Here is a 72,089-nt window from a genome sequence, read left to right on the forward strand (position 1 = left end):
TCGACTTAAAGCCTGATCGTCACATTTTTCGCTTTTCTCTCTGAAACGGTTGCACTTATCGTCTGCAAAGCTATGTCGCGTACTGCAGTATGCGGAGACACTAAAAGCACCATAGTAGAACACAGATGAAGCTTATAAGATGATGTAATAGCCAGTAAGATGTAGTGCAATTCAAGTTTTAGGTATCGATTATTGACTTTTTGGCTGGCTTTGGTGCCTTGGACATGAGCTAGGACCTTAAGATTCTGCATGAAAGGAGGACTAGCAGCCAAGATGCACGGGAGAATGTGAATAGTGTTCATATGTAGTAAAAACCCGAGAAATCCGTACGTTTTCGTCATTGGTTATCGAATCGACTTAAAGCAAGATCGTCACATTGGCCGCTCTTCTCTCTGAAACGGTTGTACTTTTCGTCTGCAAAGCTATGTCGAGTGCTGCGGTATGTGGAGACTCTAAAAGCACCATAGTAGACCACAGATGAAGCTTCTAAGTTGATGTAATAGCCAGTAAGAAGTAGTACAACTCAAGTTTTAGATATCGATTATTGACTTTTTAGCTGGCTTTGGTGCCTTGGACATTAGCTAGGACCTTAAGATTCTGCATGTAAGGAGGAGTAGCAGCCTAGTTGCACGGGAGAATGTGAAAAGAGTTCATATGTAGTAAAACCCTGAGAAATACGTCCGTTTTCGTCATTTGTTATCGATTCGACTTAAAGCCAGATCGTCACATGGGCCGCTCTTCTCTCTGAAGCGGTTGTACTTATAGTCTGCAAAGCTATGTCGCGTGTTGCGGTATGCGGAGACGCTAAAAGCACCACAGTAGAACACAGATGAAGCTTCTAAGTTGATGTAATAGCCAGTAAGAAGTAGTAAAATTCAAGTTTTAGGTATCGATTATTGACTTTTTAGCTGGCTTCGGTGCCTTGGACATGAGTTAGGACCTTAAGATTCTGCATGAAAGGAGGACTAGCATCCGAGCTGCACGGGAGGATGTGAAAAGTTTTCATATGTAGTAAAAACCTGAGAAATCCGTCCGTTTTCGTCATTTGTTATGGAATTGACTTAAAACTAGATCGTCACATTGTCCGCTCTTCTCTCTGAATCGGTTGTACTTATCGTCTGCAAAGCTAAATCGCGTGCTGCGGTATTCGGAGACACTAAAAGCACCATAGTAGAACACAGATGAAGCTTCTAAGTTAAAGTAATAGCCAGTAAGAGGTGGTACAACTCAAGTTTTAGGTATCGATTATTGACTTTTTAGCTCGCTTTGGTGCCTTGGACATGAGCTAGGACCTTAAGATTCTGCATGCTAGGAGGACTAGCAGCCGAGCTGCACGGGAGGATGTGAAATGTTTTCATATGTAGTAAAAACCTGAGAATTCCGTCCATTTTCGTCATTTGTTATCGAATCGACTTAAAGCTGGATCGTCACATTGGCCGCTCTTCTCTCTGAAACGGTTGTACTTATCGTCTGCAAAGCTATGTCGCGTGCTGCGGTATGCGGAGACACTAAAATAACCATAGTAGAACACAGATGAAGCTTCTAAGTTGATGTAATAGCCAGTAAGAAGTAGTACAATTCAAGATTTGGGCATCGATTATTGACCTTTAGCTGGCTTTGGTGCCTTGGACATGAGCTAGGACCTTAAGATTCTGCATGAAAGGAGGACTACCAGACGACTTGCAGGGGAGAATGTGGAAAGTGTTCATATGTAGTAAAAACCTGAGAAATCCGTCCGTTTTCGTCATTTGTTATGGAATTGACTTAAAGCCAGATCGTCACATTGGCCGCTCTTCTCTCTGAAAAGGTTGTACTTATCGTCTGCAAAGCTATGTCGCGTGCTGCGGTGTTCGGAGACACTAAAAGCACCTTAGTAGAACACAGATGAAGCTTCTAAGATGATGTAATAGCCAGTAAGAAGTAGTACAATTCAAATTTTAGGTATCGATTATTGACTTTTTGGCTGGCTTTGGTGCCTTGGACATGAGCTAGGACGTTAAGATTCTGCATGAAAGGAGGACTAGTAGCCGAGTTGCACGGGAGAATGTGAAAAGTGTTCATATGTAGTAAAAACCCGAGAAATCAGTACGTTATCGTCATTGGTTATCGTATGGTCTTAAAGCCAGATCGTCACATTGGCCGCTCTTCTCCCTGAAACGGTTGTAGTTATCGTCTGCAAAGCTATGTCGCGTGCTGCGGTATGTGGAGACACCAAAATCACCATAGTAGGACACAGATGAAGCTTCTTAGTTGAGGTAATAGCCAGTAAGAAGTAGTACAATTCATGTTTTAGTTATCGATTATTGACTTTTTTGATGGCTTTGGTGCCTTGGACATGAGCTAGGACCCTAAGAATCTGCATGAGAGGGAGACTAGCAGAAACGTTGCATGGGAGAATGTGAAAAGTGCTCATATGTAGTATTAACCTGCGAAATCCGTCCGTTTTCGTCTTTTGTTATCGAATCGACTTAAAGACAGATCTTCACATTGTCCGCTCTTCTCTCTGAAACGGTTGTACTTATCGTCTGAAAGCTATGTCGCGTGCTGCGGTATGCGGAGACACTAAAAGCACCATAGTAGAACACAGATGAAGCTTCTAAGATGATGTAATAGCCAGTAAGATTTAGTACAATGTCAGTTTTAGGTATCGATTATTGACTTTTTGGCTGGCTTTGGTGCCTTGGACATGAGCTAGGACCTTAACATTCTGCATTAAAGGTGGAGTAGCAGCCGAGTTGCACGGGAGAATGTGAAAAGTGTTCATATGTATTAAACCCTGAGAAATACGTCCGTTTTCGTCATTTCTTATCGAATTGACTTAAAGCCAGATCGTCACATTGGCCGCTCTTCTCTCTGAAACGGTTGTACTTATAGTCTGCAAAGCTATGTCAAATGCTGCGGTATGCGGAGACACTAAAAGCACCATAGTAGAACACAGATGAAGCTTCTAAGTTAAAGTAATAGCCAGTAAGAGGTAGTACAACTCTAGTTTTAGTTATCGATTATTGACTTTTTAGCTGGCTTTGGTGCCTTGGACATGAGCTAGGACCTTAAGATTCTGCATGAAAGGAGGACTAGCAGCCGAGCTGCACGGGAGGATGTGAAAAGTTTTCATATGTAGTAAAAACCTGAGAATTCCGTCCATTTTCGTCATTTGTTATCGAATCGACTTAAAGCCGGATCGCCACATTGGCCGCTCTTCTCTCTGAAACGGTTGTACTTATCGTCTGCAAAGCTATGTCGCGTGCTGCGGTATGCGGAGACACTAAAATAACCATATTAGAACACAGATGAAGCTTCTAAGTAGATGTAATAGCCAGTAAGAAGTAGTACAATTCAAGATTTGGGCATCGATTATTGACTTTTAGCTGGCTTTGGTGCCTTGGACATGAGCTAGGACCTTAAGATTCTGCATGAAAGGAGGATTAGCAGCCAAGATGCACGGGAGAATGTGAAAAGTGTTCATATGTAGTAAAACCCTGAGAAATCCGTCCGTTTTCGTCATTTGTTATCGAATCGACTTAAAGCCAGATCGTCACATTGGCCGCTCTTCTCTCTGAATCGGTTGTACTTATTGTCTGCAAAGCTATGTCGCGTGCTGCGGTATTCGGAGACACTAAAAGCACCATAGTTGAACACAGATGAAGCTTCTAAGTTAAAGTAATAGCCAGTAAGAGGTAGTACAATTCAAGTTTTAGGTATCGATTATTGACTTTTTAGCTGGCTTTGGTGCCTTGGACATGAGCTAGGACCTTACGAATCTGCATGAGAGGAGGACTAGCAGAAAAGTTGCATGGGAGAATGTGAAATGTGTTAATATGTAGTATTAACCTGAGAAATCCGTCCGTTTTCGACATTTGTTATCGAATCGACTTAAAGCCAGATCGTCACATTGGCCGCTCTTCTCTCTGATTCGGTTGTACTTATCGTCTGCAAAGCTATGTCGCGTGCTGCAGTATTCGGAGACACTAAAAGCACCATAGTAGAACACAGATGAAGCTTCTAAGATGATGTAATAGCCAGTAAGAAGTAGTACAATTCAAGTTTTAGGTATCGATTATTGACTTTTTAGCTGGCTTTGGTACCTTGGACATGAGCTAGGACCTTACGATTGTGCATGAATGGAGGACTAGCAGCCGAGTTGAACGGGAGAATGTGAAAAGTGTTCATATGTAGTAAAAACCTGAGAAATCCGTCCGTTTTCGTCATTTGTTATCGAATCGACTTAAAGCCAGATCGTCACATTGGCCGCTCTTCTCTCTGAAACGGTTGTACTTATCGTCTGCAAAGCTATGTCGCGTGGTGTGGTATGCGGAGACACTAAAATCACCATAGTAGGACACAGATGAAGCTTCTAAGTTGATGTAATAGCCAGTAAGAAGTAGTAAAATTCAAGTTTTAATCATTGATTATTGACTTTTAGCTGGCTTTGGTGCCTTGGACATGAGCTAGGACCTTAAGATTCTGCATGAAAGGAGGACTAGCAGCCGAGTTGCACGGGAGAATGTGAAAAGTGTTCATATGTAGTAAAAAACCGAAATATCCGTCCGTTTTCGTCATTTGTTATCCAATCGACTTAAAGCCAGATCGTCACATTGTCCGCCCATCTCTCTGAAACGGTTGTACTTATCGTCTGCAAAGCTATGTCGCGTGCTGCGGTATGCCGAGACACTAAAAATACCATAGTAGAACACGGATGAAGCTTCTAAGTTGATGTAATAGCCAGTAAGAAGTAGTACAATTCAAGTTTTAGGCATCGATTATTGACTTTTAGCTGGCTTTGGTGCCTTGGACATGAGCTAGGACCTTAAGATTCTGCATGAAAGGAGGACTAGCAGCCGACTTGCTCGGGAGAATGTGAAAAGTGTTCATATGTAGTAAAAACCTGAGAAATCCGTCCGTTTTTGTCATTTGTTATTGAATCGACTTAAAGTACGATCGTCACATTGGCCGCTACTCTCTCTGAAACGGTTGTACTTATCGTCTGCAAATCTATGTCACGTGCTGCGGTATGTGGAGACACTGAAAGCACCATAGTAGAACACAGATGAAGCTTCTAAGATGATGTAATAGCCAGTAAGAAGTAGTACAATTCCAATTTTAGGTATCAATTATTGACTTTTTAGCTGGCTTTGGTGTCTTGGACATGAGCTAGGACCTTAAGATTCTGCATGAAGGGAAGACTAGCAGCCGAGTTGCACGGGAGAATGTGAAAAGTGTTAATATGTAGTATTAACCTGAGAAATCCGTCCGTTTTCGTCTTTTGTCATCGAGTCGACTTGAAGAAAGATCGTAAAATTGTCCGCCCTTCTCTCTGAAACGGTTGTACTTATCGTCTGCAAAGCTATGTCGCGTGCTCCTGTATGCGGTGACACTAAAAATACCATAGTACAACACGGATGAAGCTTCTAAGTTGATGTAATAGCCAGTAAGAAGTAGTACAATTCAAGTTTTAATCATCGATTATTGAATTTTAGCTGGCTTTGGTGCCTTGGACATGAGGTAGGACCTTAAGATTCTGCATGAAAGGAGGACTAGCAGCCGAGTTGCACGGGAGAATGTGAAAAGTTTTCATATGCAGTAAAAACCTGAGAAATCCGTCCGTTTTTGTCATTTGTTATTGAATCGACTTAAAGCCAGATCGTCACATTGGACGCTCTTCTCTCTGAAACGGTTGTACTTATCGTCTTAAAGCTATGTCGCGTGCTGCGGTATGCAGAGACACTAGAAATACCATAGTACAACACGGATGAAGCTTCTACGTTGACGTAATAGCAAGTAGAAAGTAGTACGATTCAAGTTTTAATCATCGATTATTGACTTTTAGCTGGCTTTGGTGCCTTGGACATGAGCTAGGACCTTAAGATTCTGCATGAAAGGAGGACTAGCAGCCGAGTTGCACGGGAGAATGTGAAAAGTGTTCATATGTAGTAAAAACCTGAGAAATCCGTCCGTTTTCGTCATTTGTTATCGAATCGACTTAAAGCCAGATCGTCACATTGCCCGCTCTTCTCTCCGAAACGGTTGTACTTATCGTCTGAAAGCTATGTCGTGTGCTGCGGTATGCGGAGACGCTAAAAGCACTATAGTAGAACACAGATGAAGCTTCTAAGATGATGTAATAGCCAGTAAGAAGTAGTACAATTCATGTTTTAGGTATTGATTATTGACTTTTTAGCTTGCTTTGGTGCCTTGGACATGAGCTAGGACCTTAAGATTCAGCATGAAAGGCGGACTTGCAGCCGCGTTGCACGGGGAATGTGAAAAGAGTTCATATGTAGTAAAAACCTGAGAAATCCGATCGTTATCGTCATTTGTTATGGAATTGACTTAAAGCCAGATTGTCACATTGGCCGCTCTTCCTTCTGAATCGGTTGTACTTATCGTCTGCAAAGCTATGTCGCGTGCTGCGGTATGCGGAGACACTAAAAATACCATAGTAGAACACGGATGAAGCTTCTAAGTTGATGTAATAGCCAGTAAGAAGTAGTACAATTCCAATTTTAGGTATCAATTATTGACTTTTTAACTGGCTTTGGTGCCTTGGACATGAGCTAGGACCTTATTATTCTGCATGAAAGGAGGACTAGCAGCCGAGTTGCACGGGAGAATGTGAAAAGTGTTAATATGTAGTATTAACCTGAGAAATCCGTCCGTTTTCGTCTTTTGTTATCGAGTCGACTTGAAGACAGATCGTAACATTGTCCGCCCTTCTCTCTGAAACGGTTGTACTTATCGTCTGCAAAGCTATGTCGCGTGCTCCTGTATGCGGGGACATTAAAAATACCATAGTAGAACACGGATGAAGCTTCTAAGTTGATGTAATAGCCAGTAAGAAGTAGTACAATTCAAGTTTTAATCATCGATTATTGACTTTTAGCTGGCTTTGGTGCATTGGACATGAGGTAGGACCTTAAGGTTCTGCATGAAAGGAGGACTAGCAGCCGAGTTGCACGGGAGAATGTGAAAGGTTTTCATATGCAGTAAAAACCTGAGAAATCCGTCCGTTTTTGTCATTTGTTATTGAATCGACTCAAAGCCAGATCGTCACATTGGCCGCCCTTCTCTCTGAAACGGTTGTACTTATCGTCTGAAAGCTATGTCGCATGCTGCGGTATGCCGGGACACTAAAAATACCATAGTAGAACACGGATGAAGCTTCTAAGTTGATGTAATAGGCAGTAAGAATTAGTACAATTCCACTTTTAGGTATCGATTATTGACTTTTAGCTGGCTTTCGTGCCTTGGACATGAGTTAGGACCTTAAGACTCTGCATGAAAGGAGGACTAGCAGCTGAGTTGCACGGGAGAATGTGAAAAGTGTTCATATGTAGTAAAAACCTAAGAAATCCGTTCGTTATCGTCATTTGTTATCGAATCGACTTAAAGCCAGATCGTGACATTGGCCGCTCTTCTCTCTGAAACGGTTGTACTTATCGTCTGCAAAGCTATGTCGCGTGCTGCGGTATGTGGAGACACTAAAAGCACCGTAGTAGAACACAGACAAAGCTTCTAAGTTGATGTAATAGCCAGTAAGAAGTAGTACAATTCCAGTTTTAGGTATCTATTATTGACTTTTTAGCTGGCTTTGGTTCCTTGGACATGAGCTAGGACCTCAAGGTTCTGCATGAAAGGAGGACTCGCAGCCGAGTTGCACGGGAGAATGTGAAAAGTGTTCATATGTAGTAGAAACCCGAGAAATCCGTCCGTTTTCGTCATTTGTTATCGAATCGACTTAAAGCTGTATCGTCACATTGTCCGCCCTTCTCTCTGAAACGGTTGTACTTATCGTCTGCAAAGCTATGTCGCGTGCTGCGGTATGCGGAGACACTAGAAATACCATATTAGAACACGGATGAAGCTTCTACGTTGATGTAATAGCCAGTAAAAAGTAGTACAATTCAAGTTTTAATCATCGATTATTGACTTTTAGCTGGCTTTGGTGCCTTGGACATGAGCTAGGACCTTAAGATTCTGCATGAAAGGAGGACTAGAAGCCGAGTTGCACGGGAGAATGTGAAAAGTGTTCATATGTAGTAAAAACCAGAGAAATCCGTCCGTTTTCGTCATTTGTTATCGAATCGACTTAAAGCCAGATCGCCACATTGGCCGCTCTTCTCTCCGAAACGGTTGTACTTATCGTCTGAAAGCTATGTCGCGTGCTGCGGTATGCGGAGACGCTAAAAGCACCATAGTAGAACACAGATGAAGCTTCTAAGATGATGTAATAGCCAGTAAGAATTAGTACAATACCAGTTTTAGGTATCGATTATTGACTTTTTAGCTGGCTTTGGTGCCTTGGACATGAGCTAGGACCTTAAGATTCTGCATGAAAGCAGGTCTAGCAGCCGAGTTGCACGGGAGTATGTGAAAAGTGTTCATCTGTAGTAAAAACCTGAGAAATCCGTCCGTTTTCGTCATTTGTTATGGAATTGACTTAAAGCCAGATTGTCACATTGGCCGCTCTTCTCTCTGAATCGGTTGTACTTATCGTCTGCAAAGCTATGTCGCGTGCTGCGGTATGCGGAGACACTAAAAATACAATAGTAGAACACGGATGAAGCTTCTAAGTTGATGTAATAGCCAGTAAGAAGTAGTACAATTCAAGTTTTAGGCATCGATTATTGACTTTTAGCTGGCTTTGGTGCCTTGGACATGAGCTAGGACCTTAAGATTCTGCATGAAAGGAGGACTAGCAGCCGACTTGCACGGGAGAATGTGAAAAGTGTTCATATGTAGTAAAAACCTGGGAAATCCGTCCGTTTTTGTCATTTGTTATTGAATCGACTTAAAGCCCGATCGTCACATTGGCCGCTATTCTCTCTGAAACGGTTGTACTTATCGTCTGCAAATCTATGTCACGTGCTGCGGTATGTGGAGACACTGAAAGCACCATAGTAGAACACAGATGAAGCTTCTAAGATGTTGTAATAGCCAGTAAGAAGTAGTACAATTCCAATTTTAGGTATCAATTATTGAATTTTACCTGGCTTTGGTGCCTTGGACATGAGCTAGGACCTTAAGATTCTGCATGAAAGCAGGACTAGCAGCCGAGTTGCACGGGAGAATGTGAAAAGTGTTCATATGTAGTAGAAACCCGAGAAATACGTCCGTTTTCGTCATTTGTTATCGAATCGACTTAAAGCCAGATCGTCACATTGTCCGCCCTTCTCTCTGAAATGGTTGTACTTATCGTCTGCAAAGCTATATCGCGTGCTGCGGTATGCGGAGACACTAGAAATACCATAGTAGAACACGGATGAAGCTTCTACGTTGATGTAATAGCCAGTAAAAAGTAGTATAATTCAAGTTTTAATCATCGATTATTGACTTTTAGCTGGCTTTGGTGACGTGGACATGTGCTAGGACCTTAAGATTCTGCATGAAAGGAGGACTAGCAGCCGAGTTGCACGGGAGAATGTGAAAAGTGTTCATATGTAGTAAAAACCTGAGAAATCCGTACGTTTCCGTCATTTGTTATCGAATCGACTTAAAGCCAGATCGTCACATTGGCTGCACTTCTCTCTGAAACGGTTGTACTTATCGTCTGCAAAGCTATGTCGCGTGCTGCGGTATGCTGAGACACTAAAAGCACCATAGTAGAACACAGATCACGCTTCTAAGTTGATGTAATAGCCAGTAAGAAGTAGTACAATTCAAGTTTTAGGTATTGAATATTGACCTTTTAGCTGGCTTTGGTGCCTTGGACATGAGCTAGGACCTTAAGATTCTGCATGAAAGGCGGACTTGCAGCCGAGTTGCACGGGAGAATGTGAAAAGAGTTCATATGTAGTAAAAACCTGAGAAATCCGTTCGTTATCGTCATTTGATATGGAATTGACTTAAAGCCAGATTGTCACATTGGCCGCTCTTCTCTCTGAATCGGTTGTACTTATCGTCTGCAAAGCTATGTCGCGTGCTGCGGTATGCGGAGACGCTAAAATCACCATAGTAGAACACAGATGAAGCTTCTAAGATGATGTAATAGCCAGTAAGAATTAGTACAATACCGGTTTTAGGTATCGATTATTGACTTTTTAGCTGGCTTTGGTGCCTTGGACATGAGCTAGGACCTTAAGATTCTGCACGAAAGCAGGACTAGCAGCCAAGTTGCACGGGAGTATGTGAAAAGTGTTCATATGTAGTAAAAACCTGAGAAATCCGTCCGTTTTCGTCATTTGTTATGGAATTGACTTAAAGCCAGATTGTCACATTGGGCGCTCTTCTCTCTGAAACGGTTGTACTTATCGTCTGCAAATCTATGTCACGTGCTGCGGTATGTGGAGACACTGAAAGCACCATAGTAGAACACAGATGAAGCTACTAAGATGTTGTAATAGCCAGTAAGAAGGAGTACAATTCCAATTTTAGGTATCGATTATTGACTTTTTAGCTGGCTTTGGTGCCTTGGACATGAGCTAGGACCTAAAGATTCAGCATGAAAGGCGGACTTGCAGCCGAGTTGCACGGGAGAATGTGAAAAGTGTTCATATGTAGTAAAAACCTGAAACATCCGTTCGTTATCGTCATTTGTTATTGAATTGACTTAAAGCCAGATTGTCACATTGGCCGCTCTTCTCTCTCAATCGGTTGTACTTATCGTCTGCAAAGCTATGTCGCGTGCTGCGGTATGCGGAGACACTAAAAATACCATAGTAGAACACGGATGAAGCTTCTAAGTTGATGTAATTGCCAGTAAGAAGTAGTACAATTCAAGTTTTAATAATCGATTATTGACTTTACCTGGCTTTGGTGCCTTGGACATGAGCTAGGACCTTAAGATTCTGAATGAAAGGAGGACTAGCAGCCGAGTTGCACGGGAGAATGTGTAAAGTGTTCATATGCAGTAAAAACCTGAGAAATCCGTCCGTTTTTGTCATTTGTTATTGAATCGACTTAAAGCCAGATCGTCACATTGGCCGCTCTTCTCTCTGAAACGGTTGTACTTATCGTCTGCAAAGCTATGTCACGTGCTGCGGTATGTGGAGACACTGAAAGCACCATAGTAGAACACAGATAAAGCTTCCACGTTGATGTAATAGCCAGTAAGAAGTAGTACAACTCAAGTTTTAGGTATCGATTATTGACTTTTTAGCTGGCTTTCGTGCCTTGGACATGAGCTAGGACCATAAGATTCCGCATGAAATTAAGACTAGCAGCCGAGTTGCACGGGAGAATGCGAAAAGTGTTCATATGTAGTAAAAACCTGAAAAATCAGTCCGTTTTCGTCATTTGTTATCGAATCTTCTTAAAGCCAGATCGTCACATTGTCCGCCCTTCTCTCTGAAACGGTTGTACTTATCGTCTGCAAAGCTATGTCGCGTGCTGCGGTATGCGGAGACACTAGAAATACCATAATAGAACACGGATGAAGCTTCTAAGTTGATGTAATAGCCAGTAAAATGTAGTACAATTCAAGTTGTAATCATCGATTATTGACTTTTAGCTGGCTTTGGTGCCTTGGACACGAGCTAGGACCTTAAGATTCTGCATGAAAGGAGGACTAGCAGCCGAGATGCACGGGAGAATGCGAAAAGTCTTCATATGTAGTAAGAACCTGAAAAATCCATCCGTTTTCGTCATTTGTTATCGAATCGACATAAAGCCAGATCGCCACATTGGCCGCTCTTCTCTCTGAAACGGTTGTACTTATCGTCTGCAAAGCTATGTCACGTGCTGCGGTATGTGGAGACACTGAAAGCACCATAGTAGAACACAGATAAAGCTTCTAAGTTGAGGTAATAGCCAGTACGAAGTAGTACAACTCAAGTTTTAGGTATCGATTATTGACTTTTTAGCTGGCTTTGGTGCCTTCAACATGAGCTAGGACCATAAGATTCCGCATGAAAGGAGGACTAGCAGCCGAGATGCACGGGAGAATGCGAAAAGTCTTCATATGTAGTAAGAACCTGAAAAATCAGTCCGTTTTCTTCATTTGTTATCGAATCGACTTACAGCCAGATCGTCACATTGGCAGCTCTTCTGTCCGATACGGTTGTACTTATCGTCTGAAAGCTATGTCGCGTGCTGCGGTATGCGGAGACACTAAAAGCACCATAGTGGTACACAGATGAAGCTTCTAAGATGATGTAATAGCCAGTAAGAAGTAGTACAATTCAAGTTTTAGGTATCGATTGTTGACTTTTTACCCTTCTTTGGTGCCTTGGGCATGAGCTATGAACTTAAGATTTTGCATGATAGGAGGTCTAGCAGCCGCGTTGCACGTGAGAATGTGAAAAGTGTTCATATGTAGTAAAAACCTGAGAAATCCGTCCGTTTTCGTCATTTGTTATCGAATCGACTTAAAGCTAGATCGTCACATTGGCCGCTCTTCTCTCTGAAACGGTTGTACTTATCGTCTGCAAAGCTATGTCGAGTGCTGCGGCATGCGGAGACACTAAAAGCACCATAGTAGAACACAGATGAAGCTTCTAAGTTGATGTAATAGTCAGTAAGAAGTAGTACAATTCAAGTTTTAGGTATTGATTATTGACTTTTTAGCTGGCTTTGATGCCTTGGACATGAGCTAGGACCTTAAGATTCTGCATGAAAGGAGGACTAGCAGCCGAGTTGCACGGGAGAATGTGAAAAGTGTTCATATGTAGTAAAAACCAGAGAAATCCGTCCGTGGATGACATTTGATATCGAATCGACTTAAAGCCAGATCGTCACATTGGCCGCTCTTCTCTCTGAAACGGTTGTACTTATCGTCTGCAAAGCTATGTCGAGTGCTGCGGCATGCGGAGACACTAAAAGCCCCATAGTAGAACACAGATAAAGCTTCTAAGTTGATGTAATAGCCAGTAAGAAGTAGTACAATTCAAGTTTTAGGTATCGATTATTGACTTTTCAGCTGGCTTTGGAGCCTTGCACATGAGCTAGGACCTTAAGATTCTGCATGAAAGGAGGACTAGCAGCCGAGTTTCACGGGAGAATGTGAAAAATGTTCATATGTAGTAAAAGCCTGAGACATCCGTCCGTTTACGTCATTTGTTATCGAATCTACTTAAACCAGATCGTCACATTGGCCGCTCTTCTCTCTGAAACGGTTGTACTTATCGTCTGCAAAGCTATGTCGCGTGCTGCGGTATGCGGAGACAGTAAAAGCACCATAGTAGAACACAGATAAAGCTTCTAAGTTGATGTAATAGCCAGTAAGAAGTAGTACAATTCAAGTTTTAGGTATCGATTATTGACTTTTTAGCTGTCTTTGGTGCCTTGGACATGAGCTAGGACCTTAAGCTTCTGCATGAAAGGAGGATTAGCAGCGGAGTTGCACGGGAGAATATGAAAAGTGTTCATATGTAGTAAAAACCTAGAAATCCGTCCGTGTTCGACATTTGTTATCGAATCGACTTAAAGCCAGATCGTCACATTGGCCGCTCTTCTCTCTGAAACGGTTGTACTTATTGTCTGCAAAGCTATGTCGATTGCTGCGGTATGCGGAGACACTAAAAGCACCATAGTAGAACACAGATGAAGCTTCTAAGTTGATGTAATAGCCAGTAAGAAGTAGTACAATTCAAGTTATAGGTATCGATTATTAACTTTTTAGCTGGCTTTGGTACCTTAAACATGAGCTAGGACCATATGGTTCTGCATGAAAGGAGGACTAGCAGCCCAGTTGCACGGGAGAATGTGAAAAGTGTTCACATGTAGTAAAAACCTGAGAAATCCGTCCGTTTCTGCCATTTGTTATGGAATCGACTTAAAGCCAGATCGACACATTGGCCGCTCTTCTCTCTGAAACGGTTATGTACTTATCGTCTGCAAAGCTGTGTCGCGTGCTGCGGTATGCGGAGACACTAAAAGCACCATAGTAGAACACAGATGAAGCTTCTAAGTTGATGTAATAGCCAGTAAGAAGTAGTACAATTAAAGTTTTAGGTATCGATTATTGACTACTCAGCTGGCTTTGGTGACTTGAACATGAGCTAGGACCTTAAGATTCTGCATGAAGGGAGGACTAGCAGCCGAGTTGCACTGGATAATGTGGAAAATGTTCATATGTAGTAAAAACCTGAGAAATCCTTCCGTTTTCGTCATTTGTTATCGAATTGACTTACAGCCAGATCGTCACATTGGCCGCTCTTCTCTCTGAAACGGTTGTACTTATCGACTGCAAAGCTATGTCGCGGGCTGCGGTATGCGGAGATACTAAAAGCACCATAGTAGAACACAGATGAAGCCTCTAATTTGATGTAATAGCCTTTAAGAAGTAGTATAATTCAAGTTTTAGGTATCGATTATTGACTTTTTAGCTGGCTTTGGTGCCTTGGACATGGCTAGGACCTTAAGATTCTGCATGAAAGGAGGACTAGCAGCGGAGTTGCACGGGAGAATGTGAAAGGTGTTCATATGTAGTAAAAACCTTAAAAATCCGTTCGTTATCGTCATTGTTATCGAATCGACTTAAAGCCAGATCGTCACATTAGCCGCTCTTCTCTCTGAAACGGTTGTACTTATCGTCTGCAAAGCTATGTCGCGTGCTGCGGTATGCTGAGACACTAAAAGCCCCATAGTAGAACACAGATGAAGCTTCTAAGTTGATGTAATAGCCAGTAAGAAGTAGTACAATTCAAGTTTTAGGTATCGATTGTTGACTTTTTACCCTTCTTTGGTGCCTTGGGCATGAGCTAGGAACTTAAGATTTTGCATGATAGGAGGTCTAGCAGCCGAGTTGCACGGGAGAATGTGAAAAGTGTTCATATGTAGTAAAAACCTGAGAAATCCATCCGTTTTCGTCATTTGTTATCGAATCGACTTAAAGCCAGATCGTCACATTGGCCGCTCTTCTCTCTGAAACGGTTGTACTTATCGTCTGCAAAGCTATGTCACGTGCTGCGGTATGTGGAGACACTGAGAGCACCATAGTAGAACACAGATAAAGCTTATAAGTTGATGTAATAGCCAGTAAGAAGTAGTAGAACTCAAGTTTTAGGTATCGATTATTGACTTTTTAGCTGGCTTTGGTGCCTTGAACATGAGCTAGGACCACAAGATTCCGCATGAAAGGAGGACTAGCAGCCGAGATGCACGGGAGAATGCGAAAAGTCTTCATATGTAGTAAGAACCTGAAAAATCAGTGCGTTTTCGTCATTTGTTATCGAATCGACTTACAGCCAGATCGTCACATTGGCCGCTCTTCTGTCTGATACGGTTGTACTTATCGTCTGAAAGCTATGTCGCGTGCTGCGGTATGCGGAGACACTAAAAGCACCATAGTGGTACACAGATGAAGCTTCTAAGATGATGTAATAGCCAGTAAGAAGTAGTACAATTCAAGTTTTAGGTATCGATTGTTGACTTTTTACCCTTCTTTGGTGCCTTGGGCATGAGCTAGGAACTTAAGATTTTGCATGATAGGAGGTCTAGCAGCCGCGTTGCACGTGAGAATGTGAAAAGTTTCATATGTAGTAAAAACCTGAGAAATCCGTCCGTTTTCGTCATTTGTTATCGAATCGACTTAAAGCTAGATCGTCACATTGGCCGCTCTTTTCTCTGAAACGGTTGTACTTATCGTCTGCAAAGCTATGTCGAGTGCTGCGGCATGCGGAGACACTAAAAGCACCATAGTAGAACACAGATGAAGCTTCTAAGTTGATGTAATAGTCAGTAAGAAGTAGTACAATTCAAGTTTTAGGTATTGATTATTGACTTTTTAGCTGGCTTTGGTGCCTTGGACATGAGCTAGGACCTTAAGATTCTGCATGAAAGGAGGACTAGCAGCCGAGTTGCACTGGAGAATGTGGAAAATGTTCATATGTAGTAAAAACCTGAGAAATCCTTCCGTTTTCGTCCTTTGTTATCGAATTGACTTACAGCCAGATCGTCACATTGGCCGCTCTTCTCTCTGAAACGGTTGTACTCATCGACTGCAAAGCTATGTCGCGGGCTGCGGTATGCGGAGATACTAAAAGCACCATAGTAGAACACAGATGAAGCCTCTAATTTGATGTAATAGCCTTTAAGAAGTAGTATAATTCAAGTTTTAGGTATCGATAATTGACTTTTTAGCTGGCTTTGGTGCCTTGGACATGGCTAGGACCTTAAGATTCTGCATGATAGGAGGTCTAGCTGCCGCGTTGAACGTGAGAATGTGAAAAGTGTTCATATGTAGTAAAAACCTGAGAAATACGTCCGTTTTCGTCATTTGTTATCGAATAGACTTAAAGCCAGATCGTCACATTGGCCGCGCTACTCTCTAAAACGGTTGTACTTATCGTCTGCAAAGCTATGTCGCGTGCTGCGGTATGCGGAGACACTAAAAGCACCATAGTAGAACACAGATGAAGCTTCTAAGTTGATGTAATAGCCAGTAAGAAGTAGTACAATTCAAGTTATAGGTATCGATTATTGACTTTTTAGCTGGCTTTGGTGCCTTGGACATGAGCTAGGACCTTAAGATTCTGCATGAAAGGAGGACTAACAGCCAAGTTGCACGGAAGAATGTGAAAAGTGTTCATATATAGTAAAAACCTGAGAAATACGTCCGTTTTCGTCATTTGTTATCGAATCGACTTAAAGCCAGATCGTCACATTGGCCGCTCTTCTCTCTGAAACGGTAGTACTTATCGTCTGCAAAGCTATGTCGCGTGCTGCGGTATGTGTAGACACTAAAAGCACCATAGTGGAACACAGATGAAGCTTCCAAGTTGATGTAATAGCCAGTAAGAAGTAGTCCAATTCAAGTTGTAGGTATCGATTATTGACTTTTTAGCTGGCTTTGGTGCCTTGAACATGAGCTAGGACCTTAAGATTCTTCATTAATGGAGGACTAGCAGCCGAGTTGCACGGGAGAATGTGAAAAGTGTTCATATGTAGTAAAACCCTCAGAAATCCGTCCGTGTTCGACATTTGTTATCGAATCGACTTAAAGCCAGAACGTCACATTGGCCGCTCTTCTCTCTGAAACGGTTATGTACTTATCGTCTGCAAAGCTGTGTCGCGTGCTGCGGTATGCGGAGACACTAAAAGCACCATAGTAGAACACAGATGAAGCTTCTAAGTTGATGTAATAGCCAGTAAGAAGTAGTACAATTAAAGTTTTAGGTATCGATTATTGACTTCTCAGCTGGCTTTGGTGACTTGAACATGAGCTAGGACCTTAAGATTCTGCATGAAGGGAGGACTAGCAGCCGAGTTGCACTGGAGAATGTGGAAAATGTTCATATGTAGTAAAAACCTGAGAAATCCTTCCGTTTTCGTCATTTGTTATCGAATTGACTTACAGCCACATCGTCACATTGGCCGCTCTTCTCTCTGAAACGGTTGTGCTTATCGACTGCAAAGCTATGTCGCGGGCTGCGGTATGCGGAGATACTAAAAGCACCATAGTAGAACACAGATGAAGCCTCTAATTTGATGTAATAGCCTTTAAGAAGTAGTATAATTCAAGTTTTAGGTATCGATAATTGACTTTTTAGCTGGCTTTGGTGCCTTGGACATGGTTAGGACCTTAAGATTCTGCATGAAAGGAGGACTAGCAGCCGAGTTGCACGGGAGAATGTGAAAAGTGTTCATATGTAGTAAAAACCTTAAAAATCCGTTCGTTATCGTCCTTGTTATCGAATCGACTTAAAGCCAGATCGTCACATTAGCCGCTCTTCTCTCTGAAACGGTTGTACTTATCGTCTGCAAAGTTATATCGCGTGCTGCGGTATGCTGAGACACTAAAAGCCCCATAGTAGAACACAGATGAAGCTTCTAAGTTGATGTAATAGCCAGTAAGAAGTAGTACAATTCAAGTTTTAGGTATCGATTGTTGACTTTTTACCCTTCTTTCGTGCCTTGGGCATGAGCTAGGAACTTAAGATTTTGCATGATAGGAGGTCTAGCAGCCGAGTTGCACGGGACAATGTGAAAAGTGTTCATATGTAGTAAAAACCTGAGAAATCCTTCCGTTTTCGACGTTTGTTATCGAATCGACTTAAAGCCAGATCGTCACATTGGCCGCTCTTCTCTCTGAAACGGTTGTACTTATCGTCTGCAAAGCTATGTCACGTGCTGCGGTATGTGGAGACACTGAAAGCACCATAGTAGAACACAGATAAAGCTTCTAAGTTGATGTAATAGCCAGTAAGAAGTAGTAGAACTCAAGTTTTAGGTATCGATTATTGACTTTTTAGCTGGCTTTGGTGCCTTGAACATGAGCTAGGACCACAAGATTCCGCATGAAAGGAGGACTAGCAGCCGAGATGCACGGGAGAATGCGAAAAGTCTTCATATGTAGTAAGAACCTGAAAAATCAGTGCGTTTTCGTCATTTGTTATCGAATCGACTTACAGCCAGATCGTCACATTGGCCGCTCTTCTGTCTGATATGGTTGTACTTATCGTCTGAAAGCTATGTCGCGTGCTGCGGTATGCGGAGACACTAAAAGCACCATAGTGGTACACAGATGAAGCTTCTAAGATGATGTAATAGCCAGTAAGAAGTAGTACAATTCAAGTTTTAGGTATCGATTGATGACTTTTTACCCTTCTTTGGTGCCTTGGGCATGAGCTAGGAACTTAAGATTTTGCATGATAGGAGGTCTAGCAGCCGCGTTGCACGTGAGAATGTGAAAAGTGTTCATATGTAGTAAAAACCTGAGAAATCCGTCCGTTTTCGTCATTTGTTATCGAATCGACTTAAAGCTAGATCGTCACATTGGCCGCTCTTTTCTCTGAAACGGTTGTACTTATCGTCTGCAAAGCTATGTCGAGTGCTGCGGCATGCGGAGACACTAAAAGCACCATAGTAGAACACAGATGAAGCTTCTAAGTTGATGTAATAGTCAGTAAGAAGTAGTACAATTCAAGTTTTAGGTATTGATTATTTACTTTTTAGCTGGCTTTGGTGCCTTGGACATGAGCTAGGACCTTAAGATTCTGCATGAAAGGAGGACTAGCAGCCGAGTTGCACTGGAGAATGTGGAAAATGTTCATATGTAGTAAAAACCTGAGAAATCCTTCCGTTTTCGTCATTTGTTATCGAATTGACTTACAGCCAGATCGTCACATTGGCCGCTCTTCTCTCTGAAACGGTTGTACTCATCGACTGCAAAGCTATGTCGCGGGCTGCGGTATGCGGAGATACTAAAAGCACCATAGTAGAACACAGATGAAGCCTCTAATTTGATGTAATAGCCTTTAAGAAGTAGTATAATTCAAGTTTTAGGTATCGATAATTGACTTTTTAGCTGGCTTTGGTGCCTTGGACATGGCTAGGACCTTAAGATTCTGCATGAAAGGAGGACTAGCAGCCGAGTTGCACGGGAGAATGTGAAAAGTGTTCATATGTAGTAAAAACCTTAAAAATCCGTTCGTTATCGTCATTGTTATCGAATCGACTTAAAGCCAGATCGTCACATTAGCCGCTCTTCTCTCTGAAACGGTTGTACTTATCGTCTGCAAAGCTATGTCGCGTGCTGCGGTATGCTGAGACACTAAAAGCCCCATAGTAGAACACAGATGAAGCTTCTAAGTTGATGTAATAGCCAGTAAGAAGTAGTACAATTCAAGTTTTAGGTATCGATTGTTGACTTTTTACCCTTCTTTGGTGCCTTGGGCATGAGCTAGGAACTTAAGATTTTGCATGATAGGAGGTCTAGCAGCCGAGTTGCACGGGAGAATGTGAAAAGTGTTCATATGCAGTAAAAACCTGAGAAATCCATCCGTTTTCGTCATTTGTTATCGAATCGACTTAAAGCCAGATCGTCACATTGGCCGCTCTTCTCTCTGAAACGGTTGTACTTATCGTCTGCAAAGCTATGTCACGTGCTGCGGTATGTGGAGACACTGAAAGCACCATAGTAGAACACAGATAAAGCTTCTAAGTTGATGTAATAGCCAGTAAGAAGTAGTAGAACTCAAGTTTTAGGTATCGATTATTGACTTTTTAGCTGGCTTTGGTGCCTTGAACATGAGCTAGGACCACAAGATTCCGCACGAAAGGAGGACTAGCAGCCGAGATGCACGAGAGAATGCGAAAAGTCTTCATATGTAGTAAGAACCTGAAAAATCAGTGCGTTTTCGTCATTTGTTATCGAATCGACTTACAGCCAGATCGTCACATTGGCCGCTCTTCTGTCTGATACGGTTGTACTTATCGTCTGAAAGCTATGTCGCGTGCTGCGGTATGCGGAGACACTAAAAGCACCATAGTGGTACACAGATGAAGCTTCTAAGATGATGTAATAGCCAGTAAGAAGTAGTACAATTCAAGTTTTATGTATCGATTGTTGACTTTTTACCCTTCTTTGGTGCCTTGGGCATGAGCTAGGAACTTAAGATTTTGCATGATAGGAGGTCTAGCAGCCGCGTTGCACGTGAGAATGTGAAAAGTGTTCATATGTAGTAAAAACCTGAGAAATCCGTCCGTATTCGTCATTTGTTATCGAATCGACTTAAAGCTAGATCGTCACATTGGCCGCTCTTTTCTCTGAAACGGTTGTACTTATCGTCTGCAAAGCTATGTCGAGTGCTGCGGCATGCGGAGACACTAAAAGCACCATAGTAGAACACAGATGAAGCTTCTAAGTTGATGTAATAGTCAGTAAGAAGTAGTACAATTCAAGTTTTAGGTATTGATTATTGACTTTTTAGCTGGCTTTGGTGCCTTGGACATGAGCTAGGACCTTAAGATTCTGCATGAAAGGAGGACTAGCAGCCGAGTTGCACGGGAGAATGTGAAAAGTGTTCATATGTAGTAAAAACCAGAGAAATCCGTCCGTGTTCGACATTTGTTGTCGAATCGACTTAAAGCCAGATCGTCACATTTGCCGCTCTTCTCTCTGAAACGGTTGTACTTATCGTCTGCAAAGCTATGTCGAGTGCTGCGGCATGCGGAGACACTAAAAGCCCCATAGTAGAACACAGATGAAGTTTCTAAGTTGATGTAATAGCCAGTAAGAAGTAGTACAATTCAAGTTATAGGTATCGATTATTGACTTTTTAGCTGGCTTTGGTGCCTTGGACATGAGCTAGGACCTTAAGATTCTGCATGAAAGGAGGACTAACAGCCAAGTTGCACGGAAGATTGTGAAAAGTGTTCATATATAGTAAAAACCTGAGAAATACGTCCGTTTTCGTCATTTGTTATCGAATCGACTTAAAGCCAGATCGTCACATTGGCCGCTCTTCTCTCTGAAACGGTTGTACTTATCGTCTGCAAAGCTATGTCGCGTGCTGCGGTATGTGTAGACACTAAAAGCACCATAGTGGAACACAGATGAAGCTTCCAAGTTGATGTAATAGCCAGTAAGAAGTAGTCCAATTCAAGTTGTAGGTATCGATTATTGACTTTTTAGCTGGCTTTGGTGCCTTGAACATGAGCTAGGACCTTAAGATTCTTCATTAATGGAGGACTAGCAGCCGAGTTGCACGGGAGAATGTGAAAAGTGTTCATATGTAGTAAAACCCTCAGAAATCCGTCCGTGTTCGACATTTGTTATCGAATCGACTTAAAGCCAGAACGTCACATTGGCCGCTCTTCTCTCTGAAACGGTTGTACTTATCATCTGCAAAGCTATGTCGCGTGCTGCGGTATGTGTAGACACTAAAAGCACCATAGTAGAACACAGATGAAGCTTCCAAGTTGATGTAATAGCCAGTAAGAAGTAGTCCAATTCAAGTTGTAGGTATCGATTATTGACTTTTTAGCTGGCTTTGGTGCCTTGAACATGAGCTAGGACCTTAAGATTCTTCATTAATGGAGGACTAGCAGCCGAGTGGCACGGGAGAATGTGAAAAGTGTTCATATGTAGTAAAAACCTGCGAAATCCGTCCGTTTTGCCATTTGTTATGGAATCGACTTAAAGCCAGATCGACACATTGGCCGCTCTTCTCTCTGAAACGGTTATGTACTTATCGTCTGCAAAGCTATGTCGCGTGCTTCGGTATGCGGAGACACTAAAAGCACCATAGTAGAACACAGATGAAGCTTCTAAGCTGATGTAATAGCCACTAAGAAGTAGTACAATTCAAGTTTTAGGTATCGATTGTTGACTTTTTACCCTTCTTTGGTGCCTTGGGCATGAGCTAGGAACTTAAGATTTTGCATGATAGGAGGTCTAGCAGCCGCGTTGCACGTGAGAATGTGAAATGTGTTCATATGTAGTAAAAGCCTGAGAAATCCGTCCGTTTTCGTCATTTGTTATCGAATCGACTTAAAGCTAAATCGTCACATTGGCCGCTCTTCTCTCTGAAACGGTTGTACTTATCGTCTGCAAAGCTATGTCGCGTGCTGCGGTATGCGGAGACACTAAAAGCACCATAGTAGAACACAGATGAAGCTTCTAAGTTGATGTAATAGCCAGTAAGAAGTAGTACAACTCAAGTTTTATGTATCGATTATTGACTTTTTAGCTGGCTTTGGTGCCTTGAACATGAGCTAGGACCATAAGATTCCGCATGAAAGGAGGTCTAGCAGCCGAGATGCACGGGAGAATGCGAAGAGTCTTCATATGTAGTAAGAACCTGAAAAATCAGTCCGTTTTCCTCATTTGTTATCGAATCGACTTACAGCCAGATCGTCACATTGGCCGCTCTTCTGTCTGATACGGTTGTACTTATCGTCTGAAAGCTATGTCGCGTGCTGCGGTATGCGGAGACACTAAAAGCACCATAGTGGTACACAGATGAAGCTTCTAAGATGATGTAATAGCCAGTAAGAAGTAGTACAATTCAAGTTTTAGGTATCGATTGTTGACATTTTACCCTTCTTTGGTGCCTTGGGCATGAGCTAGGAACTTAAGATTTTGCATGATAGGAGGTCTAGCAGCCGCGTTGCACGTGAGAATGTGAAAAGTGTTCATATGTAGTAAAAACCTGAGAAATCCGTCCGTTTTCGTCATTTGTTATCGAATCGACTTAAAGCTAGATCGTCACATTGGCCGCTCTTCTCTCTGAAACGGTTGTACTTATCGTCTGCAAAGCTATGTCGAGTGCTGCGGCATGCGGAGACACTTAAAGCACCATAGTAGAACACAGATGAAGCTTCTAAGTTGATGTAATAGTCAGTAAGAAGTAGTACAATTCAAGTTTTAGGTATTGATTATTGACTTTATAGCTGGCTTTGGTGCCTTGGACATGAGCTAGGACCTAAAGATTCCGCATGAAAGGAGGACTAGCAGCCGAGTTGCACGGGAGAATGTGAAAAGTGTTCATATGTAGTAAAAACCAGAGAAATCCGTCCGTGTTCGACATTTGTTATCGAATCGACTTAAAGCCAGATCGTCACATTGGCCGCTCTTCTCTCTGAAACGGTTGTACTTATCGTCTGCAAAGCTATGTCGAGTGCTGCGGCATGCGGAGACACTAAAAGCCCCATAGTAGAACACAGATGAAGCTTCTAAGTTGATGTAATAGCCAGTAAGAAGTAGTACAATTCAAGTTTTAGGTATCGATTGTTGACTTTTTACCCTTCTTTGGTGCCTTGGGCATGAGCTAGGAACTTAAGATTTTGCATGATAGGAGGTCTAGCAGCCGCGTTGCACGTGAGAATGTGAAAAGTGTTCATATGTAGTAAAAACCTGAGAAATCCTTCCGTTTTCGTCATTTGTTATCGAATAGACTTAAAGCCAGATCGTCACATTGGCCGCTCTACTCTCTAAAACGGTTGTACTTATCGTCTGCAAAGCTATGTCGCGTGCTGCGGTATGCGGAGACACTAAAATCACCATAGTGGAACACAGATGAAGCTTCTAAGTTGATGTAATAGCCAGTAAGAAGTAGTACAATTCAAGTTATAGGTATCGATTATTGACTTTTTAGCTGGCTTCGGTGCCTTGGACATGAGCTAGGACCTTAAGATTCTGCATGAAAGGAGGACTAACAGCCAAGTTGCACGGAAGAATGTGAAAAGTGTTCATATATAGTAAAAACCTGAGAAATACGTCCGTTTTCGTCATTTGTTATCGAATCGACTTAAAGCCAGATCGTCACATTGGCCGCTCTTCTCTCTGAAACGGTTGTACTTATCGTCTGCAAAGCTATGTCGCGTGCTACGGTATGTGGAGACACTAAAAGCACCATAGTAGAACACAGATGAAGCTTCCAAGTTGATGTAATAGCCAGTAAGAAGTAGTACAATTCAAGTTGTAAGTATCGATTATTGACTTTTTAGCTGGCTTTTGTGCCTTGAACGTGAGCTAGGACCTTATGATTCTGCATGAAAGGAGGACTAGCAGCCCAGTTGCACGGGAGAATGTGAAAAGTGTTCATATGTAGTAAAAACCTGAGAAATCCGTCCGTTTTGCCATTTGTTATCGAATTGACATACAGCCAGATCGTCACATTGGCCGCTCTTCTCTCTGAAACGGTTGTACTTATCGACTGCAAAGCTATGTCGCGGGCTGCGGTATGCGGACATACTAAAAGCACCATAGTAGAACACAGATGAACCCTCTAATTTGATGTAATAGCCAGTAAGAAGTAGTATAATTAAAGTTTTAGGTATCGATTATTGACTTTTTAGCTGGCTTTGGTGCCTTGGACATGGCTAGGACCTTAAGATTCTGCATGAAAGTAGGACTTGCAGCCGAGTTGCACGGGAGAATGTGAAAAGTGTTCATATGTAGTAAAAACCTTAAAAATCCGTTCGTTATCGTCATTGTTATCGAATCGACTTAAAGCCAGAACGTCACATTAGCCGCTCTTCTCTCTGAAACGGTTGTACTAATCGACTGCATAGCTATGTCGCGTGCTGCCGTATGCGGAGACACTAAAAGCACCATAGTACAACACAGATGAAGCTTCTAAGTTGATGTAATAGTCAGTAAGAACTAGTACAATTCAAGTTTTAGGTATTGATTATTGACTTTTTAGCTGGCCTTGGTGGCTTGGACATGAGCGAGGACCTTAAGATTCTGCATGAAAGGAGGACTAGCAGCCGAGTTGCACGGGAGAATGTGAAAAGTTTTAATATGTAGTAAAAACCAGAGAAATCCGTCCGTGTTCGACATTTGTTATCGAATCGACTTAAAGCCAGAACGTCACATTGGCCGCTCTTCTCTCTGAAACGGTTATACTTATCGTCTGCAAAGCTATGTCGCGTGCTGCCGTATGCTGAGACACTAAAAGCCCCATAGTAGAACACAGATGAAGCTTCTAAGTTGATGTAATAGCCAGTAAGAAGTAGTACAATTCAAGTTTTAGGTATCGATTGTTGAATTTTTACCCTTCTTTGGTGCCTTGCCCATGAGCTAGGAACTTACGATTTTGCATGATAGGAGGTCTAGCAGCCGAGTTGCACGGGAGAATGTGAAAAGTGTTCATATGTAGTAAAAACCTAAGAAATCCGTCCGTTTCCGCCATTTGTTATCGAATCGACTTAAAGCCAGATCGTCACAATGGCCGCTCTTCTCTCTGAAACGGTTGTACTTATCGTCTGCAAAGCTATGTCGCGTGCTGCGGTATGCGGAGACACTAAAAGCACCATAGTAGAACACAGATGAAGCTTCTAAGCTGATGTTATAGCCAGTAAGAAGTAGTACAATTCAAGTTATAGGTATCGATTATTGACTTTTCAGCTGGCTTTGGTACCTTGGACATGAGCTAGGACCTTATGATTCTGCACGAAAGGAGGACTAGCAGCCCAGTTACACAGGAGAATGTGAAAAGTGTTCATATGTAGTGAAAACCTAAGAAATCCGTCTGTTTCCGCCATTTGTTATCGAATCGACTTAAAGCCAGATCGTCACATTGGACGCTCTTCTCTCTGAAACGGTTGTACTTATCGTCTGCAAAGCTATGTCGCGTGCTGCGGTATGCCGAGACACTAAAAGCACCATAGTAGAACACAGATGAAGCTTCTAAGCTGATGTAATAGCCAGTAACAAGTAGTAGAATTCATGTTATAGGTATCGATTATTGACTTCTTAGCTTGCTTTGGTGCCTTGGACATGAACTAGGACCTTAAGATTCTGCATGAAAGGAGGACTAGCAGCCGAGTTGCACTGGAGAATGTGGAAAATGTTCATATGTAGTAAAAACCTGAGAAATCCTTCCGTTTCCGCCATTTGTTATCGAATCCATTTAAAGCCAGATCGTCACATTGGCCGCCCTTCTCTCTCAACCGGAGGTACTTATCATCTGCAAAGCTATGTGGCGAGCTGCGGTATGCGGAGACACTAAAAGCACCATAGTAGAACACAGATGAAGTTTCTAAGTTGATGTAATAGCCAGTAAGAAGTAGTACAATTCAAGTTTTAGGTATCGATTATTGACTTTCTAGCTGGCTTTGGTGCCTTGGACATGAACTAGGACCTTAAGATTCTGCATGAAAGGAGGACTAGCAGCCGAGTTGAACGGGAGAATGTGAAAAGTGTTCATATGTAGTAAAAACCTGAGAAATAAGTTCGTTATCGTCATTTGTTATCGAATCGACTTAAAGCCAGATCGTCACATTGGCCGCTCTTCTCTCTGAAACGGTTGTACTTATCGTGTGAAAGCTATGTCGCGTGCTGCGGTTTGCGGAGACACTAAAAGCACCATAGTAGAACACAGATGAAGCTTCTAAGATGATGTAATTGCCAGTAAGAAGTAGTACAATTCAAGTTTTAGGTATCGATTGTTGACTTTTTACCCTTCTTTGGTGCCTTGGGCATGAGCTAGGAACTTAAGATTTTGCAAGATAGGAGGTCTAGTAGCCGCGTTGCACGTGAGAATGTGAAAAGTGTTCATATTTAGTAAAAACCTGAGAAATACGTCCGTTTTCGTCAATTGTTATCGAATCGACTTAAAGCCAGATCGTCACATTGGGCGCTCTACTCTCTAAAACGGTTGTACTTATCGTCTGCAAAGCTATTTCGCGTGCTGCGGTATGCGGAGACACTAAAAGCATCATAGTAGAACACAGATGAAGCTTCTAAGTTGATGTAATAGCCAGTAAGAAGTAGTACAATTCAAGTTATAGGTATCGATTATTGGCTTTTTAGCTGGCTTTGGTGCCTTGGACATGAGCTAGGACCTTAAAATTCTGCATGAAAGGAGGACTAACAGCCAAGTTGCACGGAAGAATTTGAAAAGTGTTCATATATAGTAAAAACCTGAGAAATACGTCCGTTTTCGTCATTTGTTATCGAATCGACTTAAAGCCAGATCGTCACATTGGCCGCTCTTCTCTCTGAAACGGTTGTACTTATCGTCTGCAAAGCTATGTCGCGTGCTGCGGTATGTGGAGACACTAAAAGCACCATAGTAGGACACAGATGAAGCTGCCAAGTTGATGTAATAGCCAGTAAGAAGTAGTACAATTCAAGATTCAGGTATCGATTATTGACTTTTTAGCTGGCTTTGGTACCTTGGACATGAGCTAGGACCTTATGATTCTGCATGAAAGGAGGACTAGCAGCCCAGTTGCACGGGAGACTGTGAAAAGTGTTCATATGTAGTAAAAACCTGAGAAATCCGTCCATTTCCGCCATTTGTTATGGAATCGACTTAAAGCCAGAACGTCACATTGGCCGCTCTTCTCTCTGAAACGGTTGTACTTATCGTCTGCAAAGCTATGTCGCGTGCTGCGGTATGCGGAGACACTAAAACCACCATAGTAGAACACAGATGAAGCCTCTAATTTGATGTAATAGCCATTAAGAAGTAGTATAATTCAAGTTTTAGGAATCGATTATTGACTTTTTAGCTGGCTTTAGTGCCTTGGACATGACTAGGACCTTAAGATTCTGCATGAAAGGAGGACTAGCAGCCGAGTTGCACGGGAGAATGTGAAAAGTGTTCATATGTAGTAAAAACCTTAAAAATCCGTTCGTTATCGTCATTGTTATCGAATCGACTTAAAGCCAGATCGTCACATTAGCCGCTCTTCTCTCTGAAACGGTTGTACTTATCGACTGCAAACGTATGTTCCGTGCTGCGGTATGCGGAGACACTAAAAGCACCATAGCAGAACACAGATGAAGCTTCTAAGTTGATGTAATAGTCAGTAAGAAGTAGTACAATTCAAGTGTTAGGTATTGATTATTGACTTTTTACCTGGCTTTGGTGCCTTGGACATGAGCTAGGACCTTAAGATTCTGCATGAAAGGAGGATTTGCAGCCGAGTTGCACGGCAGAATGTGAAAAGTGTTCATATGTAGCAAAAACCAGAGAAATCCGTCCGTGTTCGACATTTGTTATCGAATCGACTTAAAGCCAGATCGACACATTGGACGCTCTTCTCTCTGAAACGGTTGTACTTATCGTCTGCTAAGCTATGTCGAGTGCTGCGGCATGCGGAGACACTAAAAGCACCATAGTAGAACACAGATGAAGCTTCTAAGTTGATGTAATAGCCAGTAAGAAGTAGTACAATTCAAGTTTTAGGTATCGATTGTTTACTTTTTACCCTTCTTTGGTGCCTTGGGCATGAGCTAGGAACTTAAGATTTTACATGATAGGAGGTCTAGCAGCCGCGTTGCACGGGAGAATGTGAAAAGTGTTCATATGTAGTAAAAACCTGAGAAATCCGTCCGTTTTCCTCATTTGTTATCGAATCGACTTAAAGCCAGATCGTCACGTTGGGCGCTCTACTCTCTAAAACGGTTGTACTTATCGTCTGCAAAGCTATGTCGCGTGCTGCGGTATGCAGAGACACTAAAAGCACCATAGTAGAACACACATGAAGATTCTAAGTTGATGTAATAGCCAGTAAGGTGAAGTACAATTCAAGTTATAGGTATCGATTATTGACTTTTTAGCTGGCTTTGGTGCCTTGGACGTGAGCTAGGACCTTAAAATTCTGCATGAAAGGACGACTAACAGTCAAGTTGCACGGAAGAATGTGAAAAGTGTTCATATATAGTAAAAACCTGAGAAATACGTCCGTTTTCGTCATTTGTTATCGAATCGACTTAAAGCCAGATCGTCACATTGGCCGCTCTTCTCTCTGAAACTGTTGTACTTATCGTCTGCAAAGCTATGTCGCGTGCTGCGGTATGTGGAGACACTAAAAGCACCATAGTAGAACACAGATGAAGCTTCCAAGTTGATGTAATAGCCAGTAAGAGGTAGTAAAATTCAAGTTTTAGGTATCGATTGTTGACTTTTTAGCTGTCTTTGGTGCCTTGGACATGAGCTAGGACCTTAAGATTCTTCAGTAATGGAGGACTAGCAGACGAGTTGCACGGGAGAATGTGAAAAGTTTTCATATGTAGTAAAAGCCTGAGAAATCCGTCCGTGTTCGACATTTGTTATCGAATCGACTTAAAGCCAGATCGTCACATTGGCCGCTCTTCTCTCTGAAACGGTTGTACTTATTGTCTGCAAAGCTATCTCGAGCGCTGCTGTATGCGGAGACACTAAAAGCACCATAGTAGAACACAGATGAAGCTTCTAAGCTGATGTAATAACCAGTAAGAAGTAGTACAATTCATGTTATAGGTATCGATTATTGACTTCTTAGCTTGCTTTGGTGACTTGACCATGAGCTAGGACCTTAAGATTCTGCATGAAAGGAGGACTAGCAGCCGAGTTGCACGGGAGAATGTGGAAAATGTTCATATGTAGTAAAAACCTGAGAAATCCGTCAGTTTCCGCCATTTGTTATGGAATCGACTTAAAGCCAGATCGTCACATTGGCCGCTCCTCTCTCTGAAACGGTTGTACTTATCGTCTGCAAAGCTATGTCGCGTGCTGCGGTATGCGGAGACACTAAAAGCACCATAGTAGAACACAGATGAAGCTTCTAAGCTGATGTAATAGCCAGTAATATGTAGTACAATTCATGTTATAAGTATCGATTATTGGCTTCTTAGCTGGCTTTGGTGACTTGGAACATGAGCTAGGACCTTAAGATTCTGCATGAAAGGAGGACTAGCAGCCGAGTTGCACGGCAGAATGTGCAAAGTGTTCATATGTAGTAAAGACCGGAGAAATCCGTCCGTGTTCGACATTTGTTATCGAATTGACTTAAAGCCAGATCGTCACATTGGACGCTCTTCTCTCTGAAACGGTTGTATTATCGTCTGCAAAGCTATGTCGAGTGCTGCGGCATGCGGAGACACTAAAAGCACCATAGTAGAACACAGATGAAGCTTCTAAGTTGATGTAATAGCCAGTAAGAAGTAGTACAATTCAAGTTTTAGGTATCGATTATTGAATTTTTAGCTGGCTTTGGTGCCTTGGACATGAGCTAGGGCCTTAAGATTCTGCATGAAAGGAGGACTAGCAGCCGAGTTGCGAGGGAGAAAGTGAAAAGTGTTCATATGTAGTAACAACCTGAGAAATTCGTCAGTTTCCGCCATTTGTTATGGAATCGACTTAAAGCCAGTTCGTCACATTGGCCGCTCTTCTCTCTGAAACGGTTGTACTTATCGTCTGCAAAGCTATGTCGCGTGCTGCGGTATGCGGAGACACTAAAAGCACCATAGTAGAACACAGATGAAGCTTCTAAGTTGATGTAATAGCCAGTAAGAAGTAGTACAATTCAAGTTATTGGTATCGATTATTGACTTTTTAGCTGGCTTTGGTGCCTTGGACATGAGCTAGGACCTTAAAATTCTGCATGAAAGGACGACTAACAGCCAAGTTGCATGGAAGAATGTGAAAAGTGTTAATATATAGTAAAAACCTGAGAAATCCGTATGTTTTCGTCATTTGTTATCGAATCGACTTAAAGCCAGATCGTCACATTGGCCGCTCTTCTTTCTGAAACGGTTGTACTTATCGTCTGCAAAGCTATGTCGCGTGCTGCGGTATGCGGAGACACTGAAAGCACCATAGTAGAACACAGATGAAGCTTCTAAGTTGATGTAATAGCCAGTAAGATGTAGTACAATTCACGTCTTAGGTATGGATTATTGACTTTTTACCATTCTTTGGTGCCTTGGACATGAGCTAGGACCTTAAAATTCTGCATGAACGGAGGACTAGCAGCCGAGTTGCTTGGGAGAATGTAAAAAGTGTTCATATGTAGTAAAAACCTGAGAAATCCGTCCGTTTTCGTCATTTGTTATCGAAACGTCTTAAAGCCAGATCGTCACATTGGCGCTCTTCTCTCTGAAACGGTTGTACTTATCGTCTGCAAAGCTATGTCGCGTGCTGCGGTATGCGGAGACACTAAAAGCACCATAGTAGAACACAGATGAAGCTTCTAAGTTCATGTAATAGCCAGTAAGAAGTAGTACAATTCAAGTTTTAGGTATCTATTATTGACTTTTAGCTGGCTTTGGTGCCTTGGACATGAGCTAGGACCTTAAAATTCTGCATGAAAGGACGACTAACAGCCAAGTTGCACGGGAGAATGTGAAAAGTGTTCATATGTAGTAAAAACCTCAGAGATCCTTCCGTTTTCGTCATTTGTTATCGAATTGACTTAAAGCCAGATCGTCACATTGGGCGCTCTACTCTCTAAAACGGTTGTACTTATCGTCTGCAAAGCTATGTCGTGTGCTGCGGTATGCGGAGACACTAAAAGCACCATAGTAGAACACAGATGAAGCTTCTAAGTTGATGTAATAGCCAGTAAGAAGTAGTACAATTCAAGTTTTAGGTATCGATTATTGACTTTTAGCTGGCTTTGGTGCCTTGGACATGAGCTAGGACCTTAAAATTCTGCATGAAAGGACGACTAACAGCCAAGTTGAACGGAAGAATGAGAAAAGTGTTCATATATAGTAAAAACCTGAGAAATACGTCCGTTTTCGTCATCTGTTATCGAATCGACTCAAAGCCAGATCGTCACATTGGCCGCTCTTCTCTCTGAAACGGTTGTACTTATCGTCTGCAAAGCTACGTCGCGCGCTGCGGTATGTGGAGACACTAAAAGCACCATAGTAGAAGACAGATGAAGCTTCTAAGTTGATGTCATAGAAAGTAAGAAGTAGTACAATTCAAGTTATAGGTATCGATTATTGACTTTTTAGCTGGCTTTGGTACCTTGGACATGAGCTAGGACCTTATGATTCTGCATGAAAGGAGGACTAGCAGCCCAGTTGCACGGGAGAATGTGAAAAGTGTTCATATGTAGTAAAAACCTAAGAAATCCGGCTGGTTCCGCCATTTGTTATCGAATCGACTTAAAGCCAGATCGTCACATTGGCCGCTCTTCTCTCTGAAACGGTTGTACTTATCGTCTGCAAAGCTATGTCGCGTGCTGCGGTATGCGGAGACACTAAAAGCACCATTGTAGAACACAGATGAAACTTCTAAGTTGATGTAATAGTCAGTAAGAAGTAGTACAATTCAAGTTTTAGGTATTGATTATTGACTTTTTAGCTGGCTTTGGTGCCTTGGACATGAGCTAGGACCTTAAGATTCTGCATGAAAGGAGGACTAGCAGCCGAGTTGCACGGGAGAATGTGAAACGTGTTCATATGTAGTAAAAACCAGAGAAATCCGTCAGTTTTCCTCATTTGTTATCGAATCGACTTAAAGCCAGATCGTCACATTGTGCGCTCTACTCTCTAAAACGGTTGTACTTATCGTCTGCAAAGCTATGTCGCGTGCTGCGGTATGTGGAGACACTAAAAGCACCATAGTAGAACACAGATGAAGCTTCCAAGTTGATGTAATAGCCAGTAAGAAGTAGTACAATTCATGTTATAGGTATCGATTATTGACTTCTTAGCTTGCTTTGGTGACTTGATTATGAGCTAGGACCTTAAGGTTCTGCATGAAAGGAGGACTAGCAGCCGAGTTGCACGGGAGAATGTGAAAAGTGTTCATATGTAGTAAAAACCTGAGAAATCCGTTCGTTATCGTCATTTGTTATCGAATCGACTTAAAGCCAGATCGTCACATTAGCCGCTCTTCTCTCTGAAACGGTTGTACTTATCGTCTGCAAAGCTATGTCGCGTGCTGCGGTATGCGGAGACACTATAAGCATCATAGTAGAACACAGATGAAGCTTCTAAGTTGATGTAATAGCCAGTAAGAAGTAGTACAATTCAAGTTTTAGGTATCGATCATTGACTTTTTAGCTGCCCTTGGTGCCTTGGACATGAGCTAGGACCTTAAGATTCTGCATGAAAGGAGGACTAGCAGCCGAGTTGCACGGGAGAATGTGAAAAGTGTTCATATGTAGTAAAAACCTGAGAAATCCGTTCGTTATCGTCATTTGTTATCGAATCGACTTAAAGCCAGATCGTCACATTAGCCGCTCTTCTCTCTGAAACGGTTGTACTTATCGACTGCAAAGCTATGTCGCGTGCTGCGGTATGCGGAGACACTAAAAGCACCATAGTAGAACACAGATGAAGCTTCTAAGATGATGTAATAGTCAGTAACAAGTAGTACAATTCAAGTTTTAAGTATCGATTATTGACATTTTAGCTGGCTTTGGTACCTTGGACATGAGCTAGGACCTTATGATTCTGCATGAAAGGAGGACTAGCAGCCGAGTTGCACGGGAGAATGTGAAAAGTGTTCATATGTAGTAAAAACCTGAGAAATCCGTCCGTTTTCGTCATTTGTTATCGAATCGACTTAAAGCCAGATCGTCACATTGGCCGCTCTTCTCTCTGTAACGGTTGTACTTATCGTCTGCAAAGCTATGTCGCGTGCTGCGGTATGCGGAGACACTAAAAGCATCATAGTAGAACACAGATGAAGCTTCTAAGTTGATGTAATAGCCAGTAAGAAGTAGTACAATTAAAGTTTTAGGTATCGATTATTGACTTTTTAGGTGGCTTTGGTGCCTTGGACATGAGCTAGGACCTTAAGATTCTGCATGAAAGTAGGACTAGCAGCCGAGTTGCAGGAGAGAATGTAAAAAGTGTTCATATGTAGTAAAAACCTGAGAAATCCGTTCGTTATCGTCATTTGTTATCGAATCGACTTAAAGCCAGATCGTCACATTAGCCGCTCTTCTCTCTGAAACGGTTGTACCTATCGACTGCAAAGCTATGTCGCGTGCTGCGGTATGCGGAGACACTAAAAGCACCATAGTAGAACACAGATGAAGCTTCTAAGATGATGTAATAGTCAGTAAGAAGTAGTACAATTCAAGTTTTAAGTATCGATTATTGACTTTTTAGCTGGCTTTGGTGCCTTGGACATGAGCTAGGACCTTAAGATTCTGCATGAAAGGAGGACTAGCAGCCGAGTTGCACGGGAGAATGTGAAACGTGTTCATATGTAGTAAAAACCAGAGAAATCCGTCAGTTTTCCTCATTTGTTATCGAATCGACTTAAAGCCAGATCGTCACATTGTGCGCTCTACTCTCTAAAACGGTTGTACTTATCGTCTGCAAAGCTATGTCGCGTGCTGCGGTATGTGGAGACACTAAAAGCACCATAGTAGAACACAGATGAAGCTTCCAAGTTGATGTATTAGTCAGTAAGAAGTAGTACAATTCAAGTTTTAAGTATCGATTATTGACTTTTTAGCTGGCTTTGGTACCTTGGACATGAGCTAGGACCTTATGATTCGGCATGAAAGGAGGACTAGCAGCCGAGTTGCACGGGAGAATGTGAAAAGTGTTCATATGTAGTAAAAACCTGAGAAATCCGTCCGTTTTCGTCATTTGGTATCGAATCGACTTAAAGCTAGATCGTCACATTGGCCGCTCTTCTCTCTGAAACGGTTGTACTTATCGTCTGCAAAGCTATGTCGCGTGCTGCGGTATGCGGAGACACTAAAAGCATCATAGTAGAACACAGATGAAGCTCCTAAGTTGATGTAATAGCCAGTAAGTAGTAGTACAATTCAAGTTTTAGGTATCGATTATTGACTTTTTAGGTGGCTTTGGTGCCTTGGACATGAGCTAGGACCTTAAGATTCTGCATGAAAGGAGGACTAGCAGCCGAGTTGCAGGGGAGAATGTAAAAAGTGTTCATATGTAGTAAAAACCTGAGAAATCCGTTCGTTATCGTCATTTGTTATCGAATCGACTTAAAGCCAGATCGTCACATTAGCCGCTCTTCTCTCTGAAACGGTTGTACCTATCGACTGCAAAGCTATGTCGCGTGCTGCGGTATGCGGAGACACTAAAAGCACCATAGTAGAACACAGATGAAGCTTCTAAGATGATGTAATAGTCAGTAAGAAGTAGTACAATTCAAGTTTTAAGTATCGATTATTGACTTTTTAGCTGGCTTTGGTACCTTGGACATGAGCTACGACCTTATGATTCTGCATGAAAGGAGGAATAGCAGCCGAGTTGCACGGGAGAATGTGAAAAGTGTTCATATGTAGTAAAAACCTAAGAAATCCGTCCGTTTCCGCCATTTGTTATCGAATCGACTTAAAGCCAGATCGTCACATTGGCCGCTCTTCTCTCTGAAACGGTTGTACTTATCGTCTGCAAAGCTATGTCGTGTGCTGCGGTATGTGGAGACACTAAAAGCACCATAGTAGAACACAGATGAAGCTTCTAAGCTGATGTAATAGCCAGTAAGAAGTAGTACAATTCATGTTATAGGTATCGATTATTGACTTCTTAGCTTGCTTTGGTGACTTGAACATGAGCTAGGACCTTAAGATTCTGCATGAAAGGAGGAATAGCAGCCGAGTTGCACTGGAGAATGTGGAAAATGTTCATATGTAGTAAAAGCCTGAGAAATCCTTACGTTTTCGTCATTTGTTATCGAATTGACTTAAAGCCAGGTCGTCACATTGGCCGCTCTTTGAAACGGTTGTACTTATCGTCTGCAAAGCTATGTCGCGTGCTGCGGTATGCGGAGACACTAAAAGCACCATAGTAGAACGCAGATGAAGCTTCTAAGTTGATGTAATAGCCAGTAAGAAGTAGTACAATTCAAGTTTTAGGTATCGATAATTGACTTTTTAGCTGGCTTTGGTGTCTTGGACATGAGCTAGGGCCTTAAGATTCTGCATGAATGGAGGACTAGCAGCCGAGTTGCACGGGAGAATGTGAAACGTGTTCATATGTAGTAAAAACCAGAGAAATCCTTCAGTTTTCCTCATTTGTTATCGAATCGACTTAAAGCCAGATCGTCACATTGTGCGCTGTACTCTCTAAAACGGTTGTACTTATCGTCTGCAAAGCTATGTCGCGTGCTGCGGTATGTGGAGACACTAAATGCACCATAGTAGAATACAGATGAAGCTTCCAAGTTGATGTAATAGCCAGTAAGAAGTAGCACAATTCATGTTATAGGTATCGATTATTGACTTCTTAGCTTGCTTTGGTGACTTCAACATGAGCTAGGACCTTAAGATTCTGCATGAAAGGAGGACTAGCAGCCGAGTTGCACTGGAGAATGTGGAAAATGATCATATGTAGTAAAAACCTGAGAAATCCTTCCGTTTTCGTCATTTGTTATCGAATTGACTTAAAGCCAGATCGTCACATTGGCCGCTCTTCTCTCTGAAACGGTTGTACTTATCGTCTGCAAAGCTATGTCGCGTGCTGCGGTATGCGGAGACACTAAAAGCACCATAGTAGAACACAGATGAAGCTTCTAAGTTGAAGTAATATCCAGTAAGATGTAGTACAATTCAAGTCTTAGGTATCGATTATTGACTTTTTACCATTCTTTGGTGCCTTGGACATGAGCTAGGACCTTAAAATTCTGCATGAACGGAGGACTAGCGGCAGAGTTGCTTGGGAGAATGTGAAAAGTGTTCATATGTAGTAAAAACCTGAGAAATCCGTCCGTTTTCGTCATTTGTTATCGAATCGTCTTAAAGCCAGATCGTCACATTAGCCGCTCCTCTCTCTGAAACGGTTGTACTTATCGACTGCAAAGCTATGTCTCGTGCTGCGGTATGCGGAGACACTAAAAGCACCATAGTAGAACACAGATGAAGCTTCTAAGATGATGTAATAGTCAGTAAGAAGTAGCACAATTCAAGTTTTAAGTATCGATTTTTGACTTTTTAGCTGGCTTTGGTACCTTGGACATGAGCTAGGACCTTAAGATTCTGCATGAAAGGAGGACTAGCAGCCGAGTTGCAGGGGAGAATGTAAAAAGTGTTCATATGTAGTAAAAACCTGAGAAATCCGTTCGTTATCGTCATTTGTTATCGAAACGACTTAAAGCCAGATCGTCACATTAGCCGCTCTTCTCTCTGAAACGGTTGTACTTATCGACTGCAAAGCTATGTCGCGTGCTGCGGTATGCGGAGACACTAAAAGCACCATAGTAGAACACAGATGAAGCTTCTAAGATGATGTAATAGTCAGTAAGAAGTAGTACAATTCAAGTTTTAAGTATCGATTATTGACTTTTTAGCTGGCTTTGGTACCTTGGACATGAGCTAGGACCATATGATTCTGCACGAAAGGAGGACTAGCAGCCGAGTTGCACGGGAGAATGTGAAAAGTGTTCATAAGTAGTAAAAACCTAAGAAATCCGTCCGTTTCCGCCATTTGTTATCGAATCGACTTAAAGCCAGATCGTCACATTGGCCGCTCTTCTCTCTGAAACGGTTGTACTTATCGTCTGCAAAGCTATGTCGCGTGCTGCGGTATGTGGAGACACTAAAAGCACCATAGTAGAACACAGATGAAGCTTCTAAGCTGATGTAATAGCCAGTAAGAAGTAGTACAATTCATGTTATAGGTATCGATTATTGACTTCTTAGCTTGCTTTAGTGACTTGTACATGAGCTAGGACCTTAAGATTCTGCATGAAAGGAGGACTAGCAGCCGAGTTGCACTGGAGAATGTGGAAAATGTTCATATGTAGTAAAAACCTGAGAAATCCTTACGTTTTCGTCATTTGTTATCGAATCGACTTAAAGCCAGATCGTCACATTGGCCGCTCTTCGCTCTGAAACGGTTGTACTTATCGTCTGCAAAGCTATGTCGCGTGCTGCGGTATGCGGAGACACTAAAAGCACCATAGTAGAACACAGATGAAGCTTCTAAGATGATGTAATAGTCAGTAAGAAGTAGCACAATTCAAGTTTTAAGTATCGATTTTTGACTTTTTAGCTGGCTTTGGTACCTTGGACATGAGCTAGGACCTTATGATTCTGCATGAAAGGAGGACTAGCAGCCCAGTTGCACGGGAGAATGTGAAAAGTGTTCATATGTAGTAAAAACCTAAGAAATCCGTCCGTTTCCGCCATTTGTAATCGAATCGACTTAAAGCCAGATCGTCACATTGGCCGCTCTAATCTCTGAAACGGTTGTACTTATCGTCAGCAAAGCTATGTCGCGTGCTGCGGTATGTGGAGACACTAAAAGCACCATAGTAGAACACAGATGAAGCTTCTAAGTTGATGTAATAGCCAGTAAGAAGTAGTACAATTCAAGTTTTAGGTATCGATTATTCACTTTTTAGCTGGCTTTGGTGCCTTGGACATGAGCTAGGACTTTAAGATTGTGCATGAAAGGAGGACTAGCAGCCGAGTTGCAGGGGAGAATGTAAAAAGTGTTCATATGTAGTAAAAACCTGAGAAATCCGTTCGTTATCGTCATTTGTTATCTAAACGACTTAAAGCCAGATCGTCACATTAGCCGCTCTTCTCTCTGAAACGGTTGTACTTATCGACTGCAAAGCTATGTCGCGTGCTGCGGTATGCGGAGACACTAAAAGCACCATAGTAGAACACAGATGAAGCTTCTAAGATGATGTAATAGTCAGTAAGAAGTAGTACAATTCAAGTTTTAAGTATCGATTATTGACTTTTTAGCTGGCTTTGGTACCTTGGACATGAGCTAGGACCATATGATTCTGCATGAAAGGAGGACTAGCAGCCGAGTTGCACGGGACAATGTGAAAAGTGTTCATAAGTAGTAAAAACCTAAGAAATCCGTCCGTTTCCGCCATTTGTTATCGAATCGTCTTAAAGCCAGATCGTCACATTGGCCGCTCTTCTCTCTGAAACGGTTGTACTTATCGTCTGCACAGCTATGTCGCGTGCTGCGGTATGTGGAGACACTAAAAGCACCATAGTAGAACACAGATGAAGCTTCTAAGCTGATGTAATAGCCAGTAAGAAGTAGTACAATTCATGTTATAGGTATCGATTATTGACTTCTTAGCTTGCTTTAGTGACTTGTACATGAGCTAGGACCTTAAGATTCTGCATGAAAGGAGGACTAGCAGCCGAGTTGCACTGGAGAATGTGGAAAATGTTCATATGTAGTAAAAACCTGAGAAATCCTTACGTTTTCGTCATTTGTTATCGAATCGACTTAAAGCCAGATCGTCACATTGGCCGCTCTTCGCTCTGAAACGGTTGTACTTATCGTCTGCAAAGCTATGTCGCGTGCTGCGGTATGTGGAGACACTAAAAGCACCATAGTAGAACACAGATGAAGCTTCTAAGATGATGTAATAGTCAGTAAGAAGTAGCACAATTAAAGTTTTAAGTATCGATTTTTGACTTTTTAGCTGGCTTTGGTACCTTGGACATGAGCTAGGACCTTATGATTCTGCATGAAAGGAGGACTAGCAGCCCAGTTGCACGGGAGAATGTGAAAAGTGTTCATATGTAGTAAAAACCTAAGAAATCCGTCCGTTTCCGCCATTTGTAATCGAATCGACTTAAAGCCAGATCGTCACATTGGCCGCTCTAATCTCTGAAACGGTTGTACTTATCGTCAGCGAAGCTATGTCGCGTGCTGCGGTATGTGGAGACACTAAAAGCACCATAGTAGAACACAGATGAAGCTTCTAAGTTGATGTAATAGCCAGTAAGAAGTAGTACAATTCAAGTTTTAGGTATCGATTATTCACTTTTTAGCTGGCTTTGGTGCCTTGGACATGAGCTAGGACTTTAAGATTGTGCATGAAAGGAGGACTAGCAGCCGAGTTGCACGGGAGAATGTGAAAAGTGTTCATATGTAGTAAAAACCTGAGAAATCCGTCCGTTTTCGTCATTTGTTATCGAATCGACTTAAAGCCAGATCGTCACATTGGCCGCTCTTCTCTCTGAAACGGTGGTACTTACCGTCTGCAAAGCTATGTCGCGTGCTGCGGTATGCGGAGACACTAAAAGCATCATAGTAGAACACAGATGAAGCTTCTAAGTTGATGTAATAGCCAGTAAGAAGTAGTACAATTCAAGTTTTAGGTATCGATTATTGACTTTTTTGGTGGCTTTGGTGCCTTGGACATGAGCTAGGACCTTAAGATTCTGCATGAAAGGAGGACTAGCAGCCGAGTTGCAGGGGAGAATGTAAAAAGTGTTCATATGTAGTAAAAACCTGAGAAATCCGTTCGTTATCGTCATTTGTTATCGAATCGACTTAAAGCCAGATCGTCACATTAGCCGCTCTTCTCTCTGAAACGGTTGTACTTATCGACTGCAAAGCTATGTCGCGTGCTGCGGTATGCGGAGACACTAAAAGCACCATAGTAGAACACAGATGAAGCTTCTAAGATGATGTAATAGTCAGTAAGAAGTAGTACAATTCAAGTTTTAAGTATCGATTATTGACTTTTTAGCTGGCTTTGGTACCTTGGACATGAGCTAGGACCATATGATTCTGCATGAAAGGAGGACTAGCAGCCGAGTTGCACGGGAGAATGTGAAAAGTGTTCATAAGTAGTAAAAACCTAAGAAATCCGTCCGTTTCCGCCATTTGTTATCGAATCGACTTAAAGCCAGATCGTCACATTGGCCGCTCTTCTCTCTGAAACGGTTGTACTTATCGTCTGCAAAGCTATGTCGCGTGCTGCGGTATGTGGAGACACTAAAAGCACCATAGTAGAACACAGATGAAGCTTCTAAGCTGATGTAATAGCCAGTAAGAAGTAGTACAATTCATGTTTTAGGTATTGAATACTACTTTTTAGGTGGCTTTGGTGCCTTGGACATGAGCTAGGACCTTAAGATTCTGCATGAAAGGAGAACGAGGAGCCAAGTTGCACGGGAGAATGTGAAAAGTGTTCATATGTAGTAAAAACCTGAGAAATCGGTCCGTTTTCGTCACTTGTTATCGAATCGACTTAAAGCCAGATCGTCTCATTGGCCGCTCTTCTCTCTGAAACGGTTGTACTTATCGTCTGCAAAGCTATGTCGCGTGCTGCGGTATGCGGAGACACTAAAAGCACCATAGTAGAACAAAGATGAAGCTTCTAAGTTGATGTAATAGTCAGTAAGAAGTAGTACAATTTAAGTTTTAGGTATTGATTATTGACTTTTTAGCTGGCTTTGGTGCCTTGGACATGAGCTAGGACCTTAAGATTCTGCACGAAAGGAGGACTAGCAGCCGAGTTGCACGGGAGAATGTGAAACGTATTCATATGTAGTAAAAACCAGAGAAATCCGTCAGTTTTCCTCATTTGTTATCGAATCGACTTAAAGCCAGATCGTCACATTGTGCGCTCTACTCTCTAAAACGGTTGTACTTATCGTCTGCAAAGCTATGTCGCGTGCTGCGGTATGTGGAGACACTAAAAGCACCATAGTAGAACACAGATGAAGCTTCCAAGTTGATGTAATAGCCAGTAAGAAGTAGTACAATTAATGTTATAGGTATCGATTATTGACTTCTTAGCTTGCTTTGGTGACTTGAACATGAGCTAGGACCTTAAGATTCTGCATGAAAGGAGGACTAGCAGCCGAGTTGCACGGGAGAATGTGAAAAGTGTTCATATGTAGTAAAAACCTGAGAAATCCGTTCGTTATCGTCATTTGTTATCGAATCGACTTAAAGCCAGATCGTCACATTAGCCGCTCTTCTCTCTGAAACGGTTGTACTTATCGTCTGCAAAGCTATGTCGCGTGCTGCGGTATGCGGAGACACTAAAAGCATCATAGTAGAACACAGATGAAGCTTCTAAGTTGATGTAATAGCCAGTAAGAAGTAGTACAATTCAAGTTTTAGGTATCGATTATTGACTTTTTAGGTGGCTTTGGTGCCTTGGACATGAGCTAGGACCTTAAGATTCTGCATGAAAGGAGGACTAGCAGCCGAGTTGCAGGGGAGAATGTAGAAAAGTGTTCATATGTAGTAAAAACCTGAGAAATCCGTTCGTTATCGTCATTTGTTATCGAATCGACTTAAAGCCAGATCGTCACATTAGAACCTCTTCTCTCTGAAACGGTTGTACCTATCGACTGCAAAGCTATGTCGCGTGCTGCGGTATGCGGAGACACTAAAAGCACCATAGTAGAACACAGATGAAGCTTCTAAGATGATGTAATAGTCAGTAAGAAGTAGTACAATTCAAGTTTTAAGTATCGATTATTGACTTTTTAGCTAGCTTTGGTACCTTGGACATGAGCTACAACCTTATGATTCTGCATGAAAGGAGGACTAGCAGCCGAGTTGCACGGGAGAATGTGAAAAGTGTTCATATGTAGTAAAAACCTAAGAAATCCGTCCGTTTCCGCCATTTGTTATCGAATCGACTTAAAGCCAGATCGTCACATTGGCCGCTCTTCTCTCTGAAACGGTTGTACTTATCGTCTGCAAAGCCATGTCGCGTGCTGCGGTATGTGGAGACACTAAAAGCACCATAGTAGAACACAGATGAAGCTTCTAAATTGATGTAATAGCCAGTAAGAAGTAGTACAATTCAAGTTTTAGGTATCGATTATTCACTTTTTAGCTGGCTTTGGTGCCTTGGACATGAGCTAGGACTTTAAGATTGTGCATGAAAGGAGGACTAGCAGCCGAGTTGCACGGGAGAATGTGAAAAGTGTTCATATGTAGTAAAAACCTGAGAAATCCGTCCGTTTTCGTCATTTGTTATCGAATCGACTTAAAGCCAGATCGTCACATTGGCCGCTCTTCTCTCTGAAACGGTGGTACTTACCGTCTGCAAAGCTATGTCGCGTGCTGCGGTATGCGGAGACACTAAAAGCATCATAGTAAAACACAGATGAAGCTTCTAAGTTGATGTAATAGCCAGTAAGAAGTAGTACAATTCAAGTTTTAGGTATCGATTATTGACTTTTTTGGTGGCTTTGGTGCCTTGGACATGAGCTAGGACCTTAAGATTCTGCATGAAAGGAGGACTAGCAGCCGAGTTGCAGGGGAGAATGTAAAAAGTGTTCATATGTAGTAAAAACCTGAGAAATCCGTTCGTTATCGTCATTTGTTATCGAATCGACTTAAAGCCAGATCGTCACATTAGCCGCTCTTCTCTCTGAAACGGTTGTACTTATCGACTGCAAAGCTATGTCGCGTGCTGCGGTATGCGGAGACACTAAAAGCACCATAGTAGAACACAGATGAAGCTTCTAAGATGATGTAATAGTCAGTAAGAAGTAGTACAATTCAAGTTTTAAGTATCGATTATTGACTTTTTAGCTGGCTTTGGTACCTTGGACATGAGCTAGGACCATATGATTCTGCATGAAAGGAGGACTAGCAGCCGAGTTGCACGGGAGAATGTGAAAAGTGTTCATAAGTAGTAAAAACCTAAGAAATCCGTCCGTTTCCGCTATTTGTTATCGAATCGACTTAAAGCCAGATCGTCACATTGGCCGCTCTTCTCTCTGAAACGGTTGTACTTATCGTCTGCAAAGCTATGTCGCGTGCTGCGGTATGTGGAGACACTAAAAGCACCATAGTAGAACACAGATGAAGCTTCTAAGCTGATGTAATAGCCAGTAAGAAGTAGTACAATTCATGTTTTAGGTATTGAATACTACTTTTTAGGTGGCTTTGGTGCCTTGGACATGAGCTAGGACCTTAAGATTCTGCATGAAAGGAGAACGAGGAGCCAAGTTGCACGGGAGAATGTGAAAAGTGTTCATATGTAGTAAAAACCTGAGAAATCGGTCCGTTTTCGTCACTTGTTATCGAATCGACTTAAAGCCAGATCGTCTCATTGGCCGCTCTTCTCTCTGAAACGGTTGTACTTATCGTCTGCAAAGCTATGTCGCGTGCTGCGGTATGCGGAGACACTAAAAGCACCATAGTAGAACAAACATGAAGCTTCTAAGTTGATGTAATAGTCAGTAAGAAGTAGTACAATTTAAGTTTTAGGTATTGATTATTGACTTTTTAGCTGGCTTTGGTGCCTTGGACATGAGCTAGGACCTTAAGATTCTGCATGAAAGGAGGACTAGCAGCCGAGTTGCACGGGAGAATGTGAAACGTATTCATATGTAGTAAAAACCAGAGAAATCCGTCAGTTTTCCTCATTTGTTATCGAATCGACTTAAAGCCAGATCGTCACATTGTGCGCTCTACTCTCTAAAACGGTTGTACTTATCGTCTGCAAAGCTATGTCGCGTGCTGCGGTATGTGGAGACACTAAAAGCACCATAGTAGAACACAGATGAAGCTTCCAAGTTGATGTAATAGCCAGTAAGAAGTAGTACAATTAATGTTATAGGTATCGATTATTGACTTCTTAGCTTGCTTTGGTGACTTGAACATGAGCTAGGACCTTAAGATTCTGCATGAAAGGAGGACTAGCAGCCGAGTTGCACGGGAGAATGTGAAAAGTGTTCATATGTAGTAAAAACCTGAGAAATCCGTTCGTTATCGTCATTTGTTATCGAATCGACTTAAAGCCAGATCGTCACATTAGCCGCTCTTCTCTCTGAAACGGTTGTACTTATCGTCTGCAAAGCTATGTCGCGTGCTGCGGTATGCGGAGACACTAAAAGCATCATAGTAGAACACAGATGAAGCTTCTAAGTTGATGTAATAGCCAGTAAGAAGTAGTACAATTCAAGTTTTAGGTATCGATTATTGACTTTTTAGGTGGCTTTGGTGCCTTGGACATGAGCTAGGACCTTAAGATTCTGCATGAAAGGAGGACTAGCAGCCGAGTTGCAGGGGAGAATGTAGAAAAGTGTTCATATGTAGTAAAAACCTGAGAAATCCGTTCGTTATCGTCATTTGTTATCGAATCGACTTAAAGCCAGATCGTCACATTAGACGCTCTTCTCTCTGAAACGGTTGTACCTATCGACTGCAAAGCTATGTCGCGTGCTGCGGTATGCGGAGACACTAAAAGCACCATAGTAGAACACAGATGAAGCTTCTAAGATGATGTAATAGTCAGTAAGAAGTAGTACAATTCAAGTTTTAAGTATCGATTATTGACTTTTTAGCTAGCTTTGGTACCTTGGACATGAGCTACAACCTTATGATTCTGCATGAAAGGAGGACTAGCAGCCGAGTTGCACGGGAGAATGTGAAAAGTGTTCATATGTAGTAAAAACCTAAGAAATCCGTCCGTTTCCGCCATTTGTTATCGAATCGACTTAAAGCCAGATCGTCACATTGGCCGCTCTTCTCTCTGAAACGGTTGTACTTATCGTCTGCAAAGCCATGTCGCGTGCTGCGGTATGTGGAGACACTAAAAGCACCATAGTAGAACACAGATGAAGCTTCTAAGCTGATGTAATAGCCAGTAAGAAGTAGTACAATTCATGTTATAGGTATCGATTATTGACTTCTTAGCTTGCTTTGGTGACTTGAACATGAGCTAGGACCTTAAGATTCTGCATGAAAGGAGGACTAGCAGCCGAGTTGCACTGTAGAATGTGGAAAATGTTCATATGTAGTAAAAGCCTGAGAAATCCTTACGTTTTCGTCATTTGTTATCGAATTGACTTAAAGCCAGATCGTCACATTGGCCGCTCTTCTCTCTGAAACGGTTGTACTTATCGTCTGCAAAGCTATGTCGCGTGCTGCGGTATGCGGAGACACTAAAAGCACCATAGTAGAACACAGATGAAACTTCTAAGTTGATGTAATAGTCAGTAAGAAGTAGTACAATTCAAGTTTTAGGTATTTATTATTGACTTTTTAGCTGGCTTTGGTGCCTTGGACATGAGCTAGGACCTTAAGATTCTGCATGAAAGGAGGACTAGCAGCCGAGTTGCACGGGAGAATGTGAAACGTGTTCATATGTAGTAAAAACCAGAGAAATCCTTCAGTTTTCCTCATTTGTTATCGAATCGACTTAAAGCCAGATCGTCACATTGTGCGCTGTACTCTCTAAAACGGTTGTACTTATCGTCTGCAAAGCTATGTCGCGTGCTGCGGTATGTGGAGACACTAAATGCACCATAGTAGAACACAGATGAAGCTTCCAAGTTGATGTAATAGCCAGTAAGAAGTAGCACAATTCATGTTATAGGTATCGATTATTGACTTCTTAGCTTGCTTTGGTGACTTGAACATGAGCTAGGACCTTAAGATTCTGCATGAAAGGAGGACTAGCAGCCGAGTTGCACTGGAGAGTGTGGAAAATGATCATATGTAGTAAAAACCTGAGAAATCCTTCCGTTTTCGTCATTTGTTATCGAATTGACTTAAAGCCAGATCGTCACATTGGCCGCTCTTCTCTCTGAAACGGTTGTACTTATCGTCTGCAAAGCTATGTCGCGTGCTGCGGTATGCGGAGACACTAAAAGCACCATAGTAGAACACAGATGAAGCTTCTAAGTTGAAGTAATATCCAGTAAGATGTAGTACAATTCAAGTCTTAGGTATCGATTATTGACTTTTTACCATTCTTTGGTGCCTTGGACATGAGCTAGGACCTTAAAATTCTGCATGAACGGAGGACTAGCGGCCGAGTTGCTTGGGAGAATGTGAAAAATGTTCATATGTTGTAAAAACCTGAGTAATCCGTCCGTTTTCGTCATTTGTTATCGAATCGTCTTAAAGCCAGATCGTCACATTAGCCGCTCCTCTCTCTGAAACGGTTGTACTTATCGACTGCAAAGCTATGTCGCGTGCTGCGGTATGCGGAGACACTAAAAGCACCATAGTAGAACACAGATGAAGCTTCTAAGATGATGTAATAGTCAGTAAGAAGTAGCACAATTCAAGTTTTAAGTATCGATTTTTGACTTTTTAGCTGGCTTTGGTACCTTGGACATGAGCTAGGACCTTATGATTCTGCATGAAAGGAGGACTAGCAGCCCAGTTGCACGCGAGAATGTGAAAAGTGTTCATATGTAGTAAAAACCTAAGAAATCCGTCCGTTTCCGCCATTTGTAATCGAATCGACTTAAAGCCAGATCGTCACATTGGCCGCTCTTCCCTCTGAAACGGTTGTACCTATCGACTGCAAAGCTATGTCGCGTGCTGCGGTATGTGGAGACACTAAAAGCACCATAGTAGAACACAGATGAAGCTTCTAAGATGATGTAATAGTCAGTAAGAAGTAGTACAATTCAAGTTTTAAGTATCGATTATTGACTTTTTAGCTGGCTTTGGTACCTTGGACATGAGCTAGGACCATATGATTCTGCATGAAAGGAGGACTAGCAGCCGAGTTGCACGGGAGAATGTGAAAAGTGTTCATAAGTAGTAAAAACCTAAGAAATCCGTCCGCTTCCGACATTTGTTATCGAATCGACTTAAAGCCAGATCGTCACATTGGCCGCTCTTCGCTCTGAAACGGTTGTACTTATCGTCTGCAAAGCTATGTCGCGTGCTGCGGTATGCGGAGACTCTAAAAGCACCATAGTAGAACACAGATGAAGCTTCTAAGCTGATGTAATAGCCAGTAAGAAGTAGTACAATTCATGTTATAGGTATCGATTATTGACTTCTTAGCTTGCTTTGGTGACTTGAACATGAGCTAGGACCTTAAGATTCTGCATGAAAGGAGGACTAGCAGCCCAGTTGCACGCGAGAATGTGAAAAGTGTTCATATGTAGTAAAAACCTAAGAAATCCGTCCGTTTCCGCCATTTGTAATCGAATCGACTTAAAGCCAGATCGTCACATTGGCCGCTCTTCCCTCTGAAACGGTTGTACCTATCGACTGCAAAGCTATGTCGCGTGCTGCGGTATGCGGAGACACTAAAAGCACCATAGTAGAACGCAGATGAAGCTTCTAAGTTGATGTAATAGCCAGTAAGAAGTAGTACAATTCAAGTTTTAGGTATCGATAATTGACTTTTTAGCTGGCTTTGGTGTCTTGGACATGAGCTAGGGCCTTAAGATTCTGCATGAAAGGAGGACTAGCAGCCGAGTTGCGAGGGAGAAAGTGAAAAGTGTTCATATGTAGTAAAAACCTGAGAAATCCGTCCGGTTTCGTCATTTGTTATCGAATCGACTTAAAGCCAGATCGTCACATTGGCCGCTCTTCTCTCTGAAACGGTTGTACTTATCGTCTGCAAAGCTATGTCGCGTGCTGCGGTATGCGGAGACACTAAAAGCACCATAGTAGAACACAGATGAAACTTCTAAGTTGATGTAATAGTCAGTAAGAAGTAGTACAATTCAAGTTTTAGGTATTTATTATTGACTTTTTAGCTGGCTTTGGTGCCTTGGACATGAGCTAGGACCTTAAGATTCTGCATGAAAGGAGGACTAGCAGCCGAGTTGCACGGGAGAATGTGAAACGTGTTCATATGTAGTAAAAACCTGAGAAATCCGTCCGTTTTCGTCATTTGTTATCGAATCGACTTAAAGCCAGATCGTCACATTGTGCGCTGTACTCTCTAAAACGGTTGTACTTATCGTCTGCAAAGCTATGTCGCGTGCTGCGGTATGTGGAGACACTAAATGCACCATAGTAGAACACAGATGAAGCTTCCAAGTTGATGTAATAGCCAGTAAGAAGTAGCACAATTCATGTTATAGGTATCGATTATTGACTTCTTAGCTTGCTTAGGTGACTTGAACATGAGCTAGGACCTTAAGATTCTGCATGAAAGGAGGACTAGCAGCCGAGTTGCACTGGAGAGTGTGGAAAATGATCATATGTAGTAAAAACCTGAGAAATCCTTCCGTTTTCGTCATTTGTTATCGAATTGACTTAAAGCCAGATCGTCACATTGGCCGCTCTTCTCTCTGAAACGGTTGTACTTATCGTCTGCAAAGCTATGTCGCGTGCTGCGGTATGCGGAGACACTAAAAGCACCATAGTAGAACACAGATGAAGCTTCTAAGTTGAAGTAATATCCAGTAAGATGTAGTACAATTCAAGTCTTAGGTATCGATTATTGACTTTTTACCATTCTTTGGTGCCTTGGACATGAGCTAGGACCTTAAAATTCTGCATGAACGGAGGACTAGTGGCCGAGTTGCTTGGGAGAATGTGAAAAATGTTCATATGTTGTAAAAACCTGAGAAATCCGTCCGTTTTCGTCATTTGTTATCGAATCGTCTTAAAGCCAGATCGTCACATTAGCCGCTCCTCTCTCTGAAACGGTTGTACTTATCGACTGCAAAGCTATGTCGCGTGCTGCGGTATGCGGAGACACTAAAAGCACCATAGTAGAACACAGATGAAGCTTCTAAGATGATGTAATAGTCAGTAAGAAGTAGCACAATTCAAGTTTTAAGTATCGATTTTTGACTTTTTAGCTGGCTTTGGTACCTTGGACATGAGCTAGGACCTTATGATTCTGCATGAAAGGAGGACTAGCAGCCCAGTTGCACGCGAGAATGTGAAAAGTGTTCATATGTAGTAAAAACCTAAGAAATCCGTCCGTTTCCGCCATTTGTAATCGAATCGACTTAAAGCCAGATCGTCACATTGGCCGCTCTTCCCTCTGAAACGGTGTTACCTATCGACTGCAAAGCTATGTCGCGTGCTGCGGTATGTGGAGACACTAAAAGCACCATAGTAGAACACAGATGAAGCTTCTAAGATGATGTAATAGTCAGTAAGAAGTAGTACAATTCAAGTTTTAAGTATCGATTATTGACTTTTTAGCTGGCTTTGGTACCTTGGACATGAGCTAGGACCATATGATTCTGCATGAAAGGAGGACTAGCAGCCGAGTTGCACGGGAGAATGTGAAAAGTGTTCATAAGTAGTAAAAACCTAAGAAATCCGTCCGCTTCCGACATTTGTTATCGAATCGACTTAAAGCCAGATCGTCACATTGGCCGCTCTTCTCTCTGAAACGGTTGTACTTATCGTCTGCAAAGCTATGTCGCGTGCTGCGGTATGTGGAGACACTAAAAGCACCATAGTAGAACACAGATGAAGCTTCTAAGCTGATGTAATAGCCAGTAAGAAGTAGTACAATTCATGTTATAGGTATCGATTATTGACTTCTTAGCTTGCTTTAGTGACTTGTACATGAGCTAGGACCTTAAGATTCTGCATGAAAGGAGGACTAGCAGCCGAGTTGCACTGGAGAATGTGGAAAATGTTCATATGTAGTAAAAACCTGAGAAATCCTTACGTTTTCGTCATTTGTTATCGAATCGACTTAAAGCCAGATCGTCACATTGGCCGCTCTTCGCTCTGAAACGGTTGTACTTATCGTCTGCAAAGCTATGTCGCGTGCTGCGGTATGCGGAGACACTAAAAGCATCATAGTAGAACACAGATGAAGCTTCTAATTGATGTAATAGCCAGGAACAAGTAGTACAATTCAAGTTTTAGGTATCGATTATTGACTTTTTAGCTGGCTTTGGTACCTTGGACATGAGCTAGGACCTTATGATTCTGCATGAAAGGAGGACTAGCAGCCCAGTTGCACGGGAGAATGTGAAAAGTGTTCATATGTAGTAAAAACCTAAGAAATCCGTCCGTTTCAGCCATTTGTTATCGAATCGACTTAAAGCCAGATCGTCACATTGGCCGCTCTTTTCTCTGAAACGGTTGTACTTATCGTCTGCAAAGCTATGTCGCGTGCTGCGGTATGTGGAGACACTAAAAGCACCATAGTAGAACACAGATGAAGCTTCTAAGCTGATGTAATAGCCAGTAAGACGTAGTACAATTCATGTTATAGGTATCGATTATTGACTTCTTAGCTTGCTTTGGTGACTTGAACATGAGCTAGGACCTTAAGATTCTGCATGAAAGGAGGACTAGCAGCCGAGTTGCACTGGAGAATGTGGAAAATGTTCATATGTAGTAAAAACCTGAGAAATCCTTACGTTTTCGTCATTTGTTATCGAATTGACTTAAAGCCAAATCGTCACATTGGCCGCTCTTCTATCTGAAACGGTTGTACTTATCGTCTGCAAAGCTATGTCGCGTGCTGCGGTATGCGGAGACACTAAAAGCACCATAGTAGAACACAGATGAAGCTTCTAAGTTGATGTAATAGCCAGTAAGAAGTAGTACAATTCATGTTTTAGGTATGGATTATTGACTTTTTAGCTGGCTTTGGTGTCTTGGACATGAGCTAGGGCCTTAAGATTCTGCATGAAAGGAGGACTAGCAGCCGAGTTGCACGGGAGAATGTGAAAAGTGTTCATATGTAGTAAAAACCTGAGAAATCCGTCCGTTATCGTCATTTGTTATCGAATCGACTGAAAGCCAGATCGTCACATTGGCCGCTCTTCTCTCTGAAACGGTTGTACTTATCGTCTGCAAAGCTATGTCGCGTGCTGCGGTATGCGGAGACACTAAAACCACCATAGTAGAACACAGATGAAGCTTCCAAGTTGATGTAATAGCCAGTAAGAAGTAGTACAATTCAAGTTTTAAGTATCGATTGTTGACTTCTTACCCTTCTTTGGTGCCTTGGGCATGAGCTAGGAACTTAAGATTTTGCATAATAGGAGGTCTAGCAGCCGCGTTGCACGTGAGAATTTGAAAAGTGTTCATATGTAGTAAAAACCTGAGAAATCGGTCCGTTTTCGTCATTTGTTGTCGAATCGACTTAAAGCCAGATCGTCACATTGGCCGCTCTTCTCTCTGAAACGGTTGTACTTATCGTCTGCAAAGCTATGTCGCGTGCTGCGGTATGCGGAGACACTAAAAGCATCATAGTAGAACACAGATGAAGCTTCTAAGTTGATGTAATAGCCAGTAAGAAGAAGTACAATTCAAGTTTTAGGTATCGATTATTGACTTTTTAGCTGCCCTAGGTGCCTTGGACATGAGCTAGGAGCTTAAGATTCTGCATGAAAGGAGGACTAGCAGCCGAGTTGCACGGGAGAATGTAAAAAGTGTTCATATGTAGTAAAAACCTGAGAAATCCGTTCGTTATCGTCATTTGTTGTCGAATCGACTTAAAGCCAGATCGTCACATTGGCCGCTCTTCTCTTTGAAACGGTGGTACTTATCGTCTGCAAAGCTACGTGTCGTGCTGCGGTATGCGGAGACACTAAAAGCACCATAGTAGAACACAGATGAAGCTTCTAAGCTGATGTAATAGCCAGTAAGAAGTAGTACAATTCAAGTTGTAGGTATCGATTATTGACTTTCTAGCTGGCTTTGGTGCCTTGGACATGAGCTAGGACCTTAAGATTCTGCATGAATGGAGGACTAGCAGCCGAGTTGAACGGGAGAATGTGAAAAGTGTTCCTATGTAGTAAAAAACTGAGAAATCCGTTCGTTATCGTCATTTGTTATCGAATCGACTTAAAGCCAGATCGTCACATTGGCCGCTCTTCTCCCTGAAACGGTTGTACTTATCGACTGCAAAGCTATGTCGCGTGCTGCGGTATGCGGAGACACTAAAAGCATCATAGTAGAACGCAGATGAAGCTTCTAAGTTGATCTAATATCCAGTAAGAAGTAGTACAATTCAAGTTTTAGGTATCGATTATTAACTTTTTAGCTGGCTTTGGTACCTTGGACATGAGCTAGGACCTTAAGATTCTGCATGAAAGGAGGACTAGCAGATGAGTTGCACGGGAGAATGTGAAAAATGTTAGTATGTAGTAAAAACCTGAGACATCCGTCCGTTTACGTCATTTGTTATCGGATCTACTTAAAGCCAGATCGTCACATTGGCCGCTCTTCTCTCTGAAACGGTTGTACTTATCGTCTGCAAAGCTATGTCGCGTGCTGCGGTATGCGGAGACAGTAAAAGCACCATAGTAGAACACAGATGAAGCTTCTAAGTTGATCTAATATCCAGTAAGAAGTAGTACAATTCAAGTTTTAGGTATCGATTATTGACTTTTAGCTGGCTTTGGTGCCTTGGACATGAGCTAGAACCTTAAGATTCTGCATGAAAGGAGGACTAGCAGCCGATTTGCACGGGAGAATGTGAAAAGTGTTCATATGTAGTAAAAACCTGAGAAATCCGTCCGTTTTCGTCATTTGTTATCGATTCGACTTAAAGCCAGATCGTCACATTGGCCGCTCCTCTCTCTGAAACGGTTGTACTTATTGTCTGCAAAGCTATGTCGCGTGCTGCGGTATGCGGAGACACTAAAAGCAACATAGTAGAACACAGATGAAGCTTCTAAGTTGATGTAATAGCCAGTAAGAAGTAGTACAATTCAAGTTTTAGGTATCGATTATTGACTTTTTAGCTGGCTTTGTGGCCTTGGACATGAGCTAGGACCTTAAGATTCTGCATGAAAGGAGGACTAGCAGCCGAGTTCCACGGGAAAATGTGAAAAGTGTTCATATGTAGTAAAAACCTGAGATATCCGTCCGTTTTGGTCATTTGTTATCGAATCGACTTAAAGCCAGATCGTAACATTGGCCGCTCTTCTCTCTGAAACACTTGTACTTATCGTCTGCTAAGATATGTCGCGTGCTGCGGTATGCTGAGACACTAAAAGCACCATAGTAGAACACAGATGAAGCTTCTAAGTTGATGTAATAGCCAGTAAGAAGTAGTACAATTCATGTTTTAGGTATTGAATACTACTTTTTAGGTGGCTTTGGTGCCTTGGACATGAGCTAGGACCTTAAGATTCTGCATGAAAGGAGAACGAGGAGCCAAGTTGCACGGGAGAATGTGAAAAGTGTTCATATGTAGTAAAAACCTGAGAAATCGGTCCGTTTTCGTCACTTGTTATCGAACCGACTTAAAGCCAGATCGTCACATTGGCCGCTCTTCTCTGAAACGGTTGTACTTATCGTCTGCAAAGCTATGTCGCGTGCTGCGGTATGCTGAGACACTAAAAGCACCATAGTAGAACACAGATGAAGCTTCTAAGTTGATGTAATAGCCAGGAAGAAGTAGTACAATTCAAGTTTTAGGTATCGATTATTGACTTTTTAGCTGGCTTTGGTGCCTTGGACATGAGCTAGGACCTTATGATTCTACATGAAAGAAGGATTAGCAGCGGAGTTGCACGGGAGAATATGAAAAGTGTTCATATGTAGTAAAATCCTAGAAATCCGTCCGTTTTCGTCATTTGTTATCGAATCGACTTAAAGCCAGATCGTCACATTGTCCGCTCTTCTCTCTGAAACGGTTGTACTTATCGATTGCAAAGCTATGTCGCGTGCTGCGGTATGCGGAGACACTAAAAGCAACATAGTAGAACACAGATCAAGCTTCTAAGTTGATGTAATAGCCAGGAACAAGTAGTACAATTCAAGTTTTAGGTATCGATTATTGACTTTTTAGCTGGCTTTGGTGCCTTGGACATGAGCTAGGACCTTATGATTCTACATGAAAGGAGGATTAGCAGCGGAGTTGCACGGGAGAATATGAAAAGTGTTCATATGTAGTAAAATCCTAGAAATCCGTCCGTTTTCGTCATTTGTTATCGAATCGACTTAAAGCCAGATCGTCTCATTGGCCGCTCTTCTCTCTGAAACGGTTGTACTTATCGTCTGCAAAGCTATGTCGCGTGCTGGGGTATGCGGAGACACTAAAATCACCATAGTAGAACACAGATGAAGCTTATAAGTTGATGTAATAGTCAGTAAGAAGTAGTACAATTCAAGTTTTAGGTATCGATTATTGACTTTTCAGCTGGCTTTGGTACCTTGGACATGAGCTAGGACCTTAAGATTCTGCATGAAAGGAGGACTAGCAGCCGAGTTTCACGGGAGAATGTGAAAAAATTTCATATGTAGTAAAAGCCTGAGACATCCGTCCGTTTACGTCATTTGTTATCGAATCTACTTAAACCAGATCGTCACATTGGCCGCTCTTCTCTCCGAAACGGTTGTACTTATCGTCTGCAAAGCTATGTCGCGTGCTGCGGTATGCGGAGACACTAAAAGCACCATAGTAGAACACAGATGAAGCTTCTAAGTTGATGTAATAGCCAGTAAGAAGTAGTACAATTCAAGTTTTAGGTACTGAATATTGACTTTTTACCTGGCTTTGGTGCCTTGGACTTGAGCTAGGACCTTAAGATTCTGCATGAAAGGAGGACTAGCAGCCGAGTTGCACGGGAGAATGTGAAAAGTGTTCATATGTAGTAAAAACCTCAGAAATCGGTCCGTTTTCGTTATTTGGTATCGAACCGACTTAATGCCAAATCGTCACATTGGCCGCTCTTCTATCTGAAACGGTTGTACTTATCGTCTGCAAAGCTATGTCGCGTGCTGCGGTATGCGGAGACACTAAAAGCACCATAGTAGAACACAGATGAAGCTTCTAAGTTGATGTAATAGCCAGTAAGAAGTAGTACAATTCATGTTTTAGGTATGGATTATTGACTTTTTAGCTGGCTTTGGTGTCTTGGACATGAGCTAGGGCCTTAAGATTCTGCATGAAAGGAGGACTAGCAGCCGAGTTGCACGGGAGAATGTGAAAAGTGTTCATATGTAGTAAAAACCTGAGAAATCCGTCCGTTATCGTCATTTGTTATCGAATCGACTGAAAGCCAGATCGTCACATTGGCCGCTCTTCTCTCTGAAACGGTTGTACTTATCGTCTGCAAAGCTATGTCGCGTGCTGCGGTATGCGGAGACACTAAAACCACCATAGTAGAACACAGATGAAGCTTCCAAGTTGATGTAATAGCCAGTAAGAAGTAGTACAATTCAAGTTTTAAGTATCGATTGTTGACTTCTTACCCTTCTTTGGTGCCTTGGGCATGAGCTAGGAACTTAAGATTTTGCATAATAGGAGGTCTAGCAGCCGCGTTGCACGTGAGAATTTGAAAAGTGTTCATATGTAGTAAAAACCTGAGAAATCGGTCCGTTTTCGTCATTTGTTGTCGAATCGACTTAAAGCCAGATCGTCACATTGGCCGCTCTTCTCTCTGAAACGGTTGTACTTATCGTCTGCAAAGCTATGTCGCGTGCTGCGGTATGCGGAGACACTAAAAGCATCATAGTAGAACACAGATGAAGCTTCTAAGTTGATGTAATAGCCAGTAAGAAGAAGTACAATTCAAGTTTTAGGTATCGATTATTGACTTTTTAGCTGCCCTAGGTGCCTTGGACATGAGCTAGGAGCTTAAGATTCTGCATGAAAGGAGGACTAGCAGCCGAGTTGCACGGGAGAATGTAAAAAGTGTTCATATGTAGTAAAAACCTGAGAAATCCGTTCGTTATCGTCATTTGTTGTCGAATCGACTTAAAGCCAGATCGTCACATTGGCCGCTCTTCTCTTTGAAACGGTGGTACTTATCGTCTGCAAAGCTACGTGTCGTGCTGCGGTATGCGGAGACACAAAAAGCACCATAGTAGAACACAGATGAAGCTTCTAAGCTGATGTAATAGCCAGTAAGAAGTAGTACAATTCAAGTTGTAGGTATCGATTATTGACTTTCTAGCTGGCTTTGGTGCCTTGGACATGAGCTAGGACCTTAAGATTCTGCATGAATGGAGGACTAGCAGCCGAGTTGAACGGGAGAATGTGAAAAGTGTTCCTATGTAGTAAAAAACTGAGAAATCCGTTCGTTATCGTCATTTGTTATCGAATCGACTTAAAGCCAGATCGTCACATTGGCCGCTCTTCTCCCTGAAACGGTTGTACTTATCGACTGCAAAGCTATGTCGCGTGCTGCGGTATGCGGAGACACTAAAAGCATCATAGTAGAACGCAGATGAAGCTTCTAAGATGATGTAATAGTCATTAAGAAGTAGTACAATTCCAGTTTTAGGTATCGATTATTGACTTTTTAGCTGGCTTTGGTGCCTTGGACATGAGCTAGGACCTTAAGATTCTGCATGAAAGGAGGACTAGCAGCCGATTTGCACGGGAGAATGTGAAAAGTGTTCATATGTAGTAAAAACCTGAGAAATCCGTCCGTTTTCGTCATTTGTTATCGAATCAACTTAAAGCCAGATCGTCACATTGGCCGCACTTCTCTCTGAAACGGTTGTACTTATCGTCTGCAAAGCTATGTCGCGTGCTGCGGTATGCGGAGACAGTAAAAGCACCATAGTAGAACACAGATGAAGCTTCTAAGTTGATCTAATATCCAGTAAGAAGTAGTACAATTCAAGTTTTAGGTATCGATTATTAACTTTTTAGCTGGCTTTGGTACCTTGGACATGAGCTAGGACCTTAAGATTCTGCATGAAAGGAGGACTAGCAGATGAGTTGCACGGGAGAATGTGAAAAATGTTAGTATGTAGTAAAAACCTGAGACATCCGTCCGTTTACGTCATTTGTTATCGGATCTCCTTAAAGCCAGATCGTCACATTGGCCGCTCTTCTCTCTGAAACGGTTGTACTTATCGTCTGCAAAGCTATGTCGCGTGCTGCGGTATGCGGAGACAGTAAAAGCACCATAGTAGAACACAGATGAAGCTTCTAAGTTGATCTAATATCCAGTAAGAAGTAGTACAATTCAAGTTTTAGGTATCGATTATTGACTTTTAGCTGGCTTTGGTGCCTTGGACATGAGCTAGAACCTTAAGATTCTGCATGAAAGGAGGACTAGCAGCCGATTTGCACGGGAGAATGTGAAAAGTGTTCATATGTAGTAAAAACCTGAGAAATCCGTCCGTTTTCGTCATTTGTTATCGATTCGAGTTAAAGCCAGATCGTCACATTGGCCGCTCCTCTCTCTGAAACGGTTGTACTTATTGTCTGCAAAGCTATGTCGCGTGCTGCGGTATGCGGAGACACTAAAAGCAACATAGTAGAACACAGATGAAGCTTCTAAGTTGATGTCATAGCCAGTAAGAAGTAGTACAATTCAAGTTTTAGGTATCGATTATTGACTTTTTAGCTGGCTTTGTTGCCTTGGACATGAGCTAGGACCTTAAGATTCTGCATGAAAGGAGGACTAGCAGCCGAGTTCCACGGGAAAATGTGAAAAGTGTTCATATGTAGTAAAAACCTGAGATATCCGTCCGTTTTGGTCATTTGTTATCGAATCGACTTAAAGCCAGATCGTAACATTGGCCGCTCTTCTCTCTGAAACACTTGTACTTATCGTCTGCTAAGATATGTCGCGTGCTGCGGTATGCTGAGACACTAAAAGCACCATAGTAGAACACAGATGAAGCTTCTAAGTTGATGTAATAGCCAGTAAGAAGTAGTACAATTCATGTTTTAGGTATTGAATACTACTTTTTAGGTGGCTTTGGTGCCTTGGACATGAGCTAGGACCTTAAGATTCTGCATGAAAGGAGAACGAGGAGCCAAGTTGCACGGGAGAATGTGAAAAGTGTTCATATGTAGTAAAAACCTGAGAAATCGGTCCGTTTTCGTCACTTGTTATCGAACCGACTTAAAGCCAGATCGTCACATTGGCCGCTCTTCTCTGAAACGGTTGTACTTATCGTCTGCAAAGCTATGTCGCGTGCTGCGGTATGCTGAGACACTAAAAGCACCATAGTAGAACACAGATGAAGCTTCTAAGTTGATGTAATAGCCAGGAAGAAGTAGTACAATTCAAGTTTTAGGTATCGATTATTGACTTTTTAGCTGGCTTTGGTGCCTTGGACATGAGCTAGGACCTTATGATTCTACATGAAAGAAGGATTAGCAGCGGAGTTGCACGGGAGAATATGAAAAGTGTTCATATGTAGTAAAATCCTAGAAATCCGTCCGTTTTCGTCATTTGTTATCGAATCGACTTAAAGCCAGATCGTCACATTGTCCGCTCTTCTCTCTGAAACGGTTGTACTTATCGATTGCAAAGCTATGTCGCGTGCTGCGGTATGCGGAGACACTAAAAGCAACATAGTAGAACACAGATCAAGCTTCTAAGTTGATGTAATAGCCAGGAACAAGTAGTACAATTCAAGTTTTAGGTATCGATTATTGACTTTTTAGCTGGCTTTGGTGCCTTGGACATGAGCTAGGACCTTATGATTCTACATGAAAGGAGGATTAGCAGCGGAGTTGCACGGGAGAATATGAAAAGTGTTCATATGTAGTAAAATCCTAGAAATCCGTCCGTTTTCGTCATTTGTTATCGAATCGACTTAAAGCCAGATCGTCTCATTGGCCGCTCTTCTCTCTGAAACGGTTGTACTTATCGTCTGCAAAGCTATGTCGCGTGCTGGGGTATGCGGAGACACTAAAATCACCATAGTAGAACACAGATGAAGCTTATAAGTTGATGTAATAGTCAGTAAGAAGTAGTACAATTCAAGTTTTAGGTATCGATTATTGACTTTTCAGCTGGCTTTGGTACCTTGGACATGAGCTAGGACCTTAAGATTCTGCATGAAAGGAGGACTAGCAGCCGAGTTTCACGGGAGAATGTGAAAAAATTTCATATGTAGTAAAAGCCTGAGACATCCGTCCGTTTACGTCATTTGTTATCGAATCTACTTAAACCAGATCGTCACATTGGCCGCTCTTCTCTCCGAAACGGTTGTACTTATCGTCTGCAAAGCTATGTCGCGTGCTGCGGTATGCGGAGACACTAAAAGCACCATAGTAGAACACAGATGAAGCTTCTAAGTTGATGTAATAGCCAGTAAGAAGTAGTACAATTCAAGTTTTAGGTACTGAATATTGACTTTTTACCTGGCTTTGGTGCCTTGGACTTGAGCTAGGACCTTAAGATTCTGCATGAAAGGAGGACTAGCAGCCGAGTTGCACGGGAGAATGTGAAAAGTGTTCATATGTAGTAAAAACCTCAGAAATCGGTCCGTTTTCGTTATTTGGTATCGAACCGACTTAATGCCAAATCGTCACATTGGCCGCTCTTCTATCTGAAACGGTTGTACTTATCGTCTGCAAAGCTATGTCGCGTGCTGCGGTATGCGGAGACACTAAAAGCACCATAGTAGAACACAGATGAAGCTTCTAAGTTGATGTAATAGCCAGTAAGAAGTAGTACAATTCATGTTTTAGGTATGGATTATTGACTTTTTAGCTGGCTTTGGTGTCTTGGACATGAGCTAGGGCCTTAAGATTCTGCATGAAAGGAGGACTAGCAGCCGAGTTGCACGGGAGAATGTGAAAAGTGTTCATATGTAGTAAAAACCTGAGAAATCCGTCCGTTATCGTCATTTGTTATCGAATCGACTGAAAGCCAGATCGTCACATTGGCCGCTCTTCTCTCTGAAACGGTTGTACTTATCGTCTGCAAAGCTATGTCGCGAGCTGCGGTATGCGGAGACACTAAAACCACCATAGTAGAACACAGATGAAGCTTCCAAGTTGATGTAATAGCCAGTAAGAAGTAGTACAATTCAAGTTTTAAGTATCGATTGTTGACTTCTTACCCTTCTTTGGTGCCTTGGGCATGAGCTAGGAACTTAAGATTTTGCATAATAGGAGGTCTAGCAGCCGCGTTGCACGTGAGAATTTGAAAAGTGTTCATATGTAGTAAAAACCTGAGAAATCGGTCCGTTTTCGTCATTTGTTGTCGAATCGACTTAAAGCCAGATCGTCACATTGGCCGCTCTTCTCTCTGAAACGGTTGTACTTATCGTCTGCAAAGCTATGTCGCGTGCTGCGGTATGCGGAGACACTAAAAGCATCATAGTAGAACACAGATGAAGCTTCTAAGTTGATGTAATAGCCAGTAAGAAGAAGTACAATTCAAGTTTTAGGTATCGATTATTGACTTTTTAGCTGCCCTAGGTGCCTTGGACATGAGCTAGGAGCTTAAGATTCTGCATGAAAGGAGGACTAGCAGCCGAGTTGCACGGGAGAATGTAAAAAGTGTTCATATGTAGTAAAAACCTGAGAAATCCGTTCGTTATCGTCATTTGTTGTCGAATCGACTTAAAGCCAGATCGTCACATTGGCCGCTCTTCTCTTTGAAACGGTGGTACTTATCGTCTGCAAAGCTACGTGTCGTGCTGCGGTATGCGGAGACACTAAAAGCACCATAGTAGAACACAGATGAAGCTTCTAAGCTGATGTAATAGCCAGTAAGAAGTAGTACAATTCAAGTTGTAGGTATCGATTATTGACTTTCTAGCTGGCTTTGGTGCCTTGGACATGAGCTAGGACCTTAAGATTCTGCATGAATGGAGGACTAGCAGCCGAGTTGAACGGGAGAATGTGAAAAGTGTTCCTATGTAGTAAAAAACTGAGAAATCCGTTCGTTATCGTCATTTGTTATCGAATCGACTTAAAGCCAGATCGTCACATTGGCCGCTCTTCTCCCTGAAACGGTTGTACTTATCGACTGCAAAGCTATGTCGCGTGCTGCGGTATGCGGAGACACTAAAAGCATCATAGTAGAACGCAGATGAAGCTTCTAAGATGATGTAATAGTCATTAAGAAGTAGTACAATTCCAGTTTTAGGTATCGATTATTGACTTTTTAGCTGGCTTTGGTGCCTTGGACATGAGCTAGGACCTTAAGATTCTGCATGAAAGGAGGACTAGCAGCCGATTTGCACGGGAGAATGTGAAAAGTGTTCATATGTAGTAAAAACCTGAGAAATCCGTCCGTTTTCGTCATTTGTTATCGAATCTACTTAAAGCCAGATCGTCACATTGGCCGCTCTTCTCTCTGAAACGGTTGTACTTATCGTCTGCAAAGCTATGTCGCGTGCTGCGGTATGCGGAGACAGTAAAAGCACCATAGTAGAACACAGATGAAGCTTCTAAGTTGATCTAATATCCAGTAAGAAGTAGTACAATTCAAGTTTTAGGTATCGATTATTAACTTTTTAGCTGGCTTTGGTACCTTGGACATGAGCTAGGACCTTAAGATTCTGCATGAAAGGAGGACTAGCAGATGAGTTGCACGGGAGAATGTGAAAAATGTTAGTATGTAGTAAAAACCTGAGACATCCGTCCGTTTACGTCATTTGTTATCGGATCTACTTAAAGCCAGATCGTCACATTGGCCGCTCTTCTCTCTGAAACGGTTGTACTTATCGTCTGCAAAGCTATGTCGCGTGCTGCGGTATGCGGAGACAGTAAAAGCACCATAGTAGAACACAGATGAAGCTTCTAAGTTGATCTAATATCCAGTAAGAAGTAGTACAATTCAAGTTTTAGGTATCGATTATTGACTTTTAGCTGGCTTTGGTGCCTTGGACATGAGCTAGAACCTTAAGATTCTGCATGAAAGGAGGACTAGCAGCCGATTTGCACGGGAGAATGTGAAAAGTGTTCATATGTAGTAAAAACCTGAGAAATCCGTCCGTTTTCGTCATTTGTTATCGATTCGAGTTAAAGCCAGATCGTCACATTGGCCGCTCCTCTCTCTGAAACGGTTGTACTTATTGTCTGCAAAGCTATGTCGCGTGCTGCGGTATGCGGAGACACTAAAAGCAACATAGTAGAACACAGATGAAGCTTCTAAGTTGATGTAATAGCCAGTAAGAAGTAGTACAATTCAAGTTTTAGGTATCGATTATTGACTTTTTAGCTGGCTTTGTTGCCTTGGACATGAGCTAGGACCTTAAGATTCTGCATGAAAGGAGGACTAGTAGCCGAGTTCCACGGGAAAATGTGAAAAGTGTTCATATGTAGTAAAAACCTGAGATATCCGTCCGTTTTGGTCATTTGTTATCGAATCGACTTAAAGCCAGATCGTAACATTGGCCGCTCTTCTCTCTGAAACACTTGTACTTATCGTCTGCTAAGATATGTCGCGTGCTGCGGTATGCTGAGACACTAAAAGCACCATAGTAGAACACAGATGAAGCTTCTAAGTTGATGTAATAGCCAGTAAGAAGTAGTACAATTCATGTTTTAGGTATTGAATACTACTTTTTAGGTGGCTTTGGTGCCTTGGACATGAGCTAGGACCTTAAGATTCTGCATGAAAGGAGAACGAGGAGCCAAGTTGCACGGGAGAATGTGAAAAGTGTTCATATGTAGTAAAAACCTGAGAAATCGGTCCGTTTTCGTCACTTGTTATCGAACCGACTTAAAGCCAGATCGTCACATTGGCCGCTCTTCTCTGAAACGGTTGTACTTATCGTCTGCAAAGCTATGTCGCGTGCTGCGGTATGCTGAGACACTAAAAGCACCATAGTAGAACACAGATGAAGCTTCTAAGTTGATGTAATAGCCAGGAAGAAGTAGTACAATTCAAGTTTTAGGTATCGATTATTGACTTTTTAGCTGGCTTTGGTGCCTTGGACATGAGCTAGGACCTTATGATTCTACATGAAAGAAGGATTAGCAGCGGAGTTGCACGGGAGAATATGAAAAGTGTTCATATGTAGTAAAATCCTAGAAATCCGTCCGTTTTCGTCATTTGTTATCGAATCGACTTAAAGCCAGATCGTCACATTGTCCGCTCTTCTCTCTGAAACGGTTGTACTTATCGATTGCAAAGCTATGTCGCGTGCTGCGGTATGCGGAGACACTAAAAGCAACATAGTAGAACACAGATCAAGCTTCTAAGTTGATGTAATAGCCAGGAACAAGTAGTACAATTCAAGTTTTAGGTATCGATTATTGACTTTTTAGCTGGCTTTGGTGCCTTGGACATGAGCTAGGACCTTATGATTCTACATGAAAGGAGGATTAGCAGCGGAGTTGCACGGGAGAATATGAAAAGTGTTCATATGTAGTAAAATCCTAGAAATCCGTCCGTTTTCGTCATTTGTTATCGAATCGACTTAAAGCCAGATCGTCTCATTGGCCGCTCTTCTCTCTGAAACGGTTGTACTTATCGTCTGCAAAGCTATGTCGCGTGCTGGGGTATGCGGAGACACTAAAATCACCATAGTAGAACACAGATGAAGCTTATAAGTTGATGTAATAGTCAGTAAGAAGTAGTACAATTCAAGTTTTAGGTATCGATTATTGACTTTTCAGCTGGCTTTGGTACCTTGGACATGAGCTAGGACCTTAAGATTCTGCATGAAAGGAGGACTAGCAGCCGAGTTTCACGGGAGAATGTGAAAAAATTTCATATGTAGTAAAAGCCTGAGACATCCGTCCGTTTACGTCATTTGTTATCGAATCTACTTAAACCAGATCGTCACATTGGCCGCTCTTCTCTCCGAAACGGTTGTACTTATCGTCTGCAAAGCTATGTCGCGTGCTGCGGTATGCGGAGACACTAAAAGCACCATAGTAGAAAACAGATGAAGCTTCTAAGTTGATGTAATAGCCAGTAAGAAGTAGTACAATTCAAGTTTTAGGTACTGAATATTGACTTTTTACCTGGCTTTGGTGCCTTGGACTTGAGCTAGGACCTTAAGATTCTGCATGAAAGGAGGACTAGCAGCCGAGTTGCACGGGAGAATGTGAAAAGTGTTCATATGTAGTAAAAACCTCAGAAATCGGTCCGTTTTCGTTATTTGGTATCGAACCGACTTAATGCCAAATCGTCACATTGGCCGCTCTTCTCTCTGAAACGGTTGTACTTATCGTCTGCAAAGCTATGTCGCGTGCTGCGGTATGCGGAGACACTAAAATCACCATAGTAGAACACAGATGAGGCTTCTAAGTTGATGTAATAGCCAGTAAGAAGTAATACAATTCAAGTATTATGTGTCGATTATTGACATTTTAGCTGGCTTTGGTACATTGGACATGAGCTAGGACCTTAAGATTCTCCATGAAAGGAGGACTAGCAGCCGAGTTGCACGGGAGAATGTGAATAGTGTTCATATGTAGTAAAAACCTGAGAAATCGGTCCGTTTTTGTCACTTGTTATCGAATCGACTTAAAGCAGATCGTCACATTGGCCGCTCGTCTCTCTGAATCGGTTGTACTTATCGTCTGCAAAGCTATGTCGCGTGCTGCGGTATGCGGAGACACTAAAAGCACCATAGTAGAACACAGATGAAGCTTCTAAGTTGATGTAATAGCCAGTAAGAAGAAGTACAACTCAAGTTTTAGGTAATGATTATTGACTTTTTACCCTTCTTTGGTGCCTTGGACATGAGCTAGGATATTAAAATTTTGCATGAAGGAGGACTAGCAGCCGAGTTGAACGGGAGAATGTGAAAAGTGTTCATATGTAGTATAAACCTGAGAAATCAGTCCGTTTTCGTCATTTGTTATCGAATCTACTTAAAGCCAGATCGTCACATTGGGGGCTCTTCTCTCTGAAACGGTTGTACTGATCGTCTGCAAAGCTATGTCGCGAGCTGCAGTATGCTGAAACACTAAAAGCACTATAGTAGATCACAGATGAAGCTTCTAAGTTGATGTAATAGCCAGTAAGAAGTAGTACAATTCAAGTTTTAGGTATTGAATATTGACTTTTTAGCTGGCTTTGGTGCCTTGGACATGAGCTAGGACCTTACGATTCTGCATGAAAGGAGGACTAGCAGCCAAGTTGCACGGGAGAATGTGAATAGTGTTCATATGTAGTAAAAACCTGAGAAATCGGTCCGTTTTCGTCATTTGTTATCGAATCTTCTTAAAGCCAGATCGTCACATTGGCCGCTCTTCTCTCTGAAACGGTTGTACTTATCGTCTGCAAAGCTATGTCGCGTGCTGCGGTATGCTGAGACACTAAAACACCATAGTAGAACACAGATCAAGCTTCTAAGTTGATGTAATAGCCAGGAACAAGTAGTACAATTCAAGTTTTAGGTATCGATTATTGACTTTTTAGCTGGCTTTGGTGCCTTGGACATGAGCTAGGACCTTATGATTCTACATGAAAGGAGGATTAGCAGCGGAGTTGCACGGGAGAATATGAAAAGTGTTCATATGTAGTAAAATCCTTGAAATCCGTCCGTTTTCGTCATTTGTTATCGAATCGACTTAAAGCCAGATCGTCTCATTGGCCGCTCTTCTCTCTGAAACGGTTGTACTTATCGTCTGCAAAGCTATGTCGCGTGCTGGGGTATGCGGAGACACTAAAATCACCATAGTAGAACACAGATGAAGCTTATAAGTTGATGTAATAGTCAGTAAGAAGTAGTACAATTCAAGTTTTAGGTATCGATTATTGACTTTTCAGCTGGCTTTGGTACCTTGGACATGAGCTAGGACCTTAAGATTCTGCATGAAAGGAGGACTAGCAGCCGAGTTGCACGGGAGAATGTGAAAAGTGTTCATATGTAGTAAAAACCTGAGAAATCGGTCCGTTTTCGTTATTTGGTATAGAACCGACTTAATGCCAAATCGTCACATTGGCCGCTCTTCTCTCTGAAACGGTTGTACTTATCGTCTGCAAAGCTATGTCGCGTGCTGCGGTATGCGGAGACACTAAAATCACCATAGTAGAACACAGATGAGGCTTCTAAGTTGATGTAATAGCCAGTAAGAAGTAATACAATTCAAGTATTATGTGTCGATTATTGACATTTTAGCTGGCTTTGGTACATTGGACATGAGCTAGGACCTTAAGATTCTCCATGAAAGGAGGACTAGCAGCCGAGTTGCACGGGAGAATGTGAATAGTGTTCATATGTAGTAAAAACCTGAGAAATCGGTCCGTTTTTGTCACTTGTTATCGAATCGACTTAAAGCAGATCGTCTCATTGGCCGCTCTTCTCTCTGAAACGGTTGTACTTATCGTCTGCAAAGCTATGTCGCGTGCTGGGGTATGCGGAGACACTAAAATCACCATAGTAGAACACAGATGAAGCTTATAAGTTGATGTAATAGCCAGTAAGATGTAGTACAATTCAAGTTTTAGGTATAGATTATTGACTTTTCAGCTGGCTTTGGTACCTTGGACATGAGCTAGGACCTTAAGATTCTGCATGAAAGGAGGACTAGTAGCCGAGTTTCACGGGAGAATGTGAAAAATGTTCATATGTAGTAAAAACCTGAGACATCCGTCCGTTTACGTCATTTGTTATCGAACTGACTTAAAGCCAGATCGTCACATTGGCCGCTCTTCTCTCTGAAACGGTTGTACTTATCGTCTGCAAAGCTATGTCGCGTGCTGCGGTATGCGGAGACACTAAAAGCACCATAGTAGAACACAGATGAAGCTTCTAAGTTGATGTAATAGCCAGTAAGAAGTAGTACAATTCAAGTTATAGGTATCGATTATTGACTTTTTAGCTGGCTTTGGTGCCTTGGCCATGAGCTAGGACCTTAAGCTTCTGCATGAAAGGAGGATTAGCAGCGGAGTTGCACGGGAGAATATGAAAAGTGTTCATATGTAGTAAAAACCTAGAAATCCGTCCGTTTTCGTCATTTGTTATCGAATCTTCTTAAAGCCAGATCGTCACATTGGACGCTCTTCTCTCTGAAACGGTTGTACTTATCTTCTGCAAAGCTATGTCGCGTGCTGCGGTATTCTGAGACACTAAAAGCACCATAGTAGAACACAGATAAAGCCTCTAAGTTGATGTAATAGCCAGTAAGAAGTAGTACAATTCAAGTTTTAGGTATCGATAATTGACTTTTTAGCTGGCTTTGGTGCCTTGGACATGAGCTAGGACCTTAAGATTCCGCATGTACGGAGGACTAGCATCCGAGTTGCACGGGAGAATGTGAAAAGTGTTCGTATGTAGTAAAAACCTGAGAAATCCGTCCGTTTTCGTCATTTGTTATCGAATCGACTTAAAGCCAGATCGTCACATTGGCCGCTCTTCTCTCTGAAAAAGTTGTACTTATCGTCTGCAAAGCTATGTCGCGTGCTGCGGTATGCGGACACACTAAAAGCACCATAGTAGAACACAGATGAAGCTTCTAAGTTGATGTAATAGCCAGTAAGAAGTAGTACAATTAAAGTTTTAGGTATTGGTTATTGACTTTTTACACTTCATTGGTGCCTTGAACATGAGCTAGGAAATTAAGATTTTGCATGAAAGGAGGACTAGCAGCCGATTTGCACGGGAGAATGTGAAAAGTGTTCATATGTAGTAAAAACCTGAGAAATCCGTCCGTTTTCGTCATTTGTTATCGAATCTACTTAAAGCCAGATCGTCACATTGGGGGCTCTTCTCTCAGAAACGGTTGTACTTATCGTGTGCAAAGCTATGTCGCGTGCTGCGGTATGCGGAGACACTAAAAGCACCATAGTAGAACACAGATGAAGCTTCTAAGTTCATGTAATAGCCAGTAAGAAGTAGTACAATTCAAGTTTTAGGTATCGATTATTGACTTTTTAGCTGGCTTTGGTGCCTTGGACATGAGCTAGGACCTTATGATTCTGCATGAAAGGAGGGCTAGCAGCCGATTTGCACGAGAGAATGTGAAAAGTGTTCATATGTAGTAAAAATCTGAGAAATACGTCCGTTTTCGTCATTTGTTATCGAATCGACTTAAAGCCAGATCGTCACATTGGCCGCTCTTCTCTCTAAAACACTTGTACTTATCGTCTGCAAAGCTATGTCGCGTGCTGCGGTATGCTGAGACACTAAAAGCACCATAGTAGAACACAGATGAAGCTTCTAAGTTGATGTAATAGCCAGTAAGAAGTAGTACAATTCAAGTTTTAGGTATTGAATATTGACTTTTTAGCTGGCTTTGGTGTCTTGGACATGAGCTAGGACCTTAAGATTCTGCATGAAAGGAGGACGAGGAGCCAAGTTGCACGGGAGAATGTGAAAAGTGTTCATATGTAGTAAAAACCTGAGAAATCGGTCCGTTTTCGTCACTTGTTATCGAATCGACTTAAAGCAGATCTTCTCATTGGCCGCTCTTCTCTCTGAAACGGTTGTACTTATCGTCTGGAAAGCTATGTCGCGTGCTGGGGTATGCGGAGACACTAAAATCACCATAGTAGAACACAGATGAAGCTTATAAGTGGATGTAATAGCCAGTAAGAAGTAGTACAATTCAAGTTTTAGGTATCGATTATTGACTTTTTAGCTGGCTTTGGTGCCTTGGACATGAGCTAGCACCTTAAGATTCTGCATGTAAGGAGGACTAGCAGCCGAGTTGCACGGGAGAATGTGAAAAGTGTTCATATGTAGTAAAAACCTGAGAAATCGGTCCGTTTTCGTCACTTGTTATCGAATCGACTTAAAGCAGATCTTCTCATTGGCCGCTCTTCTCTCTGAAACGGTTGTACTTATCGTCTGCAAAGCTATGTCGCGTGCGGGGGTATGCGGAGACACTAAAATCACCATAGTAGAACACAGATGAAGCTTATAAGTGGATGTAATAGCCAGTAAGAAGTAGTACAATTCAAGTTTTAGGTATCGATTATTGACTTTTTAGCTGGCTTTGGTGCCTTGGACATGAGCTAGGACCTTAAGATTCTGCATGTAAGTAGGACTAGCAGCCGAGTTGCACGGGAGAATGTGAAAAGTGTTCATATGTAGTAAAAACCTGAGAAATCCGTCCGTTTTCGTCATTTGTTATCGAATCGACTTAAAGCCAGATCGTCACATTGGCCGCTCTTCTCTCTGAAAAAGTTGTACTTATCGTCTGCAAAGCTATGTCGCGTGCTGCGGTATGCGGACACACTAAAAGCACCATAGTAGAACACAGATGAAGCTACTAAGTTGATGTAATAGCCAGTAAGAAGTAGTACAATTAAAGTTTTAGGTATTGGTTATTGACTTTTTACACTTCTTTGTTGCCTTGAACATGAGCTAGGAAATTAAGATTTTGCATGAAAGGAGGACTAGCAGCCGAGTTGCACGGGAGAATGTGAAAAGTGTTCATATGTAGTAAAAACCTGAGAAATCCGTCCGTTTTCGTCATTTGTTATCGAATCTACTTAAAGCCAGATCGTCACATTGGCCGCTCTTCTCTCTGAAACACTTGTACTTATCGTCTGAAAGCTATGTCGCGTGCTGCGGTATGCTGAGACACTAAGAGCACCATAGTAGAACACAGATGAAGCTTCTAAGTTGATGTAATACCCAGTAAGAAGTAGTACAATTCAAGTTTTAGGTATTGAATATTGACTTTTTAGCTGGCTTTGGTGCCTTGGACATGATCTAGGACCTTAAGATTCTGCATGAAAGGAGGACGAGAAGCCAAGTTGCACGGGAGAATGTGAAAAGTGTTCATATGTAGTAAAAACCTGAGAAATCGGTCCGTTTTCGTCACTTGTTATCGAATCGACTTAAAGCAGATCGTCTCATTGGCCGCTCTTCTCTCTGAAACGGTTGTACTTATCGTCTGCAAAGCTATGTCGCGTGCTGGGATATGCGGAGACACTAAAATCACCATAGTAGAACACAGATGAAGCTTTTAAGTTGAGGTAATAGCCAGTAAGAAGTAGTACAATTAAAGTTTTAGGTATTGGTTAGTGACTTTTTACACTTCTTTGGTGCCTTGAACATGAGCTAGGAAATTAAGATTTTGCATGAAAGGAGGACTAGCAGCCGAGTTGCACGGGAGAATGTGAAAAGTGTTCATATGTAGTAAAAACCTGAGAAATCCGTCCGTTTTCGTCATTTGTTATCGAATCTACTTAAAGACAGATCGTCACATTGGGGGCTCTTCTCTCTGAAACGGTTGTACTTATCGTGTGCAAAGCTATGTCGCGTGCTGCAGTATGCTGAGACACTGAAAGCACTATAGTAGAACACAGATGAAGCTTCTAAGTTGATGTAATAGCCAGTAAGAAGTAGTACAATTCAAGTTTTAGGTATTGAATATTGACTTTTTAGCTGGCTTTGGTGCCTTGGACATGAGCAAGGACCTTAAGCTTCTGCATGAAAGGAGAATTAGCAGCGGAGTTGCACGGGAGAATATGAAAAGTGTTCATATGTAGTAAAAACCTAGAAATCCGTCCGTTTTCGTCATTTGTTATCGAATCTTCTTAAAGCCAGATCGTCACATTGGCCGCTCTTCTCTCTGAAACGGTTGTACTTATCGTCTGCAAAGCTATGTCGCGTGGTGCGGTATTCTGAGACACTAAAAGCACCATAGTAGAACACAGATAAAGCTTCTAAGTTGATGTAATAGCCAGTAAGAAGTAGTACAATTCAAGTTTTAGGTATCGATTATTGCCTTTTTAGCTGGCTTTGGTGTCTTGGACATGAGCTAGGACCTTATGATTCTGCATGAAAGGAGGACTAGAAGCCGATTTGCACGGGAGAATGTGAAAAGTGTTCATATGTAGTAAAAACCAGAGAAATCCGTCCGTTTTCGTCATTTGTTATCGAATCGACTTAAAGCCAGATCGTCACATTGGCCGCTCTTCTCTCTGAAAAAGTTGTACTTATCGTCTGCAAAGCTATGTCGCGTGCTGCGGTATGCGGACACACTAAAAGCACCATAGTAGAACACAGATGAAGCTTCTAAGTTGATGTAATAGCCAGTAAGAAGTAGTACAATTAAAGTTTTAGGTATTGGTTATTGACTATTTACACTTCTTTGTTGCCTTGAACATGAGCTAGGAAATTAAGATTTTCCATGAAAGGAGGACTAGCAGCCGAGTTGCACGGGAGAATCTGAAAAGTGTTCATATGTAGTAAAAACCTGAGAAATCCGTCCGTTTTCGTCATTTGTTATCGAATCTACTTAAAGCCAGATCGTCACATTGGGGGCTCTTCTCTCTGAAACGGTTGTACTTATCGTGTGCAAAGCTATGTCGCGTGCTGCAGCATGCTGAGACACTGAAAGCACTATAGTAGAACACAGATGAAGCTTCTAAGTTGATGTAATAGCCAGTAAGAAGTAGTACAATTCAAGTTTTAGGTATTGAATATTGAATTTTTAGCTGGCTATGGTGCCTTGGACATGAGCTAGGACCTTACGATTCTGCATGAAAGGAGGACTAGCAGCCGAGTTGCACGGGAGAATGTGAATAGTGTTCATATGTAGTAAAAACCTGAGAAATCGGTCCGTTTTCGTCATTTGTTATCGAACCGACTTAAAGCCAGATCGTCACATTGGCCGCTCTTCTCTCTGAAACGGTTGTACTTATCGTCTGCAAAGCTATGTCGCGTGCTGCGGTATGCTGAGACACTAAAAGCACCATAGTAGAACACAGATGAAGCTTCTAAGTTGATGTAATAGCCAGGAAGAAGTAGTACAATTCAAGTTTTAGGTATCGATTTTTGACTTTTTAGCTGGCTTTGGTGCCTTGGACATGAGCTAGGACCTTATGATTCTACATGAAAGGAGGACTAGCAGCCGATTTCCACGGGAGAATATGAAAAATGTTCATATGTAGTAAAAATCTGAGAAATACGTCCGTTTTCGTCATTTGTTATCGAATCGACTTAAAGCCAGATCGTCACATTGGCCGCTCTTCTCTCTGAAACGGTTGTACTTATCGTCTGCAAAGCTATGTCGCGTGCTGCGGTATGCTGAGACACTAAAAGCACCATAGTAGAACAGAGATGAAGCTTCTAAGTTGATGTAATAGCCAGGAAGAAGTAGTACAATTCAAGTTTTAGGTATTGAATATTGACTTTTTAGCTGGCTTTGGTGTTTTGGACATGAGCTAGGACCTTAAGATTCTGCATGAAAGGAGGACGAGGAGCCAAGTTGCACGGGAGAATGTGAAAAGTGTTCATATGTAGTAAAAACCTGAGAAATCGGTCCGTTTTCGTTACTTGTTATCGAATCGACTTA

The sequence above is a fragment of the Schistocerca gregaria genome, unplaced genomic scaffold (assembly GCF_023897955.1).
Source record: "Schistocerca gregaria isolate iqSchGreg1 unplaced genomic scaffold, iqSchGreg1.2 ptg000352l, whole genome shotgun sequence".
In the NCBI taxonomy this organism is placed as follows: Eukaryota; Metazoa; Arthropoda; class Insecta; order Orthoptera; family Acrididae; genus Schistocerca; species Schistocerca gregaria.